Source organism: Excalfactoria chinensis, chromosome 11, assembly GCF_039878825.1.
Source record: "Excalfactoria chinensis isolate bCotChi1 chromosome 11, bCotChi1.hap2, whole genome shotgun sequence".
Lineage (NCBI taxonomy): Eukaryota > Metazoa > Chordata > Aves > Galliformes > Phasianidae > Excalfactoria > Excalfactoria chinensis.
This window is the reverse complement of record NC_092835.1, coordinates 2979237-3039859: the sequence shown is the minus strand read 5'-3', so window position 1 is coordinate 3039859 and position 60623 is coordinate 2979237. Positions and strand designations below refer to the sequence as shown.

Sequence of the window (60623 nt, the reverse complement as noted above, 5' to 3'; positions counted from 1 at the left end):
AAAGACCTGGATGTGAACTGCCTGAAAATCAATGCCCAGCATCATCCCAGCTGTTTTCCCATAGGAAGGAGCATTGTTGCAGCGATGCAGGAACTTCCTTCATCTGCCTGACGTGTCTGTTTCAGGTCATTAAGAAAGCATTTCTCAACCGGGAGCTGAGAGAGGTAGGAAGTCCCAGCCTTGTTTTACGAGAGGTCGGCTGTTTGCAGAGCATTTCCCAACTATTTTGCTTTTTCTTCAGCCTTTGGAAAGGAATCCTCAATCCAGGCTGCTGCAGTGGGGCATGGCATGTTGGGAACAAGAGGTCCTGGGAGAAAACTGTTCTTCTGCAGATAGTGGCACAGGGTTTTTTTTTCTTTGACTGGGAATGACCTTTGTTCCCTAACCACAGCTTTCCCTGGTGAGGTAGGGTTTAATCCCACAGTTAGCCTACCCCCGAGGGACAGTTTAAGCCTCAGAGAGCCCTGCAGTCACGCTGCCTGGGGGAGCGTGTAGGTTTCCTGGTGCAGACCTCAGCACGATGCTCCCTGATAGGCAGCTATGAATCTCCCAAAGGATGCACATGGTTAACCTCATCCATATGTTGAGATCCACCAAGAAAACATTCCCCTCTGGCACAGAAACAACCGTGCTGGTTAATAAATCAGCACCACAGACAGGTTCAGCACAGGTGGGTTCACCCTGAGCGGGGTGGGAGCTCACCTTACGCACACGCTATGCATCAGTGCCCTGCAGGTTTGCAGCAAGCACAAGAAAACCCAGGCTGGTGAGCCCTCAGTGTGATCTGCAGGTGCTGTGCACGCACACACCGTGTTCTCATATCACCACAGCCACTCTTAAACACATACAGGCTTTCTTTGGCTTTATGGGCGAAGGGTGCGCAGCCTCCCTCCGGCACCTGCAGCTGAAGGCGTGACTTGGCAGCAGGTGACACTGCCTCTCCCCGCCTGTAACCACAGCCCCGCGCTTGCAGGGCAATCCGAGCAGTGCCCGTGGCACCGGGTGCTCCCACTGCCCCGGCAAAGATGGTGGAAGGAGTGCTCGCCAAGCTGTTCCCCAAACGACCATCTGCTCGTCTGACACAGAAGTATCAGCCCCTTGGGAGCACCGAGCCGGAAGAGGAGGTGAGGATTTCCCAAAGCCCTGGCTGGGACCTGCTGAAATACTTTGTGCGCCTGGGGTTGAGTCTGTCGCCTCTGCCTGCCAGTCTGCTCTGTGCCGTGGGAGTGTGATGTGGCTGTGCTCTGTGAGCTGCAATGGGGGTAATGAGGGGGTTTGTTCCTGTAGGATGCATGCACTGCACACCACTCAGGGCCTGCGGGTTGTAGGGCAGCCTGCCCACCCCATGGGTTCCCTGAGCTGCTCCTGGGCATTGCTGCACTGAGCTGGGCTGCAGGGCTCAGCCTGAGGAGCCTGCTCCTCAATGCTCGCTTTTCCTGTAAGATGCTGATGTATGAATGCTGGTTTTTACTACCTCTTATCTCTACCATCACCGATGGGTCAAAGCACGGTGGTTCAGGTGTCACATTTGTTGCTACTGTTGGTTTTTCTCCACTAAAGCTTGCAAGCTGGGATTCTTTTGTTGCCACGTTTACTCAGCACATGGATTTCCATTGCTCAAGACACACTTTTCTCCCACACATCAGAGCAGTGCGGTGCCCTCCCACATGAACCCGATCCTCAGCCTGCAGGGTTCGCCCTTAGTCCTGTCCCTACAAAACCATCCGTGCACTTCCAGATCCTCAGGTTCTTTCCTGCAATCATCTGATTGAAGCCTGTTCTCAGGTATCACCTCTGCTAATCCTCTGAGCCTTTCAGAGCCTTGTCTTTCCAGCAGAGGGGCTGATCAGTGTAACAGAGAGAAGAAAGCAAGGCATTGAGCTCTTCCCCATAGCAGCCGTGGGTGGTGCTGCTCTGTGCTCCTCAAGCACAGCCCCTGGCTCCAAGGAGAGGGCGATGCTGCTGAGGCTGTAAATGTCTGCAGTCTTGTTTCAATGGGAGGCTGAGGTTTCTAACACTGTGCAGTCTGGTTGCTTCCAGCAATTAGGCCAGCTCGCTCTGTGTCTGTGCCAAAGTAAACAGTGATACATATTTACTGCAGGACATACGCCCTGCTGGAATTATAGCTCTGGTCCTGCAGAGTGTGACGTGCTCGTAGCATGGCAGGAGTGACCAGAGTTTCTGCTGTGGGCACAGCGAGTAGGCAGAGATGTGAAAGCCCAGCAGCTTCAGGCGGGTCCTTGGAGGACCCATAGCAGGTTGAAGCCATTGCAGCACAGCTGTGCAGAGGCTGGAGGATGTCAGGAGGGGTCTCGTTCCAGAGCCTTTGTGGATGTTCCTGTTACTTAGGGGCACACCAGAAAACCTTGTAACAATGCTGTCACAAGTAGAAACCCTTTCAAGGCCTGTGGGGTCACTGCTGGTCTGTTGGGTGGAGTAATGAATAGCACAGTTATTTCACCCCAAAAGAAGAAAATTTCCAAGCTGTGCTATTTAAGTTCACCCAACAATTATTTGTATCTTGTATGCATCCCAGTGACTGCCGTGGCTTGAACAACTTGATGTATCAGGAGCATATTCCCAGGCTGTGATTTAGCCTGGTAAATGACTCACGTCTCCCTGACACCCCAGGCACTTCACATCAGCAAAACCCTTTTTTGTCCTTTTCCTCACTGCATTGAATCCACTCAAGTTTGAGGAGCCAGAGCCTGGAGCACAGACACTACCCAGCCCTGTCCTCCATTCAGGGCTGAGGTGGGCTTATTTCATTCAGTAAGCATGGAGAATATAACAAGGAGGCTTCTGCTTAAGGCTTTAATGGACCTCTAAATAACTTAGCCTACTTTCGACCAGATTTACAGCATACAAACTGGTCCAGGAGCCCCAAGCTTTTCCCCTTGCTGCATAACAATTGATGGGTTGTATAACAATTGAGGCCGAGGATGGAGGTGATGGGGCAGGCAGCTGCACAGCTCTGCCACAGAGCTCTGCTGTACCTGAGCTTGCAAAGCAGTGGGAGCTGGAGCTGTCCTGGAAATAGAAACCATGCCATGCTGGTGGGCAGTCATGGCCAGGCACAGGTTGATCACTATGGATTAGCTCACAGCAGTAAAAGCACTCATTCACAGCAGCCGTGGTGCTCATACATCCACGCATGTGCTTCCATCATCCCTCTCCTCCACACCTTCCCAAAGGTAAATACCGGTGTTAGAACAGAAGCTGGCAGACCTGGCTGCTCCCACCAGCTCTGTGGGACTGCAGGCACATTGCCTCCTGCCTGTGCCGCTTCCCATCCTCCAACACCTTTCACTAACCCATGAGCTCAGTAAGGCTAGGCTGTTTTTTCCCTCTTGGAGGCAGTGGAGGTGGGTTCTGCCTCCTCCTGTTGGGGCAGAGATCGTCCCAGCTCACCATTACCATTCTTTTTTCCCTCTGACAGGTTGGTTTTGTCTTTAACAAGTAAAACCAGGCTTTCCTTGCTCTGAGCATAGAACACACAGTAAAACAGTGGCAACGCTGGCATGACAAAATGCTTATCTTGGGCAGGATCCCTACAAACAACAGGGCCCCTCATGCTTTCTTACCCACAGCACTGCCGCGTGTTTGTCTTCTTGCAATCCAGCTCCTAATCGTGTCACTTTCTGCCAACTGATAACAGCCCCAAAGAAGGTTCAGGTGGCCTTTTAACCGAGGCGGCACCTCACCCATTGTGAGGCTTTGATAGAAAACCACTCAGCTGGTCCCAGTCCTGGCCTGCCCATCTCTGCAATGCAGCCAGAGGGGATTGCAGTGCAGATAAGCTGACTGTTTAGCCTAATAACCCAACAGAACTGAGGGTAATAACGTTGGTGGTTCTGACTGCACAGCAGATGTCCTGCTCTCCCACCACCTACAGGGAGGGTCTCTTGCCTGCAAGCACAGAGCCAGCATTCCCAGCTGCCTTGGGGTGAACACTGGGACTGTAGGGCAGTGAGGTGCACCTGACTTTGGGGCTGAGGTTTAATTAGGGACTGTTATAAAGCGCTGTGATGGGAAATAGTTTTATGACCTATGGAGCTGCAGGGCTGATAGGATAAGAGAATGGGATTGAGGGAGGGATAGAGAAATGCTAAATGGCTTTCTGCTGATGGGGCCATCATCTAACAAGTGCTTTATCTCCTCTCTGCAGAGCCAGGAGTGTGAGCTGAAAGTCATTGAGCAGGAGAAGGAGGTGACAGTTCTGCTGCCAAAAGATGCATGTAAATACCATAAAGAAGACTTGGCCAAAGCCTTACACGTAAGGAGTTTTAGCTACATTCATGAACATAATGCTGCAGACTGTGCAGTTATTGATCCAAATCATCAGCATCTCCTTAGAAATCATTGTCACGAGAGTGCACACAATGTATTTTCCCTGCTTTTTAGAGCAGGTTTAATTTCAGAGCTGACTTCACAGCCTGATCCCCACACCCCAGCTCTGCCCTGTCCCCTGCCCACAGCATTGCTGCTGCTGAGTGGGTTGCTGGTCCCCAGCAGGAATGTTGGCCCTGGCAGGGCTGCGTGCGATGCCTGGCATTGAGGCTGCTGCATGTGGCCAGCAAGATGGATGGAGGGATGCTGAGGCACAGAAGGGGGGTTCCTAGAGAGTTGCTTTGTTCCTCAGCAAAGTGAGAGTCTGATGTTTAGACCTGCATTTGTAGCAGTTTTCTGTGACTATCCGTGTAACGTTGTTTTACTTTAATGTCCTGCTAGGTTGATTTACAAACTGGGCTCTCCGAGTTTTCTGTGCTACAGCGCAGATTGAAACATGGCTGGAATGAATTTTCAGTGGATGCCTCAGAGCCTATATGGAAGAAATACCTGGACCAGGTAAGTGTTTTTGGCACGGATTCTTGGTTCCTGCTGACAGCCCCCAGCTGCGGTGGCTCAAGCAAGTCTCTATATTGAAATATTCCATGGATTCAGCCCTGGGACAGGACGTGCCTGAGATCCAGAAGCTGTTCCCACAGTAAAGCCATTGTGAGGTGCAGATGCGGGTTCATTTAACCTGGAGATAACATCTTAAAATGAAAATAAAGCTTTTTATCTCCACGCAGCCCACAAATCAAAAGTTATAGCTCAGTGAACTGGTTTCTGGAGCGCATCTGTTCTCTTTAAGGCAAGTGATAAAATCAGGGAAGGTTTGGGAAAGCCAGATGTACCCAGGAGTGGGGCAAACCTGACAGAGTTTTCTTAAATGCTCTCATATATATTGAAGGCATCTTTCACCTCTCCTAATTTTTTTCCTATGTCACCAATGCGCTTTTATGGCTTTGGTGTAAGCATCACCAAAGCTCTTCAAGGATTCTTTCATTTTCAATAAATAACTGATTTGTTTGGTTTGGTTGTTGGCTTTTGGGTTGGTTTTTTTTGACTCCTCCTTGACTGTCTTAAATCATTTCTCCTACGAGGACATGAAACAAACTATTCAGTGCCACCAGTTCCCATTCTAGCTAAATGGAGTGGTGATTTTTGCACATATGAGTAGGGCCCTAAAATCCATGCCTGAAAGTGAAGGGATAAGTGAGAAACTCTCCCATAGTGTGCCTTTTCCATTCTGCTGCTGATTTTGGTGATGGTTTCCATTTTTGGGTGGGGGGGAGGTTTGTAACACCTGACAATGTTGGCTCCTGCAGCCAGGGCAGAGCTTGACAGATTGATGAGGAGAAAAGGGGGAAGAAAAAGGGAGAGAGAGGAGTTCTAGTATCAAGTTCTAAAAGGCAATAAAAGGTTTTTGTCTGCACCTGTTGTGCCTCTAAGGCGATTTCAGAGCTTGCCCTGCCCTATGTGAAATCCTTGCCTTTCTGAACGGCTCTGAGACCAGCTCAGACCATGTTTATGTTCTGATTCATTTCGTTTCTTTTTGTCAGTTTAAAAATCCCCTCATTCTCTTGCTGCTGGCTTCTGCTTTGGTAAGCGTCATCACTAAGGAATACGAGGATGCCGCAAGCATCACCATGGTAGGTGCACATCTCCTGAACCCCGACCCTTTGCTTCCCGAAGCCAATGTGCCTGTAACACCTCTCTGTCCTCAGGCTGTGCTCATCGTGGTCACTGTGGCCTTCATCCAGGTACGTGCAGCAGGGCTCAGCCCCACAGTCCCCGGCAGGTCACTCATCTGACTTGGCTTTCTTTTCTGATTTAAAAGGAGTATCGTTCTGAAAAGTCTCTGGAAGAGCTGAACAAGTTGGTTCCCCCTGAGTGCAACTGGTAAGGCAGAGCTGGCTGGTGGGGTGTGAGTCCTGTGGGTTATGGGGGCAGAACTGGCTGGCAAGAAGTACGGCTGCAGGTCACTGCTGGTGTAATGAGAAAGCAGTGTCTGGAAGATAAAGATGGGCTGAGAGTGCTGGTGTTGTTGGGTCTGGAGGAGAGAAAGCTCTGGGGAGACAGCACTGCAGCATTCTAGTACCTGAATGGGGCTTCCAAGAGAGCTGGGAAGGGGTTGGAGTAAGATGATTTCTGAGCTCTCTTCTGACACAAACCATTCTATGGTTCTATGGTTAGTTTAGATTTTGTTACTTACACTGCAGGATCCTTGGGCAGGGCTCTTGCTTTCCTGCCTGTTATTCCTGAGCCTGCGGAAAGAATAATGAGCTCACAGCCTGCTTTCTTTTCTTCTTTTTCTATTTGTCTAATCTAGCCTGAGGGAAGGAAAACTGCAGCATCTTCTAGCACGAGAGCTTGTGCCTGGAGATATCATATATCTTTCTGTTGGTGATAGGGTCCCCGCAGACCTCAGGCTGATAGAGGTAAATGCAGCTCCATGGACAAGGGCCAGCTTTATAGGGTGTCTTAGCAGTGCAAGAAATAGCATGTTTTTATTTAGGTTACAGATCTGCTGGTGGATGAATCCAGTTTTACAGGAGAAGCTGAGCCTTGCAACAAGACTGATGGTGTGTTACTGGAAGCTGGAGACATAACTACACTGAGCAATGTTGTTTTCATGGGGACCCTGGTGCGATATGGGAAGGGAAAAGTGAGTCCTCACCCCCAGTCTTTCCCCTGATGGTAGTCACAGAATCTTTTAAATAAGATTTTTCATTTACTTCTCTCCTTTTCCCCCTCCCCCTCTTTTCAGGGTGTAGTTATCGGGACAGGTGAAAACTCACAGTTTGGAGAGGTGTTCAAAATGATGCAAGCTGAAGAGGTAAAAAGTCTCTGGAAATGGTGCATGTGCTGGGTTAAAATCATGAAAGGAAGCACTGCTGGGGCAATGCAGTGCATTAGATCTCTGCTGTTTAGGTCTCTGCTATTGAATGCCTGCATGACTGAGAGATGCCTGAGCCATGTGGCTTCTTGTTTGGTTTGTTTTCTTTTTCCTCCACTCCCTATAGCTATATACACTCGTAGTATATACTATAGCTATATACTTCTTCTTAGTTCTATACATGCCATGCTTTCACTGGCTTCAGCTCTGAACCAAACACAGATGAGGTGTTAGAAACTAATCAACTCTTGATCTTAGGTTTGGAGTGGGTAAGCACTGAGCAGTATGGGGCAGTTATGAGGGCCATGGTAATGATGACCAGAACTGTGTGGGGTTATCATTCTACCCTACCTTCATCTTCTCATCTTTCATAATGCACAAAGAAAAACATTTGTTTTCTCTTGTTTCCAGACTCCCAAAACACCTCTCCAAAAAAGCATGGACAGGCTGGGGAAGCAACTCACCCTTTTCTCCTTTGGTATAATTGGTGAGTTGAACGCAATGCTTACAGCTGTGTGTGGAGCTGGGAGAGCCCTCAGTGCTCCAGGGCTGCTGCTTTCGAAAGTACTTGATGGGATTGAATGGGATTTGGGGAGGTATAAGCAGAGATTCCCGGGAAGGAAACATCTGCTTCACTGCGTAATTCCTTCTCCGACAGCAGCTAAAGCAGATTGGAGAGGTATAATTTTCTTAATGGTTTTTAATCTGATGTTTTCCCTGCACCAGGTTTAATAATGCTCATTGGCTGGTTACAAGGGAAGCATATTCTCAGCATGTTCACCATTGGAGTTAGGTGAGGACTTGAAAGCTCCTTTCTCTTTGATTTGTACTGAAATATGTCCCAGGGAGTTTCCTGTTCAAAACAATGGACGCCTCACAAAACAAAGCTTGCATAAGACCCTTCAGAAGTACACACTGATCTTGCACCAATGTGATTAATGTTGGCTTTACGATAGAGTTTAGCAGAAAAAGAAGCATGGATGTCTTTGGAAATCAATTACATTCAAATATATTTCTCCTTATTTTCTCTGAACAAAGTATTCAGGAAGTCTTCACTGGCACTTCCCATCTCATCCTGCCAAGAGTGTCCTTTCCTGTCTGTACTATGAATTTACTGGGAGTGAACAACAGCAAATATTAGCCTTTGCTGTTCTTTCTAGATTTACACATAGTGACAGGAATGTGCGCTTTATGGACATGAAATGCATGTGCAAGCCCTTAATCAAACATCATAAACCATGTGTTTTTAGTAGCGCCCATAAAATCTATTGTGTGATGGTGTGATGACTCTGAAATGAGTCCTTCAGAAAAGCTTTCCATGGAAATGACAATAAAAATAAAAACAAAACTGCAGATGAGGAGACAACAGAGCAACAGGTAATGGGGTGGCAAAGAAAAGCAGTTAGGTGTGAATGCTGGGAGCAGCCCATGGCTTTGAAAGTCCTCCTTGGTTACACTTTGGATTTATATGTGGCAGTGCTCAGTTACCCAAGGAAATAATTAAAGGACAGATGTGGCCAGCATCTGAGTTTTCCATGCATGCCAGCTGTTGTGGGCTGCATTCGGTGTGCACAGCATAGAGATATCTGGGCAGTTCATTCTCTCCTGACGTAGCTTGCAACCACATGTAGGAGATGTGGGGCTGCGTATGGACAGGAGTCAGTAGCTGTCACATGAGATGTGATGTCAGGGAGTGTTCATGTTCCATCCTCAAAGTTAAATGAATGAAATGCAATCTCTAAATCCCTGCTGAACCAGAATTCGATGCTCTTTAATGACATGAAGAAGAAAAGTGATCGCTTGGTCAAAATTACCCAGAAAAATGTTGAAGGGCTGGATAGATATCTTGCTCTTTATTCTTTTTTCCCAGCAATCCCAGTGGTTAACAGTGCCCACTTCCACTCAGATGTGCCCATATAGGCAGGAAGACTCACCCCATTCAGCCGTCCCTTTGGGATGGTTGGTAGCACTTTCAGTCTGACCTGTATATTGGAACCATTTTCTCTCTGTTGTCCCCAGCCTGGCGGTGGCTGCCATTCCAGAGGGCCTTCCCATCGTGGTCACTGTGACGCTGGTGCTGGGCGTTCTTCGCATGGCCAAGAAAAGAGTGATTGTGAAGAAGCTGCCCATTGTAGAAACCTTAGGTGAGTTTTCAAAGGAGCCACAGGTTTTGGTCATTCATTCAAGTTCAGCTGAGGCCAGGTGAGCCTCCATTTGATTTTTATTCTATCATATCATTTCATTGTTTTACTTTATTTAATTGCTTTCTTACTTATTTATTATTTTAATATAGAAATATGTGTATTTTACCTTGGAATATGCTTACTGGGCCTGAGCAACCCACTCAGACTTTAATGCTACTCCACGTTCCTCACCTTTTTCCCTTATTTTAGTGACAGTAACGTGATCAGGTGCTGTCATCTATTATGAGTGATGCAGAGAGAAATCAATTGTGACATCTTCCTCCTGCTGCAACCCAACCCATGACAGTGGCCCATGAGGAGCAATGCTCCTGTGCAGCCATGCCTGCTCTGTTTGGGTTGAAAGGCTGGTGGGTTTCTCCTTTTTCCCCTTCCATGGTCCCTGCCATCTACTTTGCTGCCTGGCTACAAAGCCCTGCAGCCCCTCAAGTTGAGCCTGGTGGCACTGACAAAACTATCTGCTTTCCTGCAGTCTATGTAGCCATCTCCCTCATGTCCAAAGAGCTGTGGGAATAGGGATAAGAAAGGATGTTGAGAAGGTATCCAGTCCATTCTCACAGTACAACATAGAATAAACTCTTATGAAAGTATTCTTTCACCTCCTCCTATCTTCAAACTGGCCCTCATCCCCAGGTCGCTGTATTCCAGGCTTTGCTATTCTGACCTTGGTCAGTATGGCAATTATATGAAGGGGAAGATATATTGTGCATTTAGGACCACTCATTAAAATGTGCACTAGATGCCAAGCTGGGCCCAGGTTGTTTAAGATCTGCTGTGCAGCCGGATCTTCAGCTAAGATTTGTCTGACTTTGAAATGCTGCTATTGTTTAAACTGTCCTTGTTTGTTCTGCAGTTAAGGCATCTTATCACCCTGATTTTATTGTACCTGCCCTGACCCAAGACATCTGAGACTGCCTTATCTCATTAAGAATTTTGTTCTGGAAGGGCTGCACCCAAATAGGCATAACTGCCAGATGACCTAGAAGAGAAAAAGCTGTACTCTCTGTAATAATATACAGTAAGCTTCTAAAAGGGAGAAAAATAATCAGAGAATCACCAAGGTTGGAAAAGACCTCCAAGATCATCCAGTCCAACCATCCATCTACCACCAATATCTCCCTGCTAAACCACGTCCCTCAATACAGCATCTGAATGTTCCTTGAGCACCTTCAGAGGTGATTCCACCACTCCCTGGGCCTCCCAGACATTCCAGTGCCTGACCACTCTTCCAGAGAATAATTTTTCCCTCATGTCCAACCTGAATGTCCCCTAGTGCAACTTGAGGCCGTGATCCTCCAGCTTTACCTGGTTCCGTAACTGAAAGTAATTGAAAATGAAACATGAGAGGTGATAGCACAGAAAAGCCAGTCAAGTCAAAACTGTGATTAATTTACTCACAGCCCAATCTGGTTTTTTTTCTCTCCGGGCTCTTAACTAGAAATGATCGTGTTGGTGAGTCTTTGCTAAGCTGTATGGTCACCTCCAGAGCCAGGGAGCACATTCAGACTTCAAAAGGAGCTGAAGTCTGATTCTCTTTTGTGCTGAAGTCATCTTTTTTTTTACCCTTTTTTGAAAGTGGAAAATAACCAGAATGGTGGGAAGTTTTCTCATTCCCTCCTTTGCTGTATTCTGCTGTAAAGGGGCCCTGGCATAAACACGCTTTACTGTTGCAAAGCATGAGTGGGGCAGCTCTCACTCGTAGCTGGATTTTATAGTGCCTTTTGCAGCAGTTTTTGACACATCTGGCCTCGCAACCCTCTGGGGAGGTGGGGAAGGTGCTGTTCCTGACTTAGAGATGGGGAAGCAAAGATTAGTTAAACAGTCCATCTGAGGAAGCTTGTGGCAGAGTGAGAATCTGATACTTCTTGGAACATAATAATAGCTGTTCTGTTGGCTGTGCCTGAGTATGCTGGTCACCTCCTGGAGATCGTGGTCATCTTTGGCTGCTTGTGACCTGATGCTCAAGACAATGCAGACATCTTCAAATGTCTCCTACTGCATCTCACAGCCAGATCACTTGCACATGAAGCATAATCAAATTCCTTTCCTCTCATCCTTTCCTTACAACTTAATGAGTTCTGATGTTAAAACTTCCCTGCATCAGGCTGCTGCAATGTCATCTGCTCAGACAAGACGGGCACTCTGACTGCCAATGAGATGACAGTGACTCGGCTCGTGACCTCAGACGGCTTCCAGGCGGAGGTATGGAGGTGGTGATGTGATGTGGGCCTTCCTATTTAAGCTCAGTGGGGCTGACTTGCTGTTAGTTCTCTGAAGCCCAAATATGGAGCGTTGAGTCTGTCTCCAGAAAAGCATGTCACTGTGCGTCGCTGGTTTGGTCAAAGAGAAGGGACTTTCACAGTGCTGGAGAGACGTGCAGCCCCAGCCCTGCCTGTACAAAAGCCACTCAGATGCCATAAACAAATTGACTTCATCTGCTGTTCTCTGCAATTGTAAACACTGAAATGTGCTGTAGAGCCTTGTGAGTCTATTATAGGAATATTTATTACGAGTAAGTTAATACTTGGCTCATTTACCTGCTTGCAGAATTGATAATGCAGGTGTGATCAGGGCTTTAGCAATACCAGTGAGAACCCACTGTGACCAAAGAACAAGAGCTGCACAGCACTTCTACAGAACCTGAGTTCAGAAGACAAGCTGATCCTTTTGGCCTTATATTTTCTTAATATAATTCACTACCAGCAGCGTTGCCTTGAGCTAGAAAGAAAATCCCAGCGTCCCTTCAAAATCAGAACTCAAGTGCACCTCGCTGTATGGAGACATGCTGTCCATGTGTCTTGTATGGCACTGAGAAAGTGGTTTTCTCTCCCTTCTCTCCTCAGGTCAGTGGGGTGGGCTACAGTGGAGAAGGAAATGTTTATCTTCTGCCATCAAAGGAAATTCTTAAAGAATTTTCCAACGTCTCAGTTGGAAAACTAGTGGAGGTAAGTACAAGTTATGAATCAGCTTGTCCTGTTTGCATTCAGTTTTGATTCGTACAGATTGTTTTGGTTAAAGAGTGTGAGGAAAAACTTGTTTCTAACTTAAAACTACCCGGTGAGTGCAGTCAGGGAGGAATTCTCCAGGTAGTGATGATATGAAACCTGAAGCTAATTGGTGAAAGGCAGCAATCAGGATGTGTAGGGAAAGGCCAGAGTCATCAAGTTGAGAGTCATTGATGTCTTGGAACAAGCTGTGATTCTGGCAGAGGAGAGAGCAATTAATTACCATGTTTGGGTTTTTAATGTGGACAGACTCTAAACTTCAGCCAGCTGTGCAGTCAATATGTAAATGCACTGCAATGGTCTCTGGATTTCATGTTAGCATTAAATATGGTCTTGGGCATTCGAGTGTAGGCTGGGGTGGAGTGTTTGAATAGAGAAATGATCAGAGCTCAAACCTCAAATGGAGGTTAGGCTTTACTGTACCCATACTGCACATTAGCAGCAATAACAGGAAGGTCTGAGTTTACATGGCTTATGAAGTTGGTTTGATACATACCATATTTTGCTTCAGGTTAATTTATCCAAAATGTAAACTTTACCCCCAAAAAGGGGCACGTTCTGTGGATTAAGCAGGTTTAGAAAGCACAAGAACTGATCTTAGGAGATGCAGTTATAGGGAGTAGTACATCTTCTGGGATGTGGTTGCTTTTGTTTTCCAGTCTCCCTCTATTTCAATTAAAGAGATGGAAAAAGCTATAGATTTACTTGTGGAAATACTTACATGGTTCATTTCTGCCCTTTTTCTAGGCTGGCTGTGTGGTCAATAATGCTGTTATCAGGAAAAACTGTGTGATAGGACAGCCCACGGAAGGAGCTCTCCTTGCACTTGCAATGAAGGTGAGATTGTTGAGATAAAACATGCCAGTACTAAAAAGTAATAATAGAAATGGAAAAGCTGGACCTGGTAAATCTGGCAGCAGTGACCAGATTTAAGCCCACAGACTGCTTTTATCCTTTCTTTCCTTTTTCATCCTTTCTTTCCTTTTCTCTTCTCCCCGGGGCTGTAGATGTACACCTCTCCCATGTAAGTCTCTTGTCGTGGACAAACACCTTCCCTGAGCTTCTGTGCTAACAGCAGTAATTGTTTTGCTTGGTTAATTAGTGCAGTTATTCTGCATAGATTTCTTCTGAGCTCAAACCAAAATGTCTGTTAATGTTTCCTCTGGATTCCAGTTAAGAGTTCAGGAGGAAGATGAGTGTGAAAAACAAGCAAGAACTGGCCATGCCAGAAAGCACAGCATAGGGCCATTATATAAGACAAGAATTTTGGCCCTCTGAGCTCAGGTGGGCTGTAAGTTACAGCAGGTGGCTGATGAAGCGATGCAGACATCTGGTTTAGCTCCTAATGTTAAAGCCTGTAACTCTAACAAAGTTGATCCAAAGCCCCACTGAGGGCCTGGACAGCAGTGCATCTCCATGTCATGTTAGTGCTCTTGGAGAACCAAGTGTTGGAGAACCAACGCTTCTTGCAAAAGCTTCAGACTACGGCTTAGTTTACCCCATATCAGGCACCAAAGGGAAAAGATCTTATTGAAATAGAGGTTCTACTCTTCCCCATGCTTTCTTTTGAGCTCTGTGATGTACAACTGCCTTTGAAGTACATGGTCAGTTCTTGACATATGCTGTGCTTTGGCATTGTTCAGCATTACAGTGCTGCTCTTATTTTACTGTACTGCAGATGGAATTAGCTGACATAAGAGATATTTATGCACGGAAGAAGGAAATTCCATTTAGCTCCGAACAGAAGTGGATGGCTGTGAAATGCACGCTGAAAAATCAGGTAAAGCAAACAGTGCTGAGGGCTGGTTTCGTGTTTCTAATTGTGCACCTCAACAATGGGCATGAAATGGTATCTCTTCAGCAAACAGTGCTTTCAGAAGTTAACTGTATCAGGAGGAAAAAGTGAGCAAACCTCAGAATTCCTGACTTGGGTGTAATTTTAGTTGGTTATGCAGTGCTCGAATAGGAGAATTCTTTCTGTGTAGTGGTTTGATCAGGAAAACAAAAGCTGTTGGTTAAAACTGGCAGGGGAAGGGAGATGTGATGCTTAGAAGAAAACGTTGGCCATTCTTCCCTCCCTGCTTAACAAGGAGCTTGACTTAGCTGAGATCATTCTCATGCCATTTCATCGGGCTGTGTCTGTGGTGGCTGAGCATGAAAAATGGCCCAAGCAAAGCCATCGCATCCTATGAGTAATGCACGCAGGTGAGCATGTTACGAAACAGGCAGAAGAGCAAAGGAAAGGATGGTCTTTATATCGTCTTTATATCAGATGAAAAGCTTTGTGCACTGTCAGTATTTTTTAATGTCCTCTTCCCCTTCCCCACCCTTGATAAAATACATTATGTTCTTGCTTTAAAGGATCAGGAAGATATTTACTTCATGAAAGGAGCATTTGAAGAAGTGATTCGATATTGCACTATGTATAACAGCAGTGGCATCTCATTAATGCTCACACCTCAACAGAAAGCCTCCTACCAGCAGGAAGAGAAAAGAATGGGCTCCTCAGGTCTCCGGGGTCAGTCCTTGCTGTCTGTGTCCCTTCTTGTGCCCTAATGCCTTCCTGCTCTTTTTTGGTTAGGATGGGCAGAGGTTTACCCCTTAGCATCACTTGCATGATCTCTTCATGATACATGTCAGAGTCCAGCAAGGGTTTTATTCTGCTGGCTGTTGCTTACCATTAGGCTTTTCTCCCCCCTTTTTTTTTCCTTCTTTTTCCTGCTGGATTTAAATTAGTGACCTTGAAAGGAGCTGAAAATAAGCACTGGTACCAGTGAGTGTTTCTTTTCCCTGAAGCGTTGTGATCATCTGTGTTACAGTCTGAAAGTTGCATTGAAAAGCTTCACCTGATCTAGTCAGTGCTCTGCCAAGTTTCGCTTTAAAGAGCTGTTTCAAGAGTGACAAAAAGCAACTGCAAAGGGGGGTCAGAGCATGGATTCGAGCACTGACATTTCCATTTGATGTTTAGTTCAGTTCTTTATTAGGACCAAACGTAACGATCTCCTTTTGATCCTGACAGAAACGCTCTGATTCGGATAAACCCGTATTATTTGAGCTAAGCAATTTTTTGAGCCTCCTATACAATAAGATCTGAATATCTGGCTCGAATGACTTCTTCAGTTGGAAAACTGGAAAGATAAGATCCCCCCTAAATGTTCATTTTAATGTACGGAAGTGAATTGTAAGTAATTTTGCTTTGTTGTCTTTTTTTTTTCCCCCTTCCTCTGTTTCCAGTTCTCGCTTTGGCTTCAGGTTCAGAACTTGGTAAATTAACCTTTTTGGGTCTGGTTGGAATAATTGATCCCCCCAGGGCTGGAGTGAAAGAAGCTGTGCAAGTCCTTGTCGAGTCCGGTGTCTCAGTAAAGATGATAACTGGAGATGCCCTGGAAACTGCTGTGGCTATAGGTAATGAACCTGGTTTCCTTCCTGTGGGTCTGTAGTCTGTCAGATCAGTCCAATGTTGTGTTACGTGATTTATCAATGACCATCTTTATCGTTCTTTTTGTTTGTGTAATAGAGGCTCTGAATATCACTGCCTTCCTGCCTTTTCCATTGAAAAAACTAAACACAGTAATAAAAGAGCTGTGCGCTATGGGCCAAATTCCTGTAAATTGTACTGTTTTAGAGCAAGAAAGGCAAAATCTCAGTGTAGTGCCCTTAGATGGCCTTGCTGGGATTATGAACTCTGCTGATGTTCCAAGTGTGAGCATCTCTGTGCTTCCCATTTTTGCCTTTAGAAGTACACAGTGCAAGCAGCAGAGAGGAGAGGGCTGGACGTAGTACCAGCTCCAGCCCTGAGCATTGCATTGCTTCCACACTGCCACGGTGACTGCCTTCACCAGCTCTTATATTGCTGCCCCTGCTCCTCAAGTCAGGAAAAATAGTTGCCTTTTTCCAGAGCTGATGAGCGGATCTTATTCTGGGCTTTTCTTTGCAGGGCAGAATATTGGTCTTTGCAATGGGAAACTGAAGGCCATGTCTGGGGAAGAGCTGGATCAAGTGGAAGAGTCAGAACTCTCATCCACTGTCAAAAATGTAATGGTTTTGCACACGGTATCGAAGCCTCGTTCCATCTCCACTAGCATCCATCTCACACCATCATGTGTTTTTGTTTTTCAGATTTCCATTTTCTTTAGAACAAGTCCAAAGCACAAGCTAAAAATCATAAAGGTACTAAAAGCTTCTCACATCCATCGTAAACCTTGCAAAATTAATGCACAGGGTGGGACTCAGGAGTTCTGTCCATGACCTGATCTCCCAGGACAAGATCAGCTCAAACTAAATGACCAGAAAACCAAAGCTAAAGCATTGCACTACTTATGACAGTGTTGTTAGTGTTTCTGCTGCATGCCTCTCCTGGGTCGTTTGAGAGATGCACGTAATATTACGCTTGGTATTAACAAGCAATCTGCATTCAGAACTGTGCAGCAGTTCTGTTCAGTGCCCATCCTGTGACTGCCAACAGGACTTCTCCTGGCTTCAGAGTCTCCCTCCTCTCTTCTCCCCTACAGGCTTTGCAGAGAGCTGGTGCCATTGTGTCAATGACAGGAGATGGTGTTAATGATGCTGTGGCTCTGAAATCTGCCGATATTGGGATTGCAATGGGGCAGGCGGGTACAGATGTCAGCAAAGAGGCTGCCAACATGATCCTTGTGGACGATGACTTCTCAACAGTAATGTAGGTTCAGAGACTTCCCTAATCTCTGACCCTTTCTAACTTCAGATGCTTTCTGTCTATCCATTGCAATGAGGCTGTTATGTGACCAGCCCTGGAAAAATCACAAGATGCAGGATGTGTAAGTGGAGATGAATTCCTCAGCAGGGCCTGGCTTGCTTTCAGTTGCGTGTACTGCAATAACTTTTTTGTTTCAGGTGGTGGTGACAAAGCTAGCTTTCACCTGCAAGCCCTGGCTTCTTGTTGCTGTAGCTATAGAGATTTCTCAGTTACTGTAGCTACTTGGAGATTTAAAAGTGCCTGCAAGTCTGGGTAATCTTGACTTGTTCTCTCTGCCTTGTGCAAGAAGCTCAGGGGAAAGATGCATAATTTGCAACACTCTGTTGGTTTCTAACAACAGTCATGGAAGGCAGAGTAGAGCAGGGATAAAATAGGTCACATGTCTGCTTTATGAACCAAGACCTGGCCACATGAAACACAGTTTTCAGATTGATTAGTCCTGATAAAATCATTCTAACTGAGAAGATGCATTGTTCTCCTCTTTCTAAGCTGAAGCCTTTATTTCAGCTAAGTGCTAGCGAAGGTAACTTGTCTTCAAGGTGTCATAGGGAGATCTTAGTGTGAAACACTTAATGTTAGTTATTAAATAAATTCTCCCCTCTCTTCCAGGAATGCAATAGAAGAGGGAAAAGGAATATTTTACAACATAAAAAACTTTGTCCGGTTCCAGCTGAGCACGTAAGTTCTTGTTTGCTTTCACTGCCGTGGAAGCAAGGCCATGCAGACTAAACCTTCTTTTGTGCTTTGCAGGAGCATTTCAGCTTTGAGCCTAATTACTCTGTCAACAGTGCTCAACCTACCAAATCCACTCAATGCTATGCAGATCTTATGGATCAACATCATCATGGATGGGCCCCCAGCCCAAAGGTATAAAAGAGACAAACGAGCAACATAGCAGCTTGTGTTGGCTTAGGAGCACAAACTGTTATGATTTCTTATCTGTGTGCCAATCACTTGATGGTTAAATAAGACAAGCTGTACTTATGTTCCCTTCTGGTCCCTCCTGAAGCTATTTACTACTTCTGTACTTGAGGTTTGACATCTTCCTGTTTTGGGGTGGAATCAAAATCACAAGATACAAGAACGTCATTGAACTGCTAATTACAGCATCTTCATTATGGAAGGGGTGTTGGCCAAAATCTCACCCCTAGCGTTCCCTCTGTGATGACATATGGGTATGATGCGCTAGGATAGTTGAATATTATGTCATTGCAGCAGTTTGTTTTGCAAAACAAAAGAGAGCCTTTATCTTGCTCTCACAGATAATGCAGCCTTATGTAACACTGCCAGAATACTGGCATCTCTCATGCTTTATTTAAAAGAATTTAATCTTCCAGATCCATCTTCTCTTACCAGCAGTATCATTTCAGGACAACCTGTGTTAACTAAACGCAGCATTCTTCTTCTATTTGAGGCAGCTTGGGAGTTGAACCTGTTGATAGGGATACAATCAAACAGCCTCCCCGATGTATTACGGACACTATACTCAGCAAATCACTGATCCTGAAAATCTTCATGTCAGCTCTAATTATCATCAGTGGAACCCTCTTTGTCTTCTGGAAGGAGGTGAGGAAAATCTGCAGTGGTATCTTGTTTTCATCAGGGTGGACGAAGAATGAAGTGAAGGGCAATTTCTGAAGGCAGTACATGTTAACTTCCTGAAGTACATCCAGTGGGGAAGGATTAGTAAGGGCACGGTGTTAGGAAGCCAAAGTCCTTGCTCTGTTTCTCCCTTCCTGTCTTGCCTCTTATTGGGCCTTTCCTATCTAGAATGAGGAAAGTGACTTGAAACGATTCCAGCGCCCCATAGTACTTTTAGCCTCTGGAGTTCCACAGCCGTAGAGAATATCAAGCACATAAGTACTGCACATATTGGTTAGTTAAAATTATTAGTGCTGTAACAGTGTAGATAATTCAGTTTAGAATATGCTTCATACAGAATCCACCTCGGTTAAAAATAGGGTTGATAAGATCGTAAACCCAGCAATTAGCAGGAAGAAATCAATGCTGCCTATACCATCTAGAAGTAGATTTGTTCTTTTGCTTGACTGTACTTTGAACTGCCTGGGATCGTTACAGGGAATATTTAGGTCATTCATTGCATGGAAAGGCTTAAGTAACCCCTGGGACTGTGTGTATGCGTTCAGAATCCTACAGGTGGTATAACCCCCCGGACCACAACCATGACTTTTACGTGCTTTGTGTTTTTTGACCTCTTCAATGCTCTGACGTGCCGCTCTCAGGTGAGATCGTCGTGTCAGCAATAATTTCTGCTCTAAAAAAAGCCCATAGAATGCAAACATTTTGCATGGGAAGGCTTATTTTCTTTTTTTCCCCTTCTCTAGACAAAGCTGATACTGGAAATAGGCTTCTTTCGGAACCGCATGTTCTTGTATTCTGTGCTGGGGTCATTTCTGGGACAGCTGGCTGTGATTTACGTCCCTCCATTACAAAAGATCTTCCAGACAGAGAACTTAGGAGTGCTGGGTAAGTTACAAAATACATATATAGCTTCTAAGCTACTTTAAAAAGCAGATGGAATTGCCAAGTTGCTACGTGATAGCTCCTCTGAGATTGCTGGTAGGGGAAATCAGGCAGCAGCACACATACCTGAATGCATAGAAGCAGTTACACAGAAATGCTCGTAGTTAACGATATTCCAGGGTAGGTTTTCAGTTTTGATTCACTGTAATAAATGCAGGCAGATTGAGGTTATTCCAGGAGCTCTGTCTGATGACTTTTCGTTAAATCAATCTATCCAGGATCATTATGCAGTTGCTCTGTTTTGCAGGAAGCTCAGTAAATGTTGCTGAGTTGAAATGCAGTGCATATTTTAGCATCCGAATCAGTCCGAGCAAACTCTGTGTGGCATTACATCATCTTTACCTTAGGGCACATTGGTAGAAGCAGGGTTCAATGATTCCAAATGATCAATGATGTCTGGCCATCATGTGGGCTGTACCAGCTGACTGCATGTTTCTTGTCTATTGTGGACAAGAAGAGATGAGACAGTAGACAAGTCTATTTCACTCCAGCAGCTACCATGAGCATAGCTAGGCTGTACCTCTGTACTGATGCACCAGAACAGGTATCTACTGCAGGATGGTCCTCAGCCCAACACAAAACCCAGCTGCCCACCGTGTTTGCCCACGCTCTGTTTCCTCTCAACAGACTTGCTCTTTCTTACTGGCCTGGCTTCCTCAGTTTTCGTTGTGTCTGAGTTGGTCAAACTCTGTGAAAAACGCTGCTGCCACCAGAAGCACAACAAGGAATGCAGGAACTGATGCAAAAGATGCCCGGAGCAGAGCTGTGACGTGGGGTAACTCAAAGCACCGGTCTATTAAGGAACACATCTGTTCTGAGGATACCCCAGTGAATCGCTACCAACAGTTCTTCCCACTCCGGTCTGTTCCTTCCTGTATGTAAGCTATGTGAGCTCTACAGACACCTCTGGAATGGCTGCTGTTTTAAACCAAGATCAGGTGTATTTTTATAACGTTGATCTCTGCGCTGACAATGCTGGTAGCCCCCAAACGGAGTAACGCAGCTTCACACCTGTACAGGAAAATCTGCCGTGCAAAAATTGAAGTTTTATTTATTTAAATCACAGTGGTTTTTATTAATAAAATCCTATGTTTTAAAATGATGCACAGAAGTATCTGAACGAGATTCTTGAGTTAGACCCATCTTTTTAATTAGCTGGACAGAGAAGAACTGCCTTTGTGAGCCCTTCTGTCACCGATCTGTGGTGTTCCCAGATTCTGTGATCCCTCAGCTTTGATCCAATGGGACTGTAAAGGAATCTGGGCTGTTTTCAAACAAGGAGTTGAGAGCTGAAGTGCAGGACTCGGTCAGCCTCCGCTGAACACTGCAGTGGTTTTTTTGTCCCTATGCAGCCAGGAAGAGCAAAGTGGTTGGCTGAGCTGGTGTGCAGTGGTGGATGGATTTAATGGGGAAGGGACTCGCTCTCACAAGAGCGTGGGATGTTGAGCTTTGGAGTTGGATCAACAGCTGCGTAAAAGTGAGAGATGTTAAGATCAAGGTTGCTGCTGAGAACCATTTCCTGGTACGCTCTCTGCTTTGGCAGTATTTAGTAAGTGCTGATGAGGCCTGAGCAAAAAACACCTGTGAGGCATTGGGTGGGAGTCTGACAGTAATGTGTTAAAACAGAAGTCAGCAGCACTACGCTTAGAGAATGCAGCATGCAGTGAGCTGCTGTCTGCACAGCGTTTCCTACCATACACCATTTAAAAGAGGCACACTAAATGCACAGCAGAATTGCAGGATGTTATGGCTGGAGTGATTTCTTGTGCTGTCCTCTTAAGGACAAATTCCTATATACCCTATTTAAAACAAGCGGGATCTACATTAAGATACAATTGCAGATTACCTGGAATTTCAAATCTGCTTCTCTATGAGAAGCGTCAGAGGGAGGAAAAGACCCCATACAAGAAAATGAATGAACACCACGTGATCAGGATCCCAACCTGCAAGTGGAGTTTCACACTTCTGCCATCTTTCTCATGATCCAGCAATGCTGATTAAGTATGTGGAAATAAAATGCATGGAAGTCTTTACACAAATTAAAGGCAAAAGCCTGGCAGTCATCCATTCATTTATTTACAGCTGTGTGCAGCTATTATTCACCATTACCTGTGGATGTTTCTTGCTTAATCCATTTACAGTTTCATCTTTTGTACCACTTGAGGCCACTAAAGAAGGCACCTTCCCTAGGGAGATTCTGCTGGAGGTACGTTTGTTGCAGGAGCACAACAGGGTTTGCTCATTCCTAGGATAAATACGACTGACTCCATTGGCTTCACTTTACTATGTTTAAAAAACAATAGGTAAATTTCTGCAGAAACATATCTAGTGAAATTCACTGAAGTGTAGTGTATTATAAGTGTAGTGTATTACCATCCAACTGGACTCTGTACGTTTGTGGGTTCTGTCCCTCTCACAGCCATAGAGTCACTCGATTTAATTTAAAGCAAATTACTAACATTCTTCATATGGAATCATGAGGGATATTCTGTGGTTACCAACATCAGGTATAATCAAAATCTGCTCTAATTTCATTGCGTACAAATAAATGTGTGTAGCTGAGGTATAAGTGCCTTAATCAATGTCTTAATATGACAATTAGGGAAGTGTAAGGGGGAAAGAAAGAGAAACATTAACGTGGAGGAGCAGATCCTCTCAGTTATCATCATCTTCATCTTCAATGGGTTCTCGTAAACCTTCGCTGTGCCGACTTTTTCCAGTCATTTCTAACAAGGCCTGAGCTTCAGGGTCTACATCCAGGATACTCTTCTTACCTTTACTCTGTAAAGCAAAATAAAATGAAGTCAATTTACAGCGTCACTCTGAGTTAATCAGTATATGGCTCCAAGAAAGAGACATACTCAAAAGTCCACAAGAAATGTGGTTTGCAAGTCTGTCATGATGAAGCAAGCATTCTTTCCAAGTAAGGCATCTAAGACTCACTGGGATACATCAAAGAACTGATTCTTATGGCTAAAAGAGTAAGAACAAAACATCTGATAGGACAGGGGACCATTTCAAGTCCATTCAGTTATGAGCCTGACCTCGGTTTCCAGTGCAGATGTGAATTCTTTTTTAAGGAAGAGACTGAAGTACAACTGCACAGTTGTTATAAACTATTTGTCCCGTTTCTATTCAGAGCTGTGTGTCCAGTGAGCAGGAGGGATACGTGAATTTAGTATGAAAAGAAATACAAAACAAAAACAACCACAAAAAAAAAAAACCCAAGCAACTGTGCACAACAGAGAGTTTAATAAGAGAATGAACTGCAGGGATAGAGGAGACGGGAAAAAGGTCTGATACTCGTTGCCAGGGATAAGCCAGGTGCAGAATGGCTGACATAAATCCAATCACAAACTATTTAAGCAATAAAGCTCTGTCTTTGTATCCCTGCTGCAAGCAGGTTTCCTAGGCACTTCAAGTACCTCTGCTCTATACAGAGTATCAGCTGTTTAAATGGAGCTCCTGCTGCTTTTTTATTAGTCTGTTAGATAAGGAAGTGCTGGGATTGGAGCTGCAAGGATTATAAACAGCTAATCTGCGAAACAACAATAAATTGCAACTTACTGATAAAGAAACATTTTGCTTCTCTCAGTTCTCTTCCCGAGCTACAGATGAGATTTCTTTTTGCATTTCTAGAGCTTTGTGTCTGTTTTAGAAGCACTGGGCTTTACTCAACCCCTCCAAGGAGGTTCCTCCTTGAGGCCATTCCTCGGTATCAAAAAGGCCTCTAGAAATTCAGCATCAAATATTGTTCTTCCATCACCTCACAGCTCCTGATCCTCTTTCTTACTAGAACTCCCACTAATGTCACTGTTCTGCAGTTTTCTTGGAACAAAATGTATGACACCAAACTCTGAGTTAAAGAAAACACTATTCATTATTGTAGAGAAGTCAGTGTTAATGAGAAAACTGAAACTGCAAGTTTTTCATTCACATCGTCTCCCATTCCAATTAGGACAGCAGCTCACAGCTCTCAGCCCTGTTCACCAACCTCTGCACTTTCAGGCATGTCTCCCACAGCCCAGACTTCCAAGGCATCCAGTGTGAAGTTCTCCTTAGCTGACAGCTGAGGACTGTTGTATGTGGTACATCGAGGTTTTGCTTTACTGTGTCCCTTCCCGTAATCACTGTCTACCCAGAGTCCAAAGTAATCGTGCTGACCGCCCATGCCCTGTAAACCAAAGCAGCACGTTGAGCATTTGCTACACATGTAAAACAGAGCAGACAAGTTATGAAACCAAGACTGTACACTGCCAAGTCCAGTATTTATGCCGCACTCAGTGGGTAGGTAGGAAGAGATGTTCTAAGTGAACCTGATCTGTACACGGATCCAGCTTTCCTGAAGACAAATAAGAACTGACCCACGTGATACTGCCCTCCATGTATGCTTGATAGAATATCAGGATCTGCAAGGACTTCAGCTCTGCCTTGTGCCAGAAATGCAGCTCACAGGCTTTTGTTTACTGATTGACAGTTCCATTTTAAACGGATTGGAAGTGTTGGGTTTAACTGCATCTCTTCCATCCAGAAAAGTAAACACAGAAATGGATAAAGTAATCTGATGTTGCAAACTTATCTCGGACTGCTGCAGTTCCCAAAGTTATGGGCACCTCACACAACGAATCTGTAATGCGCTGTTCCTAGCAGTTGTTCTGTGGTTCTGCAGAACTCAGAGCTCACTCATGGATGTGAGTAAAGGAAGCTTCTGCCACTGGACTCACACAGCAGCAGCAGCCTACAGACAACGCTTGTGCTCCAGCTCCATCATTTAAGAAACAATTACTGTGGCAATGAGAACAGCCACACAAAGCTCTTCTGATCCACAGCTCAGCCAGCTCCTGCTTTTTCAGTGATGTGGACACGTGCTGCCAATTCTCCCAGAAAACTTGGGGAAAAAAAGAACAACCCTAACCTGCATAAAGCCCACCTGCTTGGGCCAGACATGAACAAATCTATCCTCGTTGAGGTTGTACTTCAGTATATATGCTGACTATTAAGAGAAGTAAAATCTATTAGTACTGTTGGCAGTTTTTCTCTGTTATCCACAGTTCATGCCTTACACTGATGTTTTCAGGCAGCAAATAATAATAATCCTCCTAGTAACTGTGAGACAAATAGTGCAGAGAAAGAATGGAAACATCCTCAGAGAAAAAGGAAAAGAAACAAATCAGCTCAAAGTAACAGAAGCAAACAAAACAAAACAAAACACTTCCAAACCTCAGCCAGGAATCCAATTTCCATACTGTTATTTCTCAGTACTTACAAGTCCATTTGGCATTGTCTGTTGGCCGTGGTTCAAATACATGTAGTGGTCATTGTATCCTGTGTATGTGTACACAGCAAGAGAGGGAAAAACAGAGAACAGAAAGCATCTATTGTCACCTGCAAAGAGAACAACACCTGAGGTCAGACCACTGGGCCAACAGCAACTTGCCTACAGGTAGGACAGGAAAAAGATATTGAAGAAGTGCAGCTGAATAACTAAAGGAAAGCAGCCGCAATCTCAGAAAGCTAATACCTATGTCTAGTCAACATCCAGACTTATTGTTTACCCTCAGTTAACTCTGTGTGGAGTCAGAGAAACCAACGGGATTGTATGTGACCAAGGGCAGTCAAAGGCATGACTAGGACACTGCATGACAAAGGAAGAGTACACCTATCACAGGCTGTGTCATCTAAAACTGGCCAGCTGCTGGATGTATACACAGTGATATGTTTGCAGACACCCTTAACTCTGACTGTACAGATCAGTTTAGGGTCAGTGATTTACAGTACAGCTTTCATTACATCCAGTTTCATACTGAGAGGGACCTGTGGTGTGCAGAACAAGAAGGAGAATATGTAACCCACACAACACTGTATAACTGAGTGGAATGGTAATTAACCATTACCTAAGTACAGGGAGTTGAGTTTTTTAGTGTATCAGAAGGGAGGATTCCCAGCAAGACAGATCAGATCATCCCCAATCCATCTTTTCTTTGTCACTTATTGAAGAGTTAGAAAACAATCCCTCCTCTCTCTCCAGTGTTTCTAAGGGAACAAAATGTTGAGCTCATCCAACAGGATCTTTTGCTGCTCAATTTTTAAAGGGTAACAAAGACAGTAGGAAAATTAGCACAATATTTTGCTCAGCAGCTCTGAAATGAAAGGATGCCACCTGCTGGACACGTTATTTAAACGTTATTTCAACATCTATGCTGGGCTGCATTCACTCTCACCTATGGAGCTACAGGAACTGACAGGTTTCAAAGACAAGGAGACCATGATCAATATGTCCTGCGATGTTAAAAGTCTTATCAAATACAGACAAATGATACCCATTCATCAGCAACACGCCTGGCCAGGCACAAGAGCAGAATAACTTGGTATGCAGTTTACATGCTTCCAGAATGAATGTTATTGTTGTCACAGGAAAATACACTTGAACTATTGCAAATGCTATCTGTTATGAGAATAAAATGACAGTATCCATTAAGCAGACTGGGTTCTTGTGCCTGTACAGAATAAGCGATGTTTTCCCAAACTGTGAGATATTAAGAGGAAAAAAAAAGCCAAAGTGAGTTTTACCTTGAAACTGTGGTTTCACCTCCCAGGAGTGAGATGCAAAGCCACCAAAGATAAAGCCATCTACATCCTTCAGGATCACAATGCAGGGGCCTTTGTTCACTATGTGTGCACACAGCTGGGAGAAGCTTTCTCCATGAAGTTTAGAAGAAAATAAAAGCCGCCACTTATGCTGCAGCTCTGCAGGCAAATGGGAGTTGATGTATATGATGGACGGGATGTCAAAGAGGCTGACAATTCTTCCTTTGATGCCTTTGCAGCCTGGAACCAAGTTGACTATGTCTTTGGTTTGGTCTGGGAGAGAATGCAGAACATGGAAGCCTTGCCTGATAACAACGCTGAGGAACGCTGAGATTTGTGGAACTCGGTACACCCAGTCCTCAATGGCACTTCTATCAAAGTTCATCTCCAGCAGCTGAGGACTCACAGCTTTTGTCCCATCTAAATAATAAGCCATATGGAAACAGCAGTAAGCTGCACTGTCCTTTCATATAGAAAAACAATCAGTTCATTTTTAAGTGTAAAACAGATATTCATTTATTTAGACATAAAATCACTTGCAAAAAAGGTCAGAGACAGTAAACTGCCAACTGCATCAAGCAGATGCATGCACAGAACTGGGAGACACCAGCCTGTGACATTGGCTGAGTTATGATAATTCAAATACATGGACTCATAGTGTAATAACAAGTGGGATGTTCTTTGGAAAACAGCAAAATCTATTACTACAGCAGTGCAAAGGTACATCTGGGCTTTGCAGAATGACATGCAATCAGAAAACACTTGCAGATGCATCACAAGGTCGCCTGCAGGTCAGGTATGTGTAAAACAGGTCTGTTCTATGACAAATAGCTTTGCATGTCTGCTTAAACTGTGACTTCAGTCCTGAATTTTTGGGGAAAGCTAGAATAATCCAAGTTCCCCCGTTATTCTCAAAGCACTAGGCTTAGAAACTGGTCTCATCATTTAAATGCACAGAAATGTGGCACAGAGAGCAAATTTCTGTTGAGATCGGTGATTATGCAAGCTCTGGGATGTTCTGGAATGTACTACATCAGTGTTGCTTACCTGCAAGTTTCAATTCTGATAGAAGCTGAGAAGACAGAGCCTTTATTCCACCTGCAGAATCCCTTGTATTCTCCAAATTCCAACCTTTCAGTTCCTTCCTGTAGCTCAGTACATGGACTACAGACTTGATCAGATCCTCTGTGAACTTAAAAGGTTAAAACATCACCATGTCGTCATTCCTTAAATAACACCGCACAGTGCTCCAAAGACTTTCTAAGGGCAAAGGCACGCAGAACTGATGCTGTAATCCCAATGACAGAAGCATCTCCTCTCATGAAGTCAGAAACAAACTACCCTAGGGAAACTTCTTTAGCAGAGGGGTTGGACTTAATCCTCAGAGGTCCTTTCCAACCTTTACAGTTCAGTGATTCTGTAATGACTTTATCAGTGTCATAAGGCTTGAAAAGCATATTTTTAAATATCACTTCCCAAATCATCCCTGTAAAATAGGATACAAAAGACGGGTAGGGGTTGAAAGTTTGCAGGGGTTGGAGCCACTGATGAATTCTACTCTGTAAAAGGTATTTACTTGATCTGTCCTGTGGCCAATGCTGCATTCAGCTCAGTTCCCAGAAGCCCCAGCCACACCTCGGTCTTTGCTGACTCTAACCAGCACTGTCCAGTATCAGCAAGTCAGCAGCAGAGTGAAAAACAGCCATGAACCCTGCTCTGAATCACCTCGTGTCCTAAGACAAGATTACCTACCAAAGTCTGTCCTCTCTTACTGTCCCCCAAAACATGACTTTAACTTTTTGGTGTACCTCTTGGATTTCCTTGCCCTTCACTGGCCCTTCTGTGGTGGAGATCATTCTCATTATTATGGTAATCTTCTCATCTGCATTTCCTTTCAAGAGGTTGGACATAAAGATTACAAACTGTTCCTTAGCAATGTGGTCACTCAGTGCAGACGACTTTCCAGTCAGGTCAATACTTCTCATCCCGTTGTACAACCGAACAGTCATTTGCTGTGGCAGTGCTTCCCGCATATATGCCTACAAGGAGAAAAAAAGCAAAGGATATATATTTTTAAATGAATAACTCTTTAAATGAAGAACACAGCTGATGTGTGCTGAGATATATTGCTATGAACAAAGGTTTTCTACTAAGAGATGAGTAGAAATCACAGGTAGAAGAAAGGTTTTATTAATGTATCTTCAGTTTGGGTCTCATGAGAATGCAGGCAGCGGGCAATGTTTTTAACTAAACGCATGTGGAACAGAACTGACATCATCTGAGTTTCATAAGGCATCCTTAACAGCTGAACTCAGGGACTGTTCACCTAAGTTGAAGTCAGACTTCAATCCATGTGCACACATTACAACACCATGACAAGATCTGAATGCGTGTTCAAGAAATACTTAACGCTGTTCAAGTTAATGACAGGGTTTAAAAATAAGTCATCTAAAATACATCTGCACGCTAGGAGATTATGACATGGTCTTCACTGTGTGAAGCACTGTGCAGAACATGCTGAACGCAGCACAGCCCAGTGGGGAACGACACTGAAATCAGCAGAGCCCCACCTCCGTAAAAGCACTCCTGATCAATTCAGTGGAGCTCTTACTACCCATCTATTGCTGGCTCGATACCACCCCCATCAAAACCACCAGGGATGTTCCTGTTTGATGTTAATGGCTGTTGCTGTGCCTATAGGGTGAGATCTAATGTGCTGAGCTCTACCCTCCTTCTGCTGACGTCAGTGGCACAACTCCCATTGATTTCAGCAGAAGCAGAATTAGTAAAGCCACAGTCGCACACATTAGAAAGCTTCATGTCAAGGGAGGGACAGTGACAGGGGGTACAGCTGCTTTCAAGAGGCTTTCTAAAAGCACCGCATGAGCGTGAAGTAACACAAGCAACAGGGAACAACTTTAAAAACACCACACTCGAGGGCTTTTTGCTTCACACTGCAGTATTACCCACCTACTCCATATCCCTTTCCACCCACCACTTACCTGCACTATTTTGTTATGCTTGCAGTTATTCTAAGAACAGACTCAAGGGGAACAGGGCAGGTGAAGAAAAGTAGAATGGGAAAAAGGGAAGCTTTAGAAAACATCTCACAAACACGCATCTCTGCCACCTTAGAATTCCTGTTGTGAAGGGCTACAAGTAATCTATCTAGAGACAGCCGCTCTTCCTGCCTTCCAGCTATGCAGTATGGCCTGCTCTGGTCCAGGAGCCACGCAGCTTCTTTCTAGTAAAGCTGATGCATGTATTCACCTGAGTCTGTAAGTAGGACCCAGCTAATGTTATCAGACTTGTTAAATTAAATATGCCATGTATCAGTCAATCTCAGGAGCTTACAATGCAGGCACACCACTGAATCACCTCTGTACTGAGGAATTAGGCATCTACAGGCAGTGTCTCCAAAGATTTAAGCTGGCGAACAACAGGAAAAGGGGAGGGAATAGGCAAAGGTTCATCAAACATCCCATTGAGAGAAGGGCAAAGCTAGAAAGAGAACTTCCTCCAGGTCACCATGGAACAGGTTCATGGAAGGAGGTATCAGAACTGAAAGACTGGGCAGCAGCAACACTGCTTCCAAACTGGTGAGAGCTGATAAGCAGCCAGGCTGGAAGGAAGTTGAAGCTGGTCTGCATGCAGATGCATTGATAAATACCTTAAAACATCCTGTCTTTTTCATGTGGTTCTAATTTGGCTCCATTCATTGTGTAGCATACGTACCAATGCACTTTAATACTACATTCATTTGGCCATTTGATTCCTATCTAACTGAAGTTACGAAATATTACAACGAATCATTTTCCACTTCTTTCTTGATTAGCAAATGAATGCAAAGTTAATCAGGGAGCATAACATACGTTAATCAGATAAAATAGGGAGCTACAGCTTAATCAAGCAAAGCTGAATTCTCTCCCGATGCAAGTGAGAACATCGGATAGTGATGCAATTGATAGAGAAAGATATGGTCAAAAACAAAGTGAGCTTGTGACAGCTTCTTGAGATAAGCCATGTATAAATCACACGTACAGACTGCTGGGGGAAGAGTATTCCTCCCACTGCTCTGGAGGATTTTCATACCTGCCAGCATATCTCGGGGTCAGGAAAGCTGCAAATTGATGCAACAGTGTGATTCAGGTGAGAAATACCAACTCACAGCTCATTACTCAGGTCAAGCTGTAAGGAAATATTAAATACATGTCCTACCCCAAAATATGAATTATTACATTAAGACAAATACCCTTAAAAATAACGATCGCCATGTCTTTAATTCCTTTCCAGAACTGCATTCAATGCGCTGTTCCAGATATATCAAGAATAGTTTATTTTCTTGCCTTCAGTGCTTCCAGAGTCACAGTTTTCTTCGTAGCTTTTCCATTTCTGGCTGCTGCTGAGCTGCTCGATCCCGATAAGGTATCAAATACGCCATCAACATCACACTGCTCCTCAGGAAGAAACCTGGAAACGTGGTTCCGATAGGCATTGCTTTCTGCATTCCCCATCTTTTCAACCTGCAGCAAAGGGAAAGGTAAGGAAATGCAAACACAGAAGGGAATCACAGCAGTCCCAAGAGACGCACAGAACAGCAACATACCAGCGTGAGTTTTACAAGAGGAGCAGATTAAAGAGTCTGATGAGAAACTGCAGATAACTGTGTAGCAATAACTGTGACTTAGACAAGGGCAGTCAGCTCTGCTCAGACCACCCCATCAACCAACCCAAATGTCACTCAGGTCTTATCAAATGGAAAAACCAGTAGGATTTAATGATTGAATTATCTCACACAAAGTGACCGTGAGTCCATCGGCTGGAATACAGCAGTAATGCAAAGATAACAGCTTCATTATGGATTGCTGATGTCAGATGATGCTGCATCTTTCCGATGCATTAACAGACTGAAGCTGCACCGGCCAGCAGCACACAGCACTACAGCACCATCACTGTGAGACCTCGGGAGAGGTTTTCCTCGTGGGTTGACTCAGCAATCATTCAAAAAGCCACGAGAAAAGAAGGGTAAGGATCAGAGTAAGGCTGGAGACACATCGACACCACACAGCATCACATGGATTCAGTGCATGGGAGCTCACAGCACTGAGGTGCCGGTCTTAGTTTCTTGTGTGTTTTGTTTAAACGTTTGATGCTACAAGGTCTCTCTGAGTGTCTCAGGGTTCACCTGCATTACAGAGACCAAATGAACGTGTGGGGGGTTGCCTGGGCCGCACACACCGGGTTTCTCCTTGCAGCAAAGCAGCAGACCCAGCAACGTGCCCCAAGTGCAGCGATGGCAGCACGGATCCTTCCATGTCCCCGGCCTGCGGGCACACAGCCTCACACGGAACAGAAAACTGCCCCATCCGGCCTTTTTGTGCTCTCGTTTCCATTTCCACACCACTTCCGGCACCTCGCTTTCGGTTCAGGACTATTACTTTCCACAGTCACCTCGTTAAGCTATAAGCTTACAGGGCACTACCCACAGCAGCCCCGCACCGTCCCCTCACACACACACACACACCCCGCGCTCAGCCGCCCCTTCCCGCAGCGCCCCGCACCTTTCCACACAGCCCCGCGCAGCCACCGGGAATGGCGCCGAGCGGGGCCGCCCCTCAGCACGCAGCTCCTCCCCGAGCTCAGCTTCTCCTGCGGCCCCGCAGCCACGCGGTGGCGATGTGTGATAAAACTACCCGCAGCTCGCTCGGATTCTCACGTTGACTGTAGGTAAGTAGAAACAAAAGCTCTGGTCGTAAAAATGGTTTTAATCTCTTTCCCCTTCCTCCTCGTTCGCGGTACGTCTCTCTCCCTGGGCCTGCTGTGGTGCGTTGGTTTCTATCAGTGTTAACGAATTCCGACTTGATGCCTAAAGCAACAGTATTTCTGCGAACAGAATTTCAGATGCAATTGCGTTGTTTCTCGTTCTTCAGGTTGCACTTCGTACTGTAGCTCTATAAGGTATTGCCTCAGTCTGGAGATACAGGACTGGAGGTTCTGGTTCAACTCCGCTTGCACTAAGGCTGCTGCTCAGCCCCAGTGTTGTCTGCACAAACATAGTGATTTCATGACCTCTCATGTGGCTCCTGAAGGACATCTGGCCTTCCTCACCTCCAAGCAGCTTCTTTCTGTAACTGTGTGTGACGTTTTGCCCTTTTTATTCAGGTTTTGTCCATGTGTAATACAGGTGACTCAGTTTATTTGCCTGCCTGTCAGCAAAGAGTCTCCTGCAGCTACTGGATGGCGTTTGGTCACTTTTGTGGTAGCATTGGGCTCATCTACAGTGCATACGTATAAAGCCACAAGATACTACCAGTAAATCACACACATTATGCTCCTATTGTGGGCAAGCTTGCAGGTCACAGAATAACACCTTTTTACAACCTTTTTGCACCAAGAGTGTATAAAATCGAGCTAGAAACCTGGTTCATGAGTGCAGTCGTTTGCAACGCTCTGTAAATGACTAATCACTTCCTCAAGTGTGTTTTTAGGTGCTGAACTCTTGCAAGTTACTTTCTTTCCACCAGTAAGAAAGAGAGAATACACCAAGAGGCCTTTTAAGGGCATTCAGGAATTTACCGTGTTGAAAAGTGGAGGAAAGGAGACAAAAGAGAGCTCTGTGAATCTCTGCAGCAGGTTTGTGAGCCAGCAGCTGGTGTGAATTTGGCTATAGAATGCAAGAAGCCCACTCTCAAAGTTCCAAACTCTTATGTTTAATAACTTGTAAAAGCGTTTCCTTTAGACTGCTGTGAAATTGAGTTGTTTTGGTTTTACTTGATTGCCAAGACTGTGGGAAACCTAAATAGCCTCAATCTCCAGCAATTCTAACAATCCTACTTGTTGTTTAAGGAAAATACTACAAGATCACAACCCGAAATGTAAACAAATATTGGCTTTCTTTCCCTAAAAAACACTGGGTTTCAAAACTCATTCCCAGTCCCCTTATTCTAACTACTTTTTAAGTAGCATGAAGGAAACATGTTCCATTCATTGAACTTTCCAATTATTCCTCAGCATTTTAGGTACCATATACTGCAGAGACTTACATTGCTTTTGGCGACGAGCTGAATTAATAGTGAAGTTAGACTGCAAAAGCCTTGCTCGTGTTTTAGGGTCTCCTGAACACAAACAGAATTGTACATTTAAACTCTATTAGACTCTGTGTTGATTGTTTTGATTGCAAACCTGTTTGGGTTTGTTTTTGCAAATGCTTGATCAAACTGATTGTAGGCTTAGCCCTACTGGTCATCCTATAGCACAGATCTGACTTTAAAAGGTATCGTCTTTATGCCTACACACTGATGCCCTTTTACACATATATTATTCAGCTCTGCATTTAATTGGCTCCTGTCACAGCCTCTGCCTTGCAGTTGCTTACCTGGTTTGTCTTCTGTGTTTAATGAGATCGCCATATATGGCTAAAAGAAAGAGCCAGACTAGTCAGAGCTGCACTCTTAGGTAGTCAAAAAGGAAGTTCTGTGTTTTGCAAGTCTTCCTACTTCCCTTTGCAAAACCTCTGCCTGTACTCACCAACTGCCTTCTGTAAAAGGCAAAACCAAACAAAAATGATGCAGTGAAGAGCTTGATCTGATCATGAATATGTAATCTGTAAATAGCAGTAGAGGTGATTGTATGTAGCCTCCTTTGCCTTAAACACCAAAGCAAATGCCTTCACGTTTCCTGGGTCCATCTCCAGTGACGAAACAAGCTGACAAGCTGCCCTGAACTCTGCAGGATGAAAAGCAGAGGGTCTCAGCTCCGCCGAGCACAGTCTGCATGTCATCTATTTCATTTGGAGTGTGGGCAATGCTATTCATAGCAGTAGCACCGTGGCCCAGATTTCTGGAGCTGTGTATGAATATGGATGGTCTCACAGCATGCTGCCACCATTGTGTTCTTGTGCTCAGACTGTTTGGTCTGCTGGACCAAAAGCCTGGAAGCGTTGATACCAGCAGGGACAATAAGGTGGAAATGCAGTGAAGAAATCAAACAAAGGTAGAGCATTGTATTTGGGAAACAAGCGTTTGAGTAGGAGCTGGGAAAATCTCTGTAGCATTCCTGAACCCATTCTCACCCTTGTTCACCTCTGTAATACACACAGACTCTTTTTCTCCAAACAGTGGGAGAAAAATCCTTACAAACATCTTAGTTTTGTAGTTACTGGTGAAGGAAGTCTTTTTCAGCAGGACAGCTGTGTTTCTTGGCACTGTGCAGTATTTACACCCACCATGTAACCAGAAACCAGTGTTTTGTCATCTGCTGTACGGTGAACTCTGAGGTTTTGAAAAGAAGTGATGCAGACATGATCAGGGCTCGTCTGGTTTGAAAAGCTATGAACTAATCTAATAAACTTGCAGCTTTAGGGTGTTTGTGCAGCTCGTATCTCACTGCTTTAATTGTTACATGTCACTTCACACATCACGAGCTTCATCCCTACCAGAAGGGCTGAATTTAAGTTATTATTTTCCTTTTTGTGCAGCGTAGTTTATTTTCTGATGCAGGTGAACTTCCTGATTGCCTTCCATATTTCTGTCCAGGTTATGTGGAGTGTGGCTGGAAGTTCCAAGTCCTTGGCTTACTTTGCCCTGAGTAAAGAAGTACCTTTGATGGGATGGGTGATTGTTGCCCAGTGCAATCCTTGCCAAAGCAGCTCTTGCTGGTTCAGCTTCCTCTGTGGTCCAGCTGTCCTGGCTACCAGAGCCACAGGTTCTGGGAGGGATGTAAGGCAGTAAGTTGCTTCATCTTCTGTCTTTATTCCCTGTGAGGTTAGTCCAGTAACCCCACAAAATGAATGTGGCAGATCTGTCTCTCACAGATGCTTTCCAGAATTTACCAGCTGTCTCTAAGTTCTGTTTTCCAGTTGTACTGCCCTGCTCTATTAGGGTGAAACTGTTATTACCAATAAATGGACTTAAACCATAAATCCTGCCATTCTCCACAGTACAATAAGCAGTCTTGAAGATCAGATTGACTTTCACAGCTTGGGCCCTATAATGCCTTACACAGTCGGGACGATAACATGCACTTATACTGAGTAAGATACCATATCAAGAGATCAAGATCACAACAGAGAACTGTGATAGCTTTGAAGGCTGCTGTGTAAGTCACCTGCCTGCTGGAACTGGCTTGCAGTGTGCTTGTCCCTTGGCGGGGCTCAAATTGCAGTTTAAAGCGGTGATTTCCAATGCTCAACAAGAGGTTTGTCACAGTTCAGAGCACAAACCAACAAGCTCTGCCAGGCCTTCATGCTGGCTTCAAGGCATGCTGGCTTCAGTGGGCAAGAGGAGATTCAGGAGGATGGGGGTAGGCAAGAAGGGGAATTACTGTATGTGTTTGGGAGCCACTAATGGGTGGCCACCACAGCCACCCAATTGGCAATTGTGAGGCCACCACCAGAACCAAGTTACATGGTGCCTTATGCCACTTAGGAAGAGCAAGCTGTTTCTATAGCTACTGCTGTCTCCTCCTCTCTGTCAAACATGGGTACCATTGGTTCTGATGCCATCGTGTTGATTTAGAGAACATAATTACATGCTTCTTTACACTGCAGCTTTTGTTGTTTGTTGTTGACCTGACTTCCCATAATTAAAGGCATTTCTCAATGAAGGTATTGTTATAAATGGGTAGGATTTTCTTCATCTCTGATTTACAAATGCATCCAGTTTGGCCTCCAAAATCCTTGTTCTGGTTTCCATGACAACAAGTCTGATTTTAGAGGCTATTTCTTTCCCTTCCTTCATCTTGGATGGGAAAGAGTTGCTGTCCCCTTCCAGTAACAATGTGATGGGCAAGCAAAATGGGGGTCTTGAAGGCAAATCTACAAAGAAGAAGCACACGGATACCTCCAGCTCTGGGCAGTGGGTGGTAGACACCTCCAAGTGTGCAGTCTGCTAAGATTGCGGGTGAAATGTTGATCTTTTGCTTACAATACAGTTCCTAAGCATACAGTCCTAAATAAAGCACACTCAGGGCCTGCCTATGAAATACTTCACGTGTCTCATGGTCGGATGAGAGTGCCATAGGCATTATTGAAAGCCAGGCGCCGTTAATAGCAAATCAATATGACACAATACCAAAAGTGGTTCAGTGATTGCCCTAAGTAGCCACGCACAGGTTTTCCCTTTTGTCATGACTAAAACATGATGATCAGCCTGCTGTAACAGCAAGTCCCTTGGTGAGGATGAAGTCACAGCAGTACAATTTCTAGCTGCACAGCCAACCAGAAACAATATAAACGCACGTGTTTTCTGTGCCCTACAGCTACACACGGGGGATTAAAAAAGTGAGTCATTTGCTGGAAAATGTACTGATTCTGTGGCACTTGGATGACTCCTAAGAAAGCTCTCAGAGGCTGTAAAGGCTGACTTGGAGAGCAGGGAACGGCACGTTTTTGCTTTGACTAAAGTAAGGACACAGAAAGCAGACACAACCGAAACAAAGCAAAAGGTCCATCATCTATCTTTCCAAGCACCAACTTTTCCTTCTCTGATTTGCTTATCACGCATCAGGCACTTCCACACTTTTCACATCCCAGGGCATTACAGGAGACACGACTCTTGCATGTTTGGGTTAGTCTTCATTTCGTGTGGCACAGCTGCATATGACATGGTGCGGCTGCACTGAAATTGTTGAGTCTCTGGGTTTTGTTTGTGGCACTGTGTGAAGGTTCCCCCAAACAGTAACCAATTCTGCTCTTCACATTGCCCAGGGTGAGTTTAGAGGACATAAACGTAACATGAGCCAGCCATCCCTAAATAATCTTTAAGCACAGAGTGTGCATTAACAGGAGGCTGCTAATAAGCTTTGCAGTGCTATCTCTGGGAAAGCTTTTCTTATGACTTGGAAGAAAATTATGAGCTGTAGTGTATTTTTTTATTTGCTTTTTCTCAGTGGAAGCATTTGCTGACTGGTTGCTGAAGGATCAACTATTCGTTTAAAATTGTATAGAACTCTCTTAGGATCACACAGATAGAAGCAAACATAATCTGAAACATGATAAAAATAAGATAGCAGCTCTGACATCCCAGCTGTGAAAGGTGCATTTGTGTGCGTGTACTACAGAATAGTTCTTCTGCTAGAAAAAGAGGAATGGAAGCAAAGAAGGGGGTTAAAAAGAAGCAGCAGATTTGCTCTAACCCTGTCATATTTTAATTCCTGCAGGCGTCTGCTGTCAGACCATCTGCAGCTGTTGTTGGTCAACCAGTGATCTGACCTCTGAGAGGCAGAAAGCCACGCTATTCCCTAGCTGATCATCCAGGGCTTTTTATTCTAGCATTTAAATTGGGTTTTATTCAATTTTGTTTAAATCCATTGTATCAACACTTAATGAACACAAGCCCTCCCACTCTGCTCTGTGGCTCTGTGGTTTCCCATTGTGTACCAGCATCTCATTCTTTTTTATGTCCTATACATATTCATTTCCTTTAATCCTTTATTCTGTTTCTCTTTCTGGTTATTATTAAATGTCTGTATGGTACTTAAATGTCAAGAAAGTCCTGAGAAACGGCACACATTGAAGGAAAACGTGATATTTTATGTGTAAGAAGCCCCAAGTGTGGCAATATCTGCTTTTCAGGCTGAGGAGCAGTTCTGGCCACCTCTCAGAACAAACTGATCCCTTGAGAGAAATAGATTTATGTTGCTGATGGTGTTTTGATTTTGAACTTCCATACTGAAATTGGAGGTTCAGAAATGAATCCCCTCTTCAATCTGGCTCAACTCTGCCCTCACAGGAGAACAGGTCACTTGGAACCATCAGCTGGTTTCATTAATTATTAATGCTAACACATGGCAAAAGCAATTTGGAGATCAGCCGAGTACATGTGGGTCTGCTGATGGAAGTGTAAGGAGGGGGTGGGGAACGGGACATGGCTCTTCATCTGACAACTAATGAGTGGTAAGCTCCGAAAGGAGGGAAGTCAGCAGAAGGTTGAGGTGTAGCTGTAGGAATTAAATGTTTTGCTTTTTGGTCGGATGCGTATCTTAAATTGCGTTAAGCTGAGAATTCTTAAAGCACAGCATGCAGTTCACATGAGTATTAGGTTACTGAGCTAAGCTGTCGTCTATCCAAATATGCATTTTTAAGCCTTTACAAGAATCCTGATACTTGCTGAGCATGTGGAAAAAGCAGAAAGCTATTCACTGTTAGGGAACTATATACCTAGATCAACAAGAAGAATGCAGCTCTTGTCTTTATGTTCTAGTAGCCTGCTTGTGTATTTATAGTGAGTGGAGAAGATGGAAGTCTTGAGAACATAGTATATAGCAGGTATATGATGCATGCTATCTGAAAGCGATCTTTTATTCACCCCAAAAAACATGTAAACTTGTTTGTGAACAATAACATTTGTCTTACAGAACAGTGTCAGAGAGAGTGGTGTGCTGAAAACCCCTGCTCCAGTTGGTGATGTGCTGCCAAGGGCTGTTGGCTGGGTTCAGCATCCAGGAGAGCTTCCCTCCCATAAGAGTACAGCCACCTGTAATACAGCTCCAGGTATGTCAGCCCTGCTTTATTCTAGCCCCAGCAGCACCAGAGGGGTAGGCTGCAGAGGTTAACATCATCCCCCAGCTCCCAGATTGCTAAGGAGTGTTGGCACAGGGTGAATAAAGCACAAAGCAGCTTTCCTGTGCCTAGGCTGCACCAGCTCGTGCAGTGCCGCAGATTAATGAAATTCCAGATTGTCTGATGGAGTTTTTCCCACAGAGCAAAATATTAACTGAGTCAATTGATTGCATTTTCATTTCTTGAGGGAGCATTCAGCCCACACGTCCTATTGTGTGTCTGATCACAAAGAAACGCGTGCTGTAACAATATTGTGTTATCTCGCTGGTGCTTTGTGATACATCTTGAGCTGTTGTCTCTGATGTCAAAAGGAAATGGAAATTCTTGCTCACAAGATGAACCTGAGAAAGAAACATATTCCTGTAAGTGCAATGTCTGAGACGTAGGAAATGGCAGTAGCTGCTGCTGAAAAATACTGTGATAAATCCCCATCCATCTGGAATGTTCCCATAATCCACTACAGATTGGCAATTAATTGCACGCTTAGTTCTATGTAATAAGGCCAGATAATAGGCTGCATTAGCCTTAGTCCCCCAGAGGCAGCAGAAATACATCAGAATATTCTGAAGTAGTATATTTTTATGAAAGCAATGCCTACAAGCTCCTGTCCGGTACTAGAAAGCTAGAAACTGCACGTGTGATGAAAGGGCAGATCTACAGCACATGCTCCTATTTAGTGAAGCACTTAATTGCTTACTTTGAGTGCCATTTTAAAGAAACTGATCTCATCTATTTTCTAATTAAACACAGGAAACATTTTTTTATCACATGGCTGGTTGGGACACATAGTATTGAAATCCCCTTCTCATGCAGCAGGAACTGTTAATGGGGTGTCTTAGGCCATTTAGATGAAAATGAGAAATATACCTTTGAACAGCAGTGTGTGAAATACTGAGGGGTTTTGGATGCACATTTAAATAATTTTTTTTTGCTAATTTATGGAGAAATTTTGTGGCCAGCTTGAATTTAGACTAAAATTGCTAGTCATTAAACCAGTTATGATTGGGGAAAATACGAAACACTTAGGTGTTAAAGAAACACATATGTTCGGGTTTTGTTTTGTATTTTTACTTTTTCAAGTTTTTCCTGTTCTGTTGAATGTAACATAATTGATGGCATGGGAAAATCAATAGTGTAGCAGCAAAGAGAGCTGCATTGGTGCAGAGAATTGAGTTTAACTTGGAATGCTTTGGAAGGCTACCCCTGGCATGGCTGTGCTCCGGTAATGTATCCAGAAAACAAGCTGATTTCTGATTTCCAAGCATGTTGCTCCTATGTTTAAGTGAGAAAGTCTGGCGCTCCCCAAAAGAACCAATTCTGCTTGTTGTTTCCTTCCTTCACTTGAGGTTGCCACACGACTGGTGATGTAAAATCTCTGCCAGGAAGCTCTCACTGGAAGAAAAGCCAGATTGAGCCCAGACCTTCCTGCCCCTCATGTATTATACATCTGAAACTCATGATAATTTCATAGGAATTCATTCTCTAAAAATAGTCTCTTTGTGACCTAGGGCCTCTGGATCTTCCTGGTAGCAGGCACCACGTAAATTAAGCATTCAGCTCCACCTTCACTTCTGTGCAATAGGCTCAGCTTTGCTTAATTCCCAGGAGTGCCAAGCCTGCATTTGCCAGTTACAACAGTGGATATTTCATTTATTACCCATGGAAGCGTGAAGCAGTTGTGTCTATTGGGAGTGTCTTCTTCTGTTTAGCCTACCACAGAGCCATAGGGAAGAGATGCTTATTTGAGCAGAATTCAGCTTTTCTGTATTTATAGAGATAAGTCACTACAACAGATGACAACTACATGGGTGGGTTTTCCCTTTACCATATTACAATCTTTTGTTTGTTGCTGTTCTCAAAGGTTCTTTGTATTGTTATAGTAGAGAATCTTATCTCTAGAACAGGATTTAAAAAAAAATAAAAATTAATAGAAAGAGTGCTGGCTACTAAGCAGATAGAAAACTCCACCATTGCTCTTCAGTCCTGATGAGACCCTTTCCTTTTAGATGTCCCCACAATCCACCAGTCTGGGAAGCATCTGTGCTGCTTTTAGGCACAGGCCTGCCCTCATAGCATGCTGGAGAGGTGCTGGTTAGAGCCCCTTGATCTGGAGTGGTATTTAAGTGCCTGGAGGAAATCCCATAGTGCAAGATACAAATACCAGTTCCTACATTTCTGGAGGTTTCTTTGATTTAAGGCCTGTATTCTTCCAGCTGTACAAGCACCGGTTCGTATTTCTCATGTGAGTTCACTGAAATGTGAAGTAACTTTTCTGATGCTACAAGAGAGTGATAACAGAGACTGACAAACCTTTTTGCATGTGTAGCTCTGCTCTAGATTTAACAGTGGGTATTCTTCCCTCACCTCCACAACTTTAGTAAGCCTAAATCACAGCCCGTTCAGGATATCGCATCTCAAACGGTTTCATCTTACTGTAATTACCAAGTCATGTGAGGAATAGCTAAACAATTGTCTGCACGACAATAGAGATGAAATAAAGATAGCCTCTAATTAATTCCTTCTAGGTTGTAATTAATTTTGACTGAGTTGCTCAGGACAATATCCTTAAGTCTCACAGGCTGGGAGAGAGGACTGATCGCCAGCTGCTGCTCTTTGATTTTTAGAGCAGATGGGGATATTTCCAGCTATTGCTTAAGAGGAAGCAGTGAAGATGAGGGTACAGAGTGATTGATTGGCTTTGAATGGGCCCTGGGGTAGAGATGCTAGGAGGAACCCTCTGAAAGCAAATCAGACCCTGACGAGCTCTTTAAAAGAGACTTCAGAGACATTTTGTTGTTATTGGCCTTTACATTTGTAAGGATTCCTTTTGTTGTTGCACTAGAAGTAAAAATACGTGATGCAATATTATGTCAGTATGTATTTTATTGTGTGTTGAATCTGCTTCAGCAGTTGCAAGTGGCATAAAGTGCATTCACCAGCTTAATCTTTCTACTGGGACAATAGGCAGATCACATTCAAAAGTGTCCTTGTGCACTGTTTAGTCTGAGGCAGAGAACTTGCAGTCCTGCCCTTAGGAAGCCACCGGCTTTACCTTGAACGTTGTCATTCTGATAAATCTGTTTGCTGCTGGTTTTTCTTCAGAAGTCTATTTCCTTGTGTGCACGTTAATTCTTGAAGTGAGTAAACTGATCACAATGCTCTAAGCTGCATGGTGCAGGATGCAGGCCACAAAGTTTTTGCACTGAGCCCCAGAATCATGCCTGGATTAGAAATTCCCTCTTTTTCCTCTTAACATGGGTGTCCCTTAATCTTTCTAGTCTTCCTGATTAGATGGTTTATGTTATTAATGGCAGTCATGCCTGTGTTGTACAGAGTTCATACAACATTGCTCATTTATTAATACATTTAACCACTGTCATGCTGAGAAAGGATGGCTGCTCAGTAGCTCTCTTGAGTGAGGATTTCTCAAGCAGAAGTCTTCTGAGGCCAAGGGTGCAAGCAGCTTTCCGCAACTCTCTGTCAGCAGTATTAATATCTAATTCTGTCCAGGGCACAGAAACGTGATTTCTGTAATGATTCTATGACCAGAATGACTTTACTCAGTGGTGATGCCGGATTACTGTGTACCTGCCCTTTTTATTTTCCCTTCCTTTTTTTCTTGTTCCTGCTTTTGTTCTCCCCTTTTGGTTTTGTCAGAGGAATTTGTTGTACTGCAAAGTGGATCAGGGAACTGATCCAGCTTAAAAATGACCCGATGTTAAAGCCACGTAGATCAGTCTCCTGACAGGTTCACGCTGTGGGAATCTACAAGGAAGAGCTGAGTGATATTACAGTGAGCTGGTGACAGTATACAAAGTCTTTAACCACATAACTGTAGTCTGAGGGACGTGTTTGTGATGTTGGCTGGGCTCTCTGTAATCAACAGGAAAAAAACTACTGCAACTCTTCCACTGTAACTCTTCCAAAAGCTAGAATTGTAGGTAGAATCAGCTGAGTACTTTGCTTAAATCCATCAACCCTCTTTTGTTTGTTCACTCTTGATTACTATGTTTAGTAAGACTGTGGTCTGGCTTTTCCAGCTGCCTTTTGACACTCCTAAGTAATTTGCAGAGCTGTAGTGCTTCATGAAGAGTTTAAGAATGCAGCAAGCACTCTCATTTCTGTTCTTTCCTCACTTTTCTTTTGAACTGTAACTCCGAAATAATTACAACTGTAGCGACTTTCATTTTGAAACTAACAAATACTACAAATGCAAGAGTATTCTGATCACAGACAATACTTCTGTAGCCACGCTCTTAACCAACTTGTAAGTTTACTCACTTTGCTGATGTATCCCTGAGATAGGGAAAGATGAACATCTAAATCTATTCTGCATGTCAGTCATTTTATTTATTTTGCAAAGCTTCCAGTTAGTCTTAAAAAGGGGCTTAGTCCGATCTTGAGAAAGAAGTGTGGAAAGGAGAACTGAGATGTTCCCAGACATCTCCACATTCATGCTTACTCTGCTCTTTGCAGTTGGTGTTTCAGCATCACTAAGTTCCCTCTCGAGCATCAGCAGTGACACCAGGATGATATTTCCATTTACAGACGCTGAAACCTAAGGCTTTTTATAGCGCTTTAGTTGTGCTTCTCTGTGTCTGCTTGAAACAGGTTTCTTGACTATAAGAAGCTTACTTAACCCAAGGTTTAAAGCTATTTTTATTCAGCATGAAATGTGCATAGAGAGAAAAGGCATTGAGAGATAGGACAGCGCTGTTTATTTTTCCTCAAGGTCTCCTTCATGCTTCAGAGAAATGATATTTTCCAAATGAACTCAGAGAAGATGCAGATATCCTGCACATCCACACTGCCTGAGTCAGCTCTTGGAGTGACAGAGGCTGATTCACTTGCAGAAGCCCACTGGTGTGGTCTGAGATCTTACAGAGTTCTATCAGCCAATGTGGAAACTTCCCCTTCCTAGACCACTGCTCCTGCACTGTTTGTAAGGTTAAATGTGAGCCCTCCCATGGCCACCTGAGGGATGAAGTACCAGAATTTACACTATTTTAGTAAACTATTGAAGTGTATGTGCTTCTTACTACACAGACCCTTAGTACAACTTGGAGTTTATCACAGCCCTTTATGCTTTGGTTCCCCAATAGTAATTGGAGGTGCCAAGCTGCTGGGCTTCGTTTATCAGAATTTAGAGCACTGAGGTCAAGATGACTGAGACAATTTGGCGAGCTGTATGGAGCAGCGATAATGCTCCTAAAAGACAGTTTCACTCCACCTTAAGTGAAGAAGCATGTCTGTTGCCATTGTGAGCTTTTAATCACTCCAATTACGGTGCTTTTCTCATCCTGACAGCTGGCATGCAGTGGAGTCCCTTGTTAAGGCTTGCATGTATGGTAGAGTTTTTCTTTTATTTTTAAGTCAAGTGAATGACCACAGGGCCAAACACAGACCCAACACCACCCAGCAATTTGCTCAGCTGGAGGGCTTGCTGATTTCACACAGCAGATGTTTAATGCAATATCCACTGTAATGTGCGTAATAACTGCCCTTGCAGACTGCAGCAACACAAAGCATGCTGAGTCCAGGGGGTTATTAGAGAGCTACCATCTTGGGTTAACAGGGGCTTCATTAAAAAAGCTGCGTTTCTTGTAGCTGGCCACATTGTGCTGACTTCTCAAGTGAGGCCTATGCAGCTTTTGGCTAATGAAGGAGAACTCTTTCCCCTTCCGAGGTCTGATATTTTCACTGAAAATATTACTTCCTCAGCAGCTTTATGAATAAAGGGGCAAAATCCATTTCTACTTATGGTGAAAATTCCTCCAGGAATCATAATTTGCCTCTTCTGGGCATATCCAGGAGTAGATCCTCTTCCTTCTCTGTAGATTCAGAGCCAAAGCCTGAATGAGGGCTGTGGGTTTCACTCTCTACAAAGTCTGTCATCACTTGTCATGGGTTGAAGATTCAGTAGCCACCCAAAGGCCAGAGAGGAAGTTCAGCATGTGTTTTTCTCCTAATAGCAATGCTAGCTCATGCAACTCCCTGGTTGACCATCCAGTGACCTAAACTGGGAACTGGTTAGCCTATAAACTACTTTTTGTGTCTTTTTTTTTACATGTGTTCCAGCAAGCCAACCACTGCTGGTTGTTGGAAGCACCTTGCGGAACAAATCTTGGCACTTTTACTGGTGCAGGACTCTGCTTTCTTTTTTACCTCGATCCAGGATTTAGTCTTGCTTGAAGACAACTTAAATTCCCAATGAATTCACCGTGCATGGCTCTGGGTTTCAGGTTTGCTTTGCCCCAGCAAGACCACAGAGAGACCTTGAAAACCTGCTCTAAAGGACAGCTTTGCTGGGTGCTGAGCAACCTCTGCTTGTATTCTCTGAGTTTCCTGCCCCTTACCAAAGAAGGTGGCTTAGAAAGCAGGGGAGAAGAGGCTTCAAAAGAAGAATCTGTGTTTAAAAGGCACTTCTGTGTTGCTTCAGATCTGCCTTTATTTAAAAAGGCTCGGGATTGCTATGGCAACTCCAGTCACAAACTGTGAAGGGTTCATACTGAATCCCAAAAAGGTTCAAGCTTTAAGGGCTCTTCTCTCTTCCTCTTCTTTCCCATTTTCCCCATCACAGAAATCACTTGAGAGCAGATGGGCCTATAGCAGTGTTATCACGGCCTCTTTGTGCACCCTGAGCCCTTTGTTCCTTGGCTTCACAAGGCTGAGCAAATGCAGCTGCTCCTGGAGTTGGTGGGAATATCAGGTATTTGCTTTCCAATTACTTAAATCAGCAGGAACCTTACAATGGAATCACCCAGCCGGATGGCTCTGCTTACTTCCAGCATGTCTTGCTGGGCTCAAGTCTATGGCTGCCAGTCTTGCCTTACCCTGCTTGGAAAGGCACTCTCACTACAACAGGAAATCTCCATGGCAAACTTATAGGGCTCTGAGAGATAAGCTCTGCTAAATCTTGCAGGAGGGAGTGGTTTCAAAGAACTTTGTCTCACCTATGTTGCTCAGAGTAGTTGTGGATGCTCCGTCTTTGGAGGTGTTCAGGGCTGGGTTGGATGGTAGTCTGGGTGATCTGATGCCTGATTTAGTGGTTGGCAATCCTGCCCACAGCAGAGAGTTGGAACTTGATGATCTTGGATGTCCATTGCAACCCAAGCCGTTTCATGTTTCTGTTCCTCACAGCCTGCTCCCAGAGGTTACTGACCTGACTGCAGAAACAGCAACTCATAGGCTCCATGCACACATCTTGACACAGTCTGCAGGAGGACATTTTCTGTGCCATGAGGAAGAATATCTCCTGTATTTGCTCAGAGTCAAACTTGGTGCTATCAGTGGCTCTGAGGCTGCTCAGTTCACCTTTCTGCTACCAGAATTTACCATGAGATTATCAACCCTCCGGAAGTGAAGCTTTCTTTATTGCTCTGCTCCTGATTTTTCCTGATTTATCTCGGTTGATTTTGTCTGTTTGTTGCAACAAATCCCTTTAAGTCTGTCCAGTGCTTTACATAAATGGGTGTGGTGTGCACGTTTAATGGAACAACTCATTTGCACTTGCATCCTTTGGCTGAAAGGAGGGCCAGCTGGATGGGTGGGGGGATTTCCTGCATCACAGCAGCTCAAACAGGAAAGAGGTACAGTTCAGCCAAGAGGCCTTTTTCAGTTCACATGCTTGGGTGAGCTTCCAGGCATATCTGGCTTTGATTATCTTGTACTTGTTGGATCAGATGGAAAGAGATTTCAATTCTTTCCTTTTACTTTTGAATAGAAGTAGCAGTTCAAGCCAAAAGCAAATGGGGACAATCTGAGGAATTACCAACAGAAAGACAATTAAGATGGTGTGAGGTTTTACATTGTTATTGCCTGATTGAGCTTTAAAGAACAGAATGTGCAGTATTTAGTCATGCCTTTAGATGATTGTCTTTTGTACATATATTTGTTCAATAAAGAGATCGGTTCAGCAGTGCCCTCAGTGCCTGCTGTGGGAAGGCCTTCTGTGGGGGTTTGAGCAGATCTCACATCATATGTCTGGCAATGAACATTGCAGAGTATGAATGAAGGTCCTCCCACCTCAAGCACAGAACCTGGAATGTGTTTGCAGGTAATAGTCCTGCAAAAAATCTGGTATCAATCTTTTGCATTAAAATGCACAAGGAACTACATGTACAAAAACGTCTGCATTTTCTGGGCATGAATCTGAAGTAGAATGTTTTAACCGCAATCAAGTGTTTCATGTTCTGGTGGCTCTTTCACACACTAACACATGAAAATCAATGTGTTCAGTGCAGGTTTTGCACTAACTGTCCTTTGCAGTGGCACCACAAATTGGCACTGAATTTTGACATGTTTTCCCCAAGGATCTGTAAAGGCTTTTAATGTTCAAGGCCCAGGAGCATGTGCAAATCAGGGGGCAAGAGTCTAATTTGCATGTTTGCCATGACTGTAAGGGCTCAATTAAACTAAATAGGTGTTTGGGGATTAGTAATGCTCTGGAGCTGAGCAGAAGCAAAATATGAGGGGGTGGGAGTTGTTTCTAATTTTGTGATTCCTGCCACTGTGAACCCTGGCTTACATATAATTAACTTTCTTGATTAGCATCACTGAATAAAAGTATGAATTGGTGGTGGAGGAGGGGGAGGGGGCTGTGCTGGGTTGGAGAGTGGGCAGTAAAGCCTTGCAGATAGAACAGTCAGTAATGAACTTTTGCTAGCCAGAAGCTTGCCATGGCTTCCTTTTCCCCTGTTTGTGCTTAAACTCCAGTCACTGCCTCCTTCCTAAGCTGAAGGCATGGTCTCACCAGGAATCAAGGTAGCTGCACTGTCCTGCTCATACTGCCTTTTTTCGTTCTGCAGGCAAAGCGAGCAAGGCAAGCCATCTCTTCCCCAGAAAGTGGGATTAAGTAGCTGTAGAATCCTACAGGGCAGATGGCTGATAATAAATAAATAAACCCATTCAGTTTAGATCTTTCTCATAGAAAATAAAGGAATATAGGAGCTCATTATTTCTGAACCCCATTCAGGAGTTTAGCAGATAGCAGCAGCATCTGTTCAGATTATTGGTGTATTTATAATAAAGTCTTTTAAGTCTACTACGTAGAAAGATTTGTGAGTCAGCAAACATAGCAGATAGATCTGCAAGGGACAGGCAGCACAGAGAGGGAAATTATTCAACATTGAGAGTGCCCGAGTCTGTTTCAGTTTCCTTTAGCTATAAATATTGTTCTGGGAGTGAGAGGTCCACTAGTTTTAATTTCTTTGAAAGCTAACTGTGTAGAAGACAAAGAGAAGTGTTGGATTGTGACAGATTGTAATAGAGCAGGTCAGGCTGACCAAGCAGGCTGGAATGCAGATAACTACGCACGGGGATATTCTACCAAATCACCCATTTACCCTTCTCACCTACATTTGGAACTGTATGTTACAGATGCATATTGCAGTGGGTTTGAGGGGACTGGATGACTTTCTAATAGGTTTACACCTGGAGATACCAATTTAGAGCTCATAAGAATGAGGGCTCTTAATCCTGTTCAGTCTGGAGGTTCTTTGCAAGACTGAAACCACAGAGGGCTCAAAAACAAAAGGCAAAAAGAAATGTCTAGCTGACAGTTGTTTAGCATTTAATAGCATTTTTCTTCACTAAGGAGGACCTCTATGATATGTACTTCTTTTTGCATTTAAACCTTAGGAAAAAACTGCATTACATTTACTGCTGTAACCAGAAAGCAGCAGCTGAATGCTACAACGGAGCATGGAGATCTCTACAATGGAGATTTTAATGAGACAGATGCCCAACTTGTACCAAAAGTTGGTTGAAATGGGATGCTTCATTCACATTACTATTCTTAAAAGCTTTTTCTAAACACAGATTCTAATCGCTTCTGCTCACTAATGGTTCCTTCCTGCTTTCTTTAGCAGCAGTAATCCAGGTAACCTGGACAAACTCCAGCATGGGTAATGATGTTCTCCTGACCTAATTTCTTCTTGTTGTTTCAAATGGATGCTATTCTTGGTCTGATATCCTAAAGGAGCTATTGCTGCTATGTGCACTCTTCAAGACTTTGCATTTCACCTGAGCTTGCTGTCACTGGGGATGCAGCATATCTTGGGTATGTTGTAGCATGTTCGTAACCTTAACAATCACTTTCACAGAACCATAGGGGTTGGAAGGGACCTCCAGAGATCAAGTCCAACCCCCATAGGGATAAAGTATGTGTGGGGGAAACTAGTAAATCTAGCTCACATTTTACAGCATCTACTTAAATTATTTTTGGTTGACATATATCAGATATGTATTAGATAAAATCTGCTACTTAACATAGCTGTATACTCTGTGATGTGGTCACAGCACAAGAGCACTTCTTGGCATTCACCACTGACTCTGGAGAGTGCTGGTAGTTCTGCCAGATTCTCAGTAATGAACACTTCCAGCTGGTCAACCAGTACCTGCAGCACACCAGCGGGTCCTGGAACTGTGTGTCCTCCCGGAGGACTCAGCACAGACAGATCAGCACACCCAGCACGAAGCAAAATGTGAGATTAACCCTGCTTGGTTTTTGATGAAAATCCCCAGACGAGGCAGAGGCCTGAGGAGATTGCAGAGGGATGAAGCAGATCTGGTGGATCAGCCTGGGGTTATCAGCTGAATCAAACATTAGCTAAATTAACCAGGCTTCCTTCCACATCTTGATGTCTGTTCTGAGTGTGATGTATGTACTTACTTGGACTGCTGTGTTATCCACTTATTATACTAAATATCTCATCCTTCGCCTGGTACTTACCTGCCCTTTTTCACACGCTGCTGGCTCATTCTATGACCTGTGCTCCTGGCAGGGTCCCTGCACCAGGCAGGCAAGCACAGGAAAAGAGCAAGGTGGGACCAACATTCCGGGGATAAGTACAGGAAACACAGAAATGGATGTGGGAAAGGGTCAGGAAGGAAATGTATGTCAAAACTCATGATTTGAAGGATGGGATGGGAAGTGGCTGGAGAGGAAGAGAAAAGCTGTTGCAGGCAAAAAAATGTAGCAGATGATGCACAAAATGGGACAGCTCATTCCCTGATGCTTTGCTTGTGGATAATTTGACCCAACGTCTTTTAAAATCATATATCTTTTTCTTTATTGCTACAAAAAGTGTGAGTTATGAATGCTGACGACTAAGGCCATTGATTCCTTGGAATAAGAACATAAGATATTTAAAACTACTTGAAAGCTGTACAAGAATCATTGTAGTCTAAGGTTTAATATCTTGAATAAAGCACTCCTGTGATTCTGGGAAGGACTCATCTGAACATCTGTCCCACCCCAAGCAGAGCCCACTGCGGTGTTTTCCAGAGACAGTCATGATTATGAGAACTAAGAGGTTGTGCAGTCACTTTCAGTTGGTTTCCAGAATGCCTTTGTTACTGCTTTCAGGTCATGAGTAATCTAAGTAGGTTAATTGTTTTTTATTTCCTCTGCACTTCAGTGGATAGGAAAGTGGAAAACCCCCTTGCAAATTAATCTGCCTTGCACTCTGCCTGTTCTTGGCATTATCATTTTTGCTCCTTTTTGCTTTTGTTTCAGTGTGCTCAGTTCATGCTTCAGCCTTGATAAACTAAGGAGCTATCGAAGGCCTTTGGTCTCCCAGGGCCAAATGTTAAGGATAGCCCTTTATTGTGAAAGCACTGACTTGAAATAACACGTCCGTATTTTCTGGAAGGGACTGAGAAAGAAGCTGCAAGAAGGTTTTCTTTAATGGGAAATGCATATAAGACAAACACAAAAGCCTACAACGTTGCTGCCACTGTTGAGTGTTGAACAGGAGGAAAGTGTTACGGTGCCATCTTCAGAACCACATCATCATTAAACAGTTGTTGATGATAACCACAGTGATGTTGCCTTTCTCCAGCCCTTTATGTTTAATGAGTGAAATCATGTCACATACATGTTTGGTGTTAAAGTTATCACGCTGCCTTGGAGTAATTAGCAATGTAGGGTGTGTGGTTGATGGAACTGGAATCATTCAGTGCTTACCTGGATTCACCTCACAGCATCATTCTGGAGGGAAAAAAAAAAGCCAAACTATTTAAAATACCCTTTTAATCTGGTGAAACTTTACTTAACGCTGGAGTGGCCTCAGCCAATTTTCTCTCATTTATAGAGCAAGAAAACATCAGAATCTTAGACTGAAGAGGCTGTTGTGGAGCTATCCCAGGTCATATGCTTTGTCCCCAAAGGTTAGACACAACCAAAGAGGCTCTCATCATCCTGAGCCATTTCCTTCTTTTCATCCTTGTAGGTGTGTCCGTCTGTAACACTGCTTTCATCTAGTTTGATTTCATTCTCATCTTTTCCTTCTATCTCTGTCACTGAAACGATGCAAAATACCACATCTGTATCAGGAAAATGAGCTGAAGAGCTGATGCGTGTCTGCACATTAAAACTTCTCCCTTAGGGCCACATGTGCAAGTCAAGATGAATCCCATGACCAAAATCCAGTAACTGCTCCAAAAGGAATACCCTGCAAGGCCATCCCATCCGCTGCCTGGATGCTTCGCTTCATGGTGTGGTCCATGCACAACAGATCCAGCAAAAGGCACTCAAAAGGCACTCAGTACTGCCAGGAATGTCAGTTTTTAGAGAAACAAAATCTACCCCTTTTTCTTGTATTCATGCATGAAACAGAGTTGGTGCAGGTAAAAGCGAGTAGGCGCAGCTCTGGCACAGAACAAAAGGCATGGGGAGCTCCTTTGTCACTGAAGGGAGTATTTTCCTCCCACTCATTGATTTCCCACTGATAAAAAAATTGTCAGTGAAAACAAATGCCTACATGTGTAATGCCTGCAGCAGTGCAGTGAGCGCCCTGTCACAGTTACCCAGAGGCAGGAAATTGAAATAACAGCGTTCCTTGTTCCTTACCACTGTTCTAGACCTTAAACCAACACCGTTTCTACTCTTATTGGTTCCTTTTTTTTTAATGTTGCACAAGGAAGGCGCTGAATTTCTGTTCCTATCCTTACTTTAAGAGCTACAAACAGCCTGTTTTGTACATATTCCCCCAACCTGCTGAGAAACAGGAACATGTGCTCAGCCCTCCGTTTCTGGGGTTGAGCAGAGTTCAGATCTCAAAGCTCTGCCATACGTTCTTTGAATTGTGCTCACACCATTTCCTGTATAGATGCAGGAAGGGGACTGAAGAGATGTTGGTGTTTCTTGTTCCAGCTCAGTGCTCCTTGCATGGCAGCAGCCGGCTGTCTGGGTATTTCTCTGATAAGCACTTGAGCTAATTTTTCATTCTTATCAGTTCAGATGGCTCATTTGTAAGAGGTTTCAAAACCTGATTTCAAACGGACAAAAAATAATCCGATCAAAAGGTTCTTAGGATTATAAAAGCATTGGTTGAGCAGACCTGGTTGTGTGTCAGAGAAGCATGGAGTGCTCCAGTGTCGTGGGTTAGCCTAAAATCTACCTGCACCCAAGACAGGGGGGGCAGTCGGCCCGCAGGCCGCTGGCCCAGAAGGAAAAGAAAACAGGGAAAAGGAAATAAATACAGCGGCAGCGATCTAAGGAGGCACACTATTTTACTAAATACTATATCGGAATACAGAATAACACAATATAATACAATATAATTGGAATTAAAGCTAACGAATCGAGTAAAATAAGAGAGAGTGAGTCCCGAAACCGAGAGGCCTACTGTAACTCTAGGCGAAAACGGCTGGAACGCTCCCACACGGCTCTCCCCCTGGCTGGCAGGATCCGAGAGAGCGAGTCCAGCACTGATGTGAGATTATATAGTCCTGGTCATTTGACTGACCGTGGTGCTCCCTGGGACATGTAGTCTTCTTTCTGTGAGCAGCAGATTCGTCAAAATTATCTATGCTTAACATGATGTTATGATGTGGAATACTGATAGCAAAATTACAAAATTGCAAAACCATGACATCCAGAGGCAGTTAATACTCTGGAAAAGCTCTTTATAAAGGAGATGCGAGACACCTGAATCAAAGTTCTGCATATATTGCTGCCCCTTTGCTGAGCTCCTCTGGGGTTTAGAAAAGGACAACTGAAAATCATGTTGTTAAGCTGAGTTCAGAGGTGAAGCGACGCACTGTGGGTGCTGTCATAGTGTGGTTTGGGAAGGCAGCATGTAATGCACAGCCCACTGAGTGCACGGTGCTGCAGTGAGGCCCTTGGCTTGCTGATTTCTTGCTGCTTGGGGAGACTGAAGTGTCACAGTGACCGGTGTTAATGGATTCAGTAAAAGGTCAGCAAGACATATAAGCGATGAAAAACAATTCTAATTGAGGCTATTCTGCTGTTCTGATTGGTTTGACTGAAATCTCTCCAAAAGGACAAGTGTCACAGAAGTGACTCAGGATGTTCCGCAGGAAGAGAGAAAACATGACCCAAGTTACAACATTTTTACTAAATTTAGTCACAATCATGAGACCCATCCTCAGGGTCTGCAGCTCCGGGCAGAGCACAATGACCTTTTCCTAGCTGCCAGGCATGGCTGTTAATTAGGTCTTTGCAGGGCTGGTTACAGAGCAGTTAGGTCTTTCCTCCTAAGAGCCAAAAGGGAGACCTCCAAGGAGCAAACAAGTTGTTAAAATCTACAGGGAAGTGAGTGTAGTTCAGGTTCAGTCCCAGGAGCCCTCAGTGGCTTCGTGGTGAAGGTAAGACTCCTGTCTCACAGTATATTCCTTCCCCAAACTGGATTATGTCCACAAGATGAAAGTAGATAAGTGCTATTGTGGTACACCATTTTCTCACCTTCAGTATCCCCTCCCCAACTGTGACATCTGACCTGTGGTGAGTTAAATCAGAGTGAGGGAAATAAGCTGGGTCCTGAATATACCCAAGGTTTTTAGTGGGCAAAATGAATTGTGCCATTCTTCATATTTGGTCCAGAATGCTTTTGCCAGGTAAAAGGGAAGAAACTGCACAGATTGTTGAACTGAGATCATGGGAAACAGCGCTCACCTTTCATTGCCAGCAGGGCGGTGGGGTTGTGATTGCTGGTGCAGGAAAACCATCCTCCCCAAAGCCTTTGACAGTCACCATGTGAGGCCTTCCATGGGACTGGGGAGCTCTGGATGTTCTCCCCTAGTCTTACCAGGATTCTGCTCTCCCTGGTAACCACCCAGCCTTCCCTGGTGCAGCCCTTTGTGACTGCTAGTGCTGCTTTGCTGGGAATAAACGTCACATGAGGGAATAAATCAGAGCTGGGAACATTTGAAACCCAGAAAAATGCCCAGTTTACCAGTTAACACAGTACCCCTCACAAAGATCTTGGCTTGTTTTGTTACATGGGATGCCAGTTGGATGAAAATATTTCTTTTTGGATGGTAGTAATAGAAGAGTAGGAGGACATGAGGTCATAGAAAGCTAAAATCTTTGCGAGAGCCAAGAGCTGGTGTGAATGCAGTCCTTTCTTTCAGGATCTTCAGCCATTCTCCGCATGCTTAGAAACACTTTCTCAAGAACTGATTTGAAGTGGTTCAGCATAAGAAGCACTCTCCTTCAGTCTGCTGAATACTGATTTACTGCTGGCAGGTTAGGGATTAAATACACTCCTCATGGTCTCCTTTCACTGGAATGTTTTTTCTCCTCCTTCCTCAGCTCTACTCCATCTTTGATCCTATACAAGACTTACCCTTTCCATGGTGCTGCTTGGACAGAAGAATGCCCCAAAGGCATTCTGTACACCGTTAATTAGGCAGTGTTAAAGCAATGACAAGTGTATGTAAACATGGTCAGCATTATATTTGCTGCAGTATCCCACATAGAGATGTCAACACTGGCACCAGTTACAGCATGGATGGCTTTATATCTGGCTGGCTTGGGCACCCAAGCCATGTACCAGAGTGGCTTTGAAACCCCAGTTTCCAAATTGAGATAAATCTCTTGGACAAAGTTTTCCATCCCTTGGTAAAGTTTTAGTAGGTCAGCTCTCAGATGTCAGGGCACTGTTTAGCTGAGAAACTTGCTTTAATCTAGGGCCCATATATGCTGGGTATTTTGCTCTTGCTCAAAACTCCTTTGCAATAAACTGTATCTTGAGAAGAAAAATATCTTTTTTCTTCCATTGCTCCTTGAGGTTTATCTGTCTAAAAGCTCTCTATCCTTCTGGGACACATCAGGATCCTTTTAGGAGCAGTTTCACACAGAGTGGGCCTATCCTTCATCAGGGAAATCTCCACACGTTGCCTCAAGCCTGTACCCATTTATCACCTTGCCAATACAGATGTAAGGGAGGTCTAGACTCAGATGCAAACTGGCAGTAATTTCTGAGCAAAGCTATGTTTTATGTTGAAATGATGGCTCATTAGGTTAAAGTGCACCTTTAATGACGTCTTTCAATCTATTTTATTGTTTTCAGTGAATTAATTATGGAGACACTCCTGGCTTCTGAAGCTTAACTGGGCAAATGCATCATCAGAGCTTGTCCATTGCTTGAATTATGGGACTATAGATGAATCTTTTGCATCCATAAAGAAATCAGTGTTCAGTGGTTCTCTTAGAGGTGAGCATTACAGAGCACAGATTTCCTCAGTGCGTACACTGCATGCAGCTTGGAAAGGTTTGGAAAACATTGTGTCTGTGCAGTAACTGGACCATAAACCATTTAGTGATTCACTCTAAAACAAAGTCTGCTTTATGCCTAGACCCCTATAAATCTCTGGGTACTTACATGAACAGCTTTCCTTTTACTTATGATTGGAGTGATGGTTTAGAACAGGACTGTCTGATAGGCAGAGAATTTGAGAATGCCCAGATCTGCTGTACAGACAATAAAAGTGATGTACTGTGAGATGCAGGGACTTAAATCTGTTTTTATGTGAGATGCAGAAATGATTCTAAAAAGCTGTCATTACCAGTTTGTCTGACCTCGAGCTAAAGGCGTGTTCAAGAATGAATCAAACCATCCTGAGCTTTGGAAGAATAGCAGATATGAAGTGTTGCATGGTTCGTTCATATGCTGCTTGTTTCCCAGATACTGAATAAATGAAGGGTTGAATCAGGAATGAATAATAAAAGGATGCACAGGCACCCATCTAACATATAATATCCAATGCTTTTGATAGCATAATTATAACCGTAATGTAATAGTTTTCTATCCTGTACATGTCAGGCAACACAGATGACAACCCGATGTTCATTATATTGATATGAATTCATGCATGAGTTTTTCAGATCCCACAGCATTTTTAGGCAGACTACACGTGAGATTTAACAATGGTTGCAGTCTTTGTAAGCAAGTCCTGCACACACAAATATAGGAAAGGTGTTACTATAGTTTTTATCTATCTTATCTTTTCTTTCTCTGAGTGAATTCCCCTGGTGATACCAAGTTTTTGGACCCAGGAGGTTAAGCTTGGGTGCACTTTTCAGTCCTGTATGGTCCCACACTACAAGTGTTGTGATCTGCAGCAGAGTTCTCCAGAGGACTTGTCAAAGAGGCTGCTGCCATCCCAACACAGGGCCTGGAGCTTGCATTGAGAATTTCAGTGGGGTCTCTCCCTCACCTTTGGTATTACACACTTTTATACCTATAAGCACGTGCAATTGATGTAATTAATTGTACCCATGATAAATTTACTTCCATAATTAATATCCGCATGTGTAATCTTGAAGGGGTCAACAAAAGGCAGAATTATATCCACCTAGTGTTTAAAGCTATTTTTGGCAATCATACTTTCTGCATGTAGATATTCAGAGTTGAAAGCAAGGCTCAGCCCGGTCTGCTCAGGCTGTGGCTTTGGTTTTCCCTTGCTCCCAAACACAATTACAAGACCAACTGTGGTAGCTGCACGGAGATTGTTTTGATTCAGAACTTCCCCTTCTTGGCATAAGTTAGAGCCCTGCTCTGCCTTAATGACTGCAACCATGGCAGAAGTTCCCTTAAGCCAGCAGAGTACTGGCCAGAGCACAGTTCAGTTCTGTCCTCCCTCCTTGCATCTGTCACTGTTACCATAGCCTCCTCTGGAGTCTTTGGAACACTACAAAAAAATACCCTTTCTCCTTTAGACTTGTTCAACACGTTTTTTCTTCTATTTCTCCCAATTCCTTCTCAGTCTTGTTTCCTCTTTTCCTTCCTTGTTTCATTTGTCTGTCTTCTGTTGAGTAAAGAACCAACCTCTCTAACAGGCAGTTTAGTTTAAAAAGAGATAACACCCTATTCCTTTTCTCCTTGTAGCAATCTCAGTGCAGGCAAAGATTTTCTGTATATTCTGTAATTAATTTGTCTCTGAGTCAACCAGTGCGCCCTACTAATGCAAGTCATTTCCTAGCTAAGATCATTTATTGTTTGAAAGAAAACTCAGTTTTAATCAAGTCACATTAAGAAGTAACACAGCTGGTTTAGTGGTTCACAAAATTTGGCAGTGGAGAATTTGCTAAGAATGGCAACACTCATTTTCTTATAATCTGAACTTGCTTGAAATTCTAAATGAAAATCTTGCTTGCTTGAATCTGCAGCACAAAGTAGGAAAGAAGTCCTACTAGAATAAATCAGGGTGGAATGTGTGGAAAGTTCCACTTCTGCAGATCAGCCCCAACCACAAAGCACTGCACAGGGCTTCAGGTCCAGGATGTTACCCGTGGGCATTTAGAAGCAGAAATTGGTATGCAAACCAAATGAAAGGCTTGACTGCATCTCAGGGGGGTGCTTTGCATTTCCTGTAGTTATACAGTAGTTATATATAGCAGTTACATATGTTAGTAGTAGTTATAAGCTACATTATATTCTCTCTTCCAAAATATTTTCTTTCCACAACAGAATAGATCTTGGGACTTTCAGTCTATATAGAAAAAGAATGTGAGGGTGAGACAGGTAGGAATGGCTTTGATTCAGCTCAAGAACACCTGTGTTAGGTCAACATTAGTGCTTCCTATCTAATGCCTGAACAATGCAAATGCAAGAGTCGTAAATTACAGTAGGTGGGCATAAATGCTGCAGTGGCTCTGTCAGTGGAGAGGGTGGGTGGGAACATGTTTTGGATGCCCAGGATTCCCATGAGTCTGCTCCCACCCCCTTCTTACATGAAGAGTGAAACAGGCTCTTCATCACTCCAGGAGTGAGTATTCTTCTCCTTGTCTATTCAGAACAGAAATTTAAGCCTCACTGAACCCAGCCCACATGTTCCTACAGGGAGTTCATGTTTCACAAATCAAGTATTTTCTTCCAAGAAAGAATATTGACTTCAGTACGGCCAAGATTCCACTTCTAAGTTGCCTTTAAATCTTTGGCACTTGGCTGTGGCTCATTTCTCTTGCAAATCCCTGAGGTCAGGATTCAGCAGTACAATAAATCCAGCTTAAGGGCTCCTTGTGTCAGATAGAAGAGTCATGCCACTCAGCACTGATGCAAAGTAAGCAAACCCACCTGTTCAGAAGTGTTAAAAAGTAATTTTACACTGGACCAGAAGCCTCACTTATAGATGAAGCATCTCCTGCCGCTGCTGCTCTAATTCCTTCACCCCATCAGAAATTGTCCTTACAGGCTATGGGAAAGTAGCATTCTGCACTCCAGCTAATTCGACAGAAATACAGTCACGTGCCAGTGCCTGATCCACATCAAATCCTGGCAGATCAGCAGTGCAGAGCTTTGGTATTAACAATAGCAGAAGCAGGATGTCGGGCCAGAAACATGGGAAGATGCTTGAGAAAAGAGCCAGTGCTTTCTGGGAGGTTGTCCAGGTAGTCATTTCTTCAGGTCCTTTCAGCAGGGAACTAAGCAAAGCTGCACAGGCAAATCCCTGTAAAGAATTCTTCTTTAAGTTCTGGAAAGATTGTGGACTCTAAGGAGATACTGTCAAACAAGAAAGCAGCTGTGAACCATCAGCTTAGGAGCTGTAATGGAGAACTATTCATCTTCACTCCATCCCGTGAAGGTATTTCCTAAGATGGCCCCATCCCAACGTTTGCTGGTAGCATAAAATTCTACACAAATGGCTGAAGCAGACAGAGCTGGAATTGTTTAAGTGCTTTCTCACAGCAAACAGATTAGCAAATTGAGGTGGTTGATGTAATGAACTCATTCTCTTGAATAATAGCATCTGATTTTAAGGAGGTAAATTATACTTCCATGTAAAGCACGTACATAGCTGTTCCAGACTGGTTTCCAAATGAGAACAAGAGTGTGCACCTGACTGCAAATTTTTCTTGATTTTTTCTGGATATTTTTGTGGCCTGAAACATTCTGTGCTTTTTGTTTCCAGTAGTTGAGCAAGTAAGCTTTCCTCTGAGGCATGTTTTAAACTTCGAAGGTTTTATTGCCCATTGCCGTGTTGGCAGTGTCTCAAGGAGTAATTTCATTGTGTGACACAGGTGCCTCACTAACCAGGGACATTTCTTTGTGGGCTCCAGACCATGCTGCTAAATCCTCATGATGATAGAAATAACAATAACCATGGCGTCTCACATCACATCCACAATAGCCAGGATACACAATCGAGACTTGTTTCTTTGTTATGGAAGTGACCACTGTGTATAGGCAATACAACTAGATGGAGCTGTTCATAGAATCATAGAATGGTCTGGGTTGACAAGGACCTCAAAGATCATCCAGTTTCAGCCCCCCCTCCTGTGGTCAGGGTCACCAACTACTAGACCAGGCTGCCCACAGCCATATAAAATGCTCTGCTGGTGAAGGTTCTAATGAGAAATGAGGCTCTGTTGTGCTCAGTCTTGGGTAAATATATAATGGGATGCAGCTCCTATTCTGGAGAAATTCCATTATAAAAAATAAGACTTAAGGAGAATGGGGAGCAACAGCAGCAAGGAGAGGGAAAGCAGCGTGTCCCAGGTTAGGGAATAGTTGAAGAGCAGAAGCAAGAATAAAAATGGAGCCTGCTTCTTCCCACACTGCTGTGATGGGATCAGACTCCCTCCTTGACTCATTGGTGTGAAATAAATCATTGCTTGCAAAAGTGAGACCTGCTACTCACATGCATAACTGCAAATCAATCCCGTGGCAAAGGTTTTCAGTCATTTCTGAGCTGTGGGTTTTCTATTAGAAGCATAGTCCCTGAATAGTGAATTTAAGCCCACAGTTGCTTTTCTTATTAGTGCATCATAAATCCCTTATAAGTAGTCCATGGAATCCTCATTGTCTGCAAATTACGGTGTGAAAGCCTGTGTCTTATAGGGCTCTTTATACAGTCTTGGCCTTCAGTAATTGTTGGCTATTTACTCTAAATCCCAACAGCTGCAGAAATTCTGAGCCACCCCATTTCTTGTCATCGTCTTTTAACTACATTAAATGGAATAATTGTAATTTTAATGGTGAGTGAAAACTGTGAAAGTGAATTAAAATGGACTGTGCAGGGTTCCTACAACAGCTCGGGAATGTAGAATCAGAACTGCATCCAAGTTGGTTCTAATTCCTTTGAAACCCGGTGCCACATAGATAAACTATTATCAACAGATTTGGGGATTTCCAGGCGAGTCTCTGTTCAATAGGAAAAACATTTACAATTGCACCCAGGAATCAATATTTTAGAAGTCTCCATGGAGATAATTGCCATGGCAATCCAACAATGCCTAGCATGCGAAACACATTCATATTAGTACCATTAATACGTCCCAAATGCCTTTTTCTTCCATTGTACTTCCATTGTAGAAAAAGAAAAAAAACATCGTATGTTGGATTAAATTCCCAATTACAAGTAGAGTATTCAGATGCTGACAGATGTTTTTTCCTGTCGGAGAGAAACATAATCCAGAATAGGAAAGCTGAACTGATCAAAACTGAGACATTATCAAAGTGGAGAGTAGAACACAATGCGAGTAGATGAATTTTCCTATGGGATACAAGTTCCCTGG

At 43.9% G+C, this 60623-nt stretch overlaps 2 protein-coding genes and 1 long non-coding RNA gene across 5 annotated transcripts; 2 read left to right on the top strand and 1 right to left on the bottom strand.

Annotated features, from left to right (window-relative positions):
* The first annotated feature begins 716 nt into the window (after positions 1–716).
* On the top strand, positions 717–20663 carry ATP2C2 (ATPase secretory pathway Ca2+ transporting 2). 2 transcript variants are annotated; one of them, XM_072346728.1, is made up of 27 exons: positions 717–1124; positions 4169–4276; positions 4732–4848; positions 5889–5978; positions 6054–6089; positions 6167–6228; positions 6659–6767; positions 6845–6994; positions 7097–7165; positions 7637–7712; positions 7952–8018; positions 9245–9369; positions 11531–11628; positions 12270–12371; positions 13179–13268; positions 14110–14211; positions 14793–14949; positions 15666–15836; positions 16369–16466; positions 16551–16601; positions 16943–17109; positions 17776–17844; positions 17917–18033; positions 18585–18732; positions 19314–19409; positions 19512–19653; positions 20338–20663. In XM_072346728.1, exons 1-27 carry the CDS (start codon positions 1026–1028, stop codon positions 20448–20450), a joined length of 2829 nt encoding a protein of 942 aa, XP_072202829.1. In that variant the 5' UTR covers positions 717–1025; the 3' UTR covers positions 20451–20663. The 2 variants fall into 2 exon arrangements, with proteins under 2 accessions (XP_072202829.1, XP_072202831.1); XM_072346730.1 differs by having other exon boundaries at positions 20268–20663.
* A 74-nt stretch (positions 20664–20737) lies between these two features.
* On the bottom strand, positions 20738–31968 carry MEAK7 (MTOR associated protein, eak-7 homolog). The gene is made up of 8 exons (XM_072346725.1): positions 31860–31968; positions 30645–30821; positions 28107–28337; positions 27346–27490; positions 26281–26718; positions 24977–25095; positions 23705–23884; positions 20738–22491 (listed from the first exon to the last, which is right to left on the bottom strand). Exons 2-8 carry the CDS (start codon positions 30810–30812, stop codon positions 22366–22368), a joined length of 1407 nt encoding a protein of 468 aa, XP_072202826.1. The 5' UTR covers positions 30813–30821; positions 31860–31968; the 3' UTR covers positions 20738–22365.
* LOC140257436 (uncharacterized) lies at positions 31876–46102 on the top strand. 2 transcript variants are annotated; one of them, XR_011905019.1, is made up of 3 exons: positions 31876–32025; positions 38653–38788; positions 45998–46102. It is a non-coding gene; the product is annotated as an uncharacterized lncRNA (long non-coding RNA). The 2 variants fall into 2 exon arrangements; XR_011905018.1 differs by lacking the exon at positions 31876–32025 and adding an exon at positions 38146–38191.
* The last annotated feature ends 14521 nt before the right edge of the window (positions 46103–60623 follow it).

Excerpts from the sequence above, each read along its gene's own strand:
- ATP2C2 (XM_072346730.1), top strand. The coding sequence starts at position 1,026 with ATGGTGGAAGGAGTGCTCGCCAAGCTGTTCCCCAAACGACCATCTGCT. Across the intron at positions 6,768-6,844 it reads CAGACCTCAGGCTGATAGAG|GTTACAGATCTGCTGGTGGA; the intron begins GTAAATGCAGCT and ends GTTTTTATTTAG. Across the intron at positions 16,467-16,550 it reads TCTCATCCACTGTCAAAAAT|ATTTCCATTTTCTTTAGAAC; the intron begins GTAATGGTTTTG and ends TTTGTTTTTCAG.
- MEAK7 (XM_072346725.1), bottom strand. The coding sequence starts at position 30,812 with ATGGGGAATGCAGAAAGCAATGCCTATCGGAACCACGTTTCCAGGTTT. Across the intron at positions 28,338-30,644 it reads TGACTCTGGAAGCACTGAAG|GCATATATGCGGGAAGCACT; the intron begins GCAAGAAAATAA and ends TTCTCCTTGTAG. Across the intron at positions 27,491-28,106 it reads AGGGCAAGGAAATCCAAGAG|TTCACAGAGGATCTGATCAA; the intron begins GTACACCAAAAA and ends TAACCTTTTAAG.